The sequence below is a fragment of the Pongo abelii genome, chromosome 9 (assembly GCF_028885655.2).
Source record: "Pongo abelii isolate AG06213 chromosome 9, NHGRI_mPonAbe1-v2.0_pri, whole genome shotgun sequence".
Taxonomy (NCBI): domain Eukaryota; kingdom Metazoa; phylum Chordata; class Mammalia; order Primates; family Hominidae; genus Pongo; species Pongo abelii.
In genome coordinates, this window is record NC_071994.2 from 97,957,117 (window position 1) to 98,019,591 (window position 62,475).

Below are 62,475 nucleotides of genomic sequence, written 5' to 3' on the forward strand. Positions count from 1 at the left end.
CTTCCTTCTTTCCCTCCTTCTCTCCTTCCCTCTTTCCCTCTCTTTCTTTCTTTCTCTCTCTCTTTCTCTTTCTTTCTTTCTTTCTTTCTTTCCCGCTCTCTCTCTCCCTCCCTCCCTCCCTCTCTCTCTCTCTTTCTTTCTTTCTTTTTCTTTCCTTCTTTCTTTCGTCTCAGCCCAGGCTGGGCTGTAGTATCAGGATCACAGCTCACTGTAGCCTCAACCTCCTAGACTCAGGTGATCCTCTCACCTTAGCCTCCCAAGTAGCTGGGACTACAGGCGTGCACCACACCCAGCTGACTTTTCTATTTTTTGTAGAGATGAGGTTTCGCATGTTGCCTAGGTTGGTCTCCAACTACTGGGCTCAAGCAGTCTGGCCACCATGACCTCCCAAAATGTTAGGATTACAGCTGTGAGCCACCATTTTTAAAAAAAAGTTATAGTGTCTTACTCTGTTGCCCAGGCTGGAATTCAGGGGTACAATGATACGAAATACAAATTTAATGAGACATCACCACAATCTCACCTGATTGGCTAGAAATAAAAAGTCTGATATTCACCAAAGATTTGCAAAAGTGAAGAGCAATGAGTACCCTCATACATGACTAGCAAGTGTTGAAAAACAATTTGGCATTGTAAAGTTTGAATTCACATACAGTTGCCCCTTGATGTTCTGGGAGGTGAAGGGGATGAATTTTAGGTCCTCCTAAGTGTTCTGAGGATGTACAAGTCCCTTATATAAAATGGCTTAGTATGTGCATGTAACCTATGCATGTCCTCCCATATACTTTAAATCATCTCTAGATTACTTATAATTCCTATTACAATGCAAATGCTATGTAGTTGTTTACTGAAATGTTTTTTATTTGTTATTTTTATTGTTTTTTCCCTCATTTTCTGAATATTTTCAACCCACAGTTGGTTGAATTCACTGATGCTGAACACAGAGGTTACAGAGGGCTAACTATATTGCACAACAAGGGATCCATTTATAGATAAGAGGACACACGAGCTCCAGTATACATGTCCAGGCATGTTCTGAGCAACATTGTTTTTAAAAGGCCCAAGTGAAAACAACCCAAATGCCCATCAACAGCAGAAACATTTACACCATTAAACACCTTACAGCAAGGCAACAGAATCAACTACAGTGACACGGAACAACATAGATGAGGGAAATAACACATGAAAATACATTAAAATACAAAAAAGCATTATTCTATTTATGTAAGTTTATATAACATTTCCAAAATGAGAAACATTTTAATTAATTTATTTAGAATTCTGCAGAGGAATTTTGTCTCTTCTCCCCAGTGTGTTAATTTATTTAATCATTTATCTATAACAGCATGAACTTATATTTATTTTATACTTTGGATTATAATTCAATTCTACTTCAGTTATTTTGTTGCTCAATTTCTTTGATATTTGGCCGTTGGGAGCTGTTTTCATTGGTTTCTGTGTTCCTCTAACATAACCCCATCAATGCTATTATTTGTTTTGTATTTACCACATCCTTATTTTCCAGCACTCCAAGATGCTCTAGGCTCCTTCTCTATATTTCCTGCACAGGTCTAGAAACTTTATTTCTTCATCAGTATTGTCAGTCCTTTATTTATTATTATTATTATTAGAGATGGAGTCTCACTCTGTCTCCCAGGCTGGAGTACAGTGGCGCGATCTCGGCTCACTGCAACCTCCACCTCCCAGGTTCAAGTGATTCTCCTGCCTCAGCCTCCCGAGTAGCTGGGATTATAGGTGCGTGCCACCACATCCAGCCAATTTTTGGATTTTTAGTAAGGCCAGGGTTTCACCATGTTAGCCAGGCTGGTCTCGAATTCCTGACCTCAGGTGATCTGCCCACCTTGGCCTCCCAAAGTGCTGGGATTACAGGCATGAGTGACCACACTTGGCCCACTCCTTAATTTTTTAAAAAGTGTCAGATTTCAGTTTTATTAATCTTTATTTTTAATATATTTCCCTTTTATTTATAATTATATCCTTACTTTAATGTTTTATTTTCTTTTTGTTTTTATTTTGTTTTACTAACTATTTGATTTCAACATGAAGATCAATAGGCTTTTAGAAATGCAGATATTAATTTTCAAATAAAGATCATCAAATTCAGTTTTTTTTTATTTTTGACCTTCTGGTTTATTTCAGTTAGGTCAAGATCATTGTCAATTTATTGACCTATGGAATTTTAATTGATATTAATTTGGTAGTCCTGCTTTGGCAAATTTTTGTAAATGTTTTGAACATGTTGAAAAGGGTTTTTTCATTTGGTTTTTGTTTGTTGCAGGTTATATGATCAAAGCTGTTAAGTTTGTTGTGCAAATTATTATAGCATTACTAACTTTTGTTCTCAGTCCCAGTTTAGGCCTAGGTTTACTGGAACCATGCACTCTGGCTCTGAGAGGAACAGTCCCATGTCCAGAGCAATGGGCTCTCACATGCATTGCTAGTGGGAATGTGACATCATGTAGCTCCTCTGAAAACTGTGTGTCAGTCTTTTATTAACTTGAGCACTCATTGGTGCTTCTAGGTATTGGATAAATACCTAGGAGTAGCAATTCTCCTTCTAGGTATTTACCCAATTCAAAAGAATCAAGAAATGGAATCCATCTATCTCTGAACAGATGAGTAGAAAAACTGTTGCTTATTAAAATATTATTCAGCAATCAAAAGGAATGAATTGCTGGTACATGCAACAGGATAGATGATCTCACAAACATCCCATATGGGAAAAGTAGCAAAACCCAAGTGAATACATATTGTATGATTCCATTCCTATTCATTCCCAAATCAGGCCATACTCCCCTGTAATCATCCAAGTTAGAAAGTGGTTGCCTCTTGTGGGGAGTGGGGATTGACTGGAAAGCTCCTGTCCTGAGAGGATGCTATGGGGCTGTGCTAATGTTCTGTGTCTTCTTTTGTGTGTTGACTACATGGGTGTATATAATCTTTAAAACTCACTAAAGTGGAGACCTATGATCTATGTGTTTTATTGCCTATATCTTAAACTGGAGAAAAGCAAATGGGAGACAAGACAAGGGCAGCTAGAAAAGTAAGAACCATCTTAATAAATTCTAGAAAGCTTAATCATGGGTTAGCAGGCTATGCAATTAGTTGTTTACTATATTTTCTGTTGTTTTTACTGATTGTTAGTTTTCACTGTTTCTTTTCTTTTGTGAACACATTTGATCCTTGGTTGGTTGAATCCACTGATGCTGAACCCAGAGAATATGGAGGCCTGACTGCCTTCTATGACCAAGATATCCGTTCATAGACAGGAGTACATGTGAGCTCCAATATCTGTGTTCAAGCGTTCTCAGAGCAACATTTTCCATAAGAGGCCAAAGGTGGAAAGGAACCAAATACCCATTAACAATGGAAACATTTATACCGTTGAATAAATTACAGCAAGGAAACAAGACAAAGTACAGCTGCACAGAACAACATAGATGAGGGAAATGCCACGCAAAAAATACATGAAAATACATAAAACACAATCTATTCATGTAAGGTCATAATATTTTAAAAATGGACAATGTTTTAATTAATTTAATCCATTTAGAATTTTTTTTTGAGACAGTCTAGCTCTGTCACCCAGGCTGGGGTGCAATGGCACAATCTCAGCTCACTGCAACCTCTTCCAGTGATTCTCTTGCCTCACCCTCCTGAGTAGCTGGGATTACAGGCATGTGCCACCACGCCCGGCTAATTTTTGTATTTTTATTAGAGATGTGGTTCCACCATATTGGTCAGGCTGGTCTGGAACTCTTGACCTCAAGTCATTCCAATCTCTGGAGGCCAATATCTCGTCCTCCCAAAGTGCTAGGATTACAGGCATGAACCACCTCGCCAAGCCTAATTGTGCCTGGCCTAATTCATTTAGAATTCTTATGAGAAAGAATTTTGTCACTTCTCAGCTATTTGTTAATTTATTTAATTTTTAATTTATGTCAGTACGAACTCATATTTATTTCATGCTTGGATTATAATTCAATTTATATATTTTCTTGCTTGGCTTGGAGATTTGGCCATTGGAAGTTGTTTTCCTTGTGCCCCTCAAAGTAACCCCATTTTTGACTGTGTGTGTTTACCAAGTTTTTATTTTTCACTACTGCGAATGCTTTGGGCTTTGTCTGTATATTACTTGCCCAGGCCTAGCAAGTGCTTTGTTTATCAATACTGCTACTTATTTATTTTTTATTTAAAAGTATCAGATTTTAGTTTTATTAATCATTTCTATTTCAGTATACATTTTCCCTTTTGCTTATTTATCTATCCATGATCATTTTTATATTTCATTTTCTTTGCATATTTTTGTTTCATTTCATTTTTACTCACTGCTTGAGTGCAACCTGAAGATCAATAGGATTTTAGAAATGTGAATATAAATTTTCAAGTAAATATGGTTGGATTCAGCTTTTGTATTGTTGACTTTCAATTTCATTTCATTTTGGTCAGGATTGTTTTCTGTATATGCATTCTATGGGATTTTAATTTGATATTTACTTTGTAGTCCTGTATTGGTAAATTTATCTATTACAAATGTTTCTTGTGTACTGAGAAGCATTTTCCATTTGCTTTTTAATTGTTGCAATTTCATTCCTCAAAGTTCTTAAGCTTGTACATATTATTATAACATGATTAATTTTTTACTCTGCTCTATTGGTTTCTGAAAGAATAATGTTAAAAAAATTAAAAACTACCATCACAACTGCAGATTTTACTGTCTAACTTTACAACAACTCTCAGTCCTGGCTTTCCATGTGTCAGTGCTATGCGTAGGGTCATAAAGTTCATCACTGTACTATTCTGGTGAATTTTTCTATTCAATAACCATAAAATGTGCCTTTTTAATTCTATAACTACATTGGATATTAATATAGCTGCTTTAGTTTTCTTTTGTTTGGTATTTGTCAGGGTTGCCTTTTTCCATTCCTTGATTTTTAACTACTTAGCTTCGTTTTCAGATTGGTTTAAAATGCAAAATGAAAGGGAGGGGCTTGGACGGGTGGGATGCCTAATCTGGACCCAGCCCAGTGATTACATTAGCTGAGCCCTGATTGGGTTAGGGTGTTGCCCAGGTATAAAGCCAGGGTCTTTGGAACGTGGGGCTTTATTTGGAGTTTACCAACAGGAAACCTTCTCTTTGGGTCCCGAAGTATTTTCATATGGAATTGTGAGTTTTTGACGGAAGGTAGGTCGTTTTATTTCTCTGTCGGAGCACTTTTGGATATTTGTCCTACTGAGAACTTTATCATCATCAATTTGTTCATAAGATTTTGTTAAATATTGTAAAACATCTCCACCAGATTTTTAGCTATGCTGCTTGTTTCTTACCTCAATGTGTTTTTGTTTTTACTTTCATTTATCTTCATGCCTATGGCTTTTTACTATGTTTTTTGAAAACTCAGTTTTCATTCTTTTTCATTCCTGTTGGGTGTTCTGTTTCTTTTTGCAATGGTCTCTTCTTATGAATTTATTTTCATTGTTTCTATTGATGTTAATGCATCCAGTTTCTTGAATGGAGTGCTCAATTTATTCATTTTCAAACTTGATAATTTTTCATTTTAGTTTGTTGCTGCTCTTTTTCTGTTTTGTGATTTGACCTGATGTTTGTCTCATGTGACCATGTGAAGAGACCCCCAAACAGGCTTTGTGTGAGCAACAAGGCTGTTTATTTCACCTGGGTGCAGGCGGGCTAAGTCCAAAAAGAGAGTCAGCAAAGTGTGGTGGGATTATCATTAGTTCTTACAGGTTTTGGGATAGGCGGTGGAGTTAAGAGCAATGTTTTGGGGGCAGGGGGTGGATCTCACAAAGTACATTCTCAAGGGTGGAGGAGATTATAAAGAACTTTCTTAAGGGTGGGGGAGATTACAAAGTACATTGATCAATTAGGGTGGGGCAGAAACAAATCACAATGATGGAATGTCATTAGTTAAGGCTATTTTCACTTCTTTGTGGATCTTCAGTTGCTTCAGGCCATCTGGATGTATACGTGCAGGTCACTGGGGATATGATGGCTTAGCTTGGGCTCAGAGGCCTGACATTCCTGTCTTCTGATATTAATAAGAAAAATAAAAAAAACAGTGGTAAAGTGTTGGGGTGGCGAAAATTTTTGGGGGTGGTATGGAGAGATAATGGGAGATGTTTCTCAGGGCTGCTTCGAGCGGGATTAGGGTTGGCATGGGAACCTAGAGTGGGAGAGATTAAACTGAAGAAAGATATTGTGGTAAGGGGTGATATTGTGGGGTTGTTAGAAGGAGCATTTGTTGTATAGAATGATTGGTGATGGTCTGGATGCAGTTTTGTATGAATTGAGAAACTAAACGGAAGACACAAGGTCTGAATAAAAGAAGGAGAAAAACAGGTATTAAAGGACTAAGAATTGGGAGGACTCAGGACATCCAATTAGAGAGTGCCCAAGGAGGTTCAGCATAGCCCTGCCAGCAAAGATTATTTATTTACTTTAAGAGGGAGTTAAGAGTGGCGGTTTGGGGATAGCACCAGGAGATATCAGCTGTGATGGCTTGGAGAAACAGTGTAAACCAGCAGTGTAAACAAGAGTAGGGCATTTATGAGTAGTTGAGAACAGTGAATAGGAGTATGACTAGACAGAAGATAGTAGGGATGACTAGTTTTTGGGGCTCAGTCCAAGTAGTGGGGGTGACTGCGTAAAGCCCTGTTGTAAAAAGTAGGGTAAGGATGAACAGACCTAATAGAATGAGACCCTTAGGCTCATAAGGGTTATTACTGTTCTTCAGAAATGCAAGTGAGTTTAAGGGAAGTAGGGGAGAGTACTTGTGACTTCCGGGAGGAAGAGGAGAGATTAGGCTGGCTGTCCAATGGACACAGCTTTATCCTGGAACGGTGAACCCAGTGGGGAGGATCCTGCAGGTCGACGGTAGTTGGGGTACTATAGATGACTAAGTACGGTCCAGTCCATCAAGGTTGTAGAGTTTGAGGGGTCAGATTCTTAACAAGAACTGATTGTCCAGCTGGGGTGTCTTCATATGGCTGGGAATCTGGAGTAGGCAAGAGAAGATTAGCAGCCTGGCGAATTTCCTGTCTAGCCTGCTGGAGGACTGGAAGATAGTTGCCTGGAGGACTGGAAGATAGTTGCCTAGAGGACTGGTGTCTGGGACGAGGTTGGGGCCGAGCAAGAAAGTGCATCCATATAAAAGTTCAAATGGATTGTACCCTGTAGCATCTTAAGGACAGGCTCTAATTCTGAGAAGGGCAAGAGGTAAAAGTACTGTCCAGTCCTTTTTAAGTTGGAGGCTGAGCTTGGTGAGGTGTGTTTTTAAAAGACCATTAGTCTGTTCTACCTTTCCTGAAGATCGAGGATGGTAAGGGATATGAAAGTTCCACTGAATACCAAGAACCTGAGAAACTGCTTGGGTAATTTGACTAGTAAAGGCTGGTCCGTTATCAGACTATATACAGGTGAGAAGACCAAACCGAGGAATTATGTCTGACAGAAGGGAAGAAATGACCGCGGTGGCCTTCTCCGACCCTGTGGGAAAGGCCTCTACCCATCCAGTGAAAGTGTTTCCCCAGACCAAGAGGCATTTTAGTTTCCTGACTCGGGGCATGTGAGTAAAGTCAATTTGCCAGTCCTGGACGGGGGCAAATCCCCGAGTTTGATGTGTAGGGAAGGGAGGAGCCCTGAACACTCCCTGAGGAGTAGTAGAATAGCAGATGGAACACTAAGAAGTGATTTCCTTGAGGATAGATTTCCACAATGGAAAGGAAATGAGAGGTTCTAAGAGATGAGCTAGCGGCTTGTAATCTACATGGAAGAGGTTATGAAATGACGACAGAATAGAATGGGCCTGTGAGGCTGGAAGGAGATATTTTCCTTGGTCTAAGAACCATTTGCTTTGTATAGGAAGAGATTGATAGGTGGAAGTTTTAGTGGGGAAGTAGGTGGGAGTGGCCAGATGAGAAGGAGAAAAACTGCCGTGAGGGATAGAAGTTGGAACACTAGGCCTTGAGAAGAGTTTTTATTAAGGAGGCATTAATGATGGAGGACGCTTGCATAGTGAGGAAACCTCTTTCAGCCCATATAATAGCATGGTGGTGCAGGATATAGAAGGCATATTTAGAGTCAGTATAAATATTGACGTGTAATTCCTTTGCAAGAGTGAGGGCTTGAGTTAAGACAATGAGTTCAGCTTGCTGAGAGGTAGTGGAGGGGGGCAGAGCAGTAGCCTCAATGATAGATGTGGAAGATACTATAAGCATAGCCTGCCTTTGCTGGTGTGTGGCGATTAGGCCTGGTGGAGCTGCCATCAATAAACCAAGTGTGATTAGGGTGAGGAACAGGAAAGAAGGAAATATGGGGAAATAGAGTGAATGCCAGGTGGATCAGAGAGATACAGTCATGGGGGTCAGGTGTGGTATCCAGAACAATGTGGGAGGCTGGATTGAAGTCTGGGCCAGGAACAATGGTAATTGTGGGAGACTCAACAAACAGTGAGTACAGCCGAAGGAGCTGGGGAGCAGAAAGTATATGTGTCAGGTGTGAGGAAGAAAATAGATTTTGGAAGTTATGAGAACTGTAGAGAGTGAGTTGAGCATAGTTTGTGATTTTGAGGGCCTCTAAAAGTATTAAGGCAGCAGCAGCCACCACACGCAGACATGAGGGCTAGGCTAAAACAGTAAGGTCAAGTTGTTTGGACAGAAAGGCTACAGGGTGTGGTCCTGGCTCTTGTGTAATAACTCCAACCGCACAGCCCTGCACTTTGGCTGTGTGTAATGAAAAGGGTTGGGATGAGTTAGGGAGAGCTAGTATGGGGGCAGCTTCTAGGGCTGTTTTTAAGGAACAGAAAGGAGTGGTGAAAGGATTTAGGATCTGTGGGATCAGCTAGGTTTGCTTTTGTGAGTTTATATCATGGTTTAGTCAGGATGGTAAAACTAGGTATCCAAAGGCAGAAGTACCTAACCATGCCTAGGAAGGAAAGGAGTTGTTGTTTTGTAGAAGGGATTGGGGTTTGGGAGATCAGCCGGACACGATGAGGAGGGAGAGCACATGTGTTTTCATGAGAATTATGCCAAGATAGGTAACAGATGAGGATGAAATTTGGGCTTGACTGAAGTAATGGGGGCTGTCCATGAAGCCTTGTGGCAGTACAGCCCAGGTAATTTGCTGAGCCTGATGGGTGTCAGGGTCAGTCCAAGTGAAAGCAAAGAGAGGCTGGGATGAAGGGTGCAAAGGAATAGTAAAGAAAGCATGTTTGAGATCCAGAACAGAATAATGGGTTGTGGAGAGAGTTATTTAGGATAGGAGAGTATATGGGTTTGGCACCACGGGGTAGATAGGCAAAACAATTTGGTTGATAAGGCGCAGATCCTGAACTAACCTGTAAGACTTGTCCGGTTTTTGGACAGGTAAAATGAGGGAATTTTAAGGAGAGTTTATAGGCTTTAAAAGGCCATGCTGTAACAGGCGAGTGGTAACAGGCTTTAATCCTTTCAAAGCATGCTGCAGGATGGGATATTGGCATTGAGCAGGATAAGGGTGATTAGGTTTTAATGAGATGGTAAGGGGTGCATGATCAGTTGACAAGGAGGGAGTAGAGGTATCCCATACTTGTGGGTTAAGGTGGGGAGATACAAGGGGAGGATGCGAAGGAGGCTTTGAACTGGGGAAAAGGCAGCAATGAGGTGTGGCTGTAGCCCAGGAATAGTCAGGGAAGCAGATAATTTAGTTAAAATGTCTCAGCCTAATAAGGGAGCTGGGCAGGTGGGGATAACTAAAAATGAATGCATTAAAGAATGTTGTCCAAGTTGGCACCAGAGTTGGGAAGTTTTAAGAGGTTTAGAAGCTTGGCTCTCAATACCCACAACAGTTATGGAGGCAAGGGAAACAGGATTATAGGGTGGGGGAGCAGAGGCTGAGGAAGAATTGGGACTTAGCTTGGCCTGGCGAGGAGCAGCCTGGGGAGGAGGGGAGAGGTCAGATGAGTCTATAGAAAAGAAGGATTCAAAGGACCCAGAGCTTGGGGTGGAGACTGAAGGAACAGACAGGAGAGAAAGGAAAAAGATTTGGGACAAGTCTCTTTGGGAGCAGAGACTAGGGAGGGACCAATGTATAAAAGAATGCCTGATGTCAGGAACCTCAGACCATTTTTGCCCATTTTTCGACAAAAATTGTCTAGGTCTCGTAGGATGGAGAAATCAAAAGTGCCGTTTTCTGGCCATTTAGAACCATTGTCGAGTTTGTACTGGGGCCAGGCGGTGTTGAAGAAGAAAATAAGATGCTTAGATTTTAGGTCAGGTGAGAGTTGAAGAGGTTTTAAGTTCTTGAGAACACAGGCTAAGGGAGAAGAAGGAGGAATGGAGGGTGGGATGTTGCCCACAGTGAAGGAGGCAAGTTTAAAAAATAAGGGTAGAGACATGGAGAAGGGGGGTGGGAAGCAGCCCTGGGCTGCAACGTGGGTGAGCAGCCAAAGCAGCTGTCCCCACAGTTGATTTGCCATCACGGGAATGTGGGTGCATGACCAAGGCAGGCGTCCCCACGGAGATCAGACACCAATGGAACATGGGTGAATAATCAGAGACGTGTCCCCGCAATGATTAAACACCAAGGGAAGGCTGCCTTCCTGAGTCCATGACAGGCGCCAGAGTTTTGGGTCCACAGATAAAATGTGTCTCCTTTGTCTCTACCAGAAAATAAAAGGAATTGAAATTAAGAGAAGGGAGAGATTGAAGGGTGGCGCCAAGACTGAAAGGAGAAAGAGGTTGAGGGATAGTGAGAGAGGTTGGAGAAGAGAGTAAAAAGAGGCTGCTTACTCGATTTAAAATCGGTGAGATGTTTCTTGGGCTGGTTGGTCTGAGGACCCGAGGTCGTAGGTGGATCTCTTCACAGAGTGAAGGTGAGGACAGGGGACTGGTCTCCCGAAGGACTCTTGCTGACCTGCGTCTTTGGCACGAAATGTCTCACGTGTCCATGTGAAGAGACCCCCAAACAGGCTTTGTGTGAGCAACAAGGCTGTTTATTTCACCTGGGTGCAGGCAGGCTAAGTCTGAAAAGAGAGTCAGCAAAGTGTGGTGGGATTATCATTAGTTCTTACATGTTTTGGGATAGGCGGTGGAGTTAAGAGCAATGTTTTGGGGGCAGGGGATGGATCTCACAAAGTACATTCTCAAGGGTTGGGGGAATTACAAAGAACCTTCTTAAGAGTGGAGGAGATTATAAAGAAACTTCATAAGGGTGGGGGAGATTACAAAGTACATTTATCAGTTAGAGTGGGGCAGAAACAAATCACAATGGTGGAATGTCATCAGTTAAGGCTATTTTCACTTTTGTCGATCTTCAGTTGCTTCAGGCCATCTGGATGTGTATGTGCAGGTCACTCAGCTTGGGCTCAGAGGCTTGACAATGTTAACATATCCTGATGTTAGCATATGTTTTAGTTTAGCTTAATGCTAGCTGAATATTTCTTTTGTCTGGTCATATACTTATTTAAAAAATATGAATATTCTGTATCTTTTGTCGTTGTTGTTTAGGTGTATTGTTTCAACTTCCTAGAAGAGACCCCCAGGTACAGTGGGACACTAGCTGCTACTAGTGCACCCAAGCCTGAGAATCAGGAGAAGCCTCACAGTGACACCCCCAATTGAGGAAACTCGTAATGCTGGGACATACTCTACTTCTTTGGAAAAAAATATACTGACTAGAGTGGAGTCCCCCTGGGGAGTCAGAAAGCCTGCGAAAGATCTCACTTGTTCGAAAGTCCAAGTGTGAATTACTGCCTCACAGATAAACCAAAGTATTTTGAAAAAACAAAGGGGAGAAAAGAAATTACTCCCCAGAACTCTCAGGCATCTAGAGGACACCTAAGAACTTGGGAGTCAGCTGCTTCTTGTGTGCAGCCATGAAGTCTGTGCACTCCAGTCCCCAGAACACGAGTTATACCATCATGACTTTTTACCCAACCATGGAAGAATTTACAGATTTCAACAAATATGTTGCTTACATGGAGTCCCAAGGCGCACATCAAGCTGGCCTCGCCAAGGTAATTCCACCCAAGGAATGGAAAGCCAGAAAGACTTACGATGATATCGAAGACATCTTAGTAGCCACTCCCCTCCAGCAGGTGACCTCTGGGCAGGGAGGTGTGTTTACTCAATACCATAAAAAGAAGAAAGCCATGACCGTGAGGGAGTATCGCCATTTGGCAAACAGTAAAAAATATCAGACTCCACCACACCAGAATTTTAGAGATTTGGAGCAACAATACTGGAAGAGCCACCCTGGAAATTCACCAATTTATGGTGCTGATATTAGCGGCTCCTTATTTGAAGAAAGCACTAAACAATGGAACCTACAACACCTGGGAACAATTCTGGACCTGCTAGAGCAAGAATGTGGGGTTGTCATTGAGGGTGTCAACACACCCTACCTGTACTTTGGCATGTGGAAGACCACGTTCGCTTGGCACACGGAGGACATGGACCTTTACAGCATCAACTACCTGCACCTTGGGGAGCCCAAAACGTGGTATGCAGTGCCCCCAGAACATGGCCAGCGCCTGGAATGCCTGGCCAGGGAGCTCTTCCCGGACACTTCTCGGGGCTGTGAGGCCTTCCTGCGGCACAAGGTGGCCCTCATCTCGCCTACAGTTCTCAAGGAAAATGGGATTCCCTTCAATTGCATGACTCAGGAGGCTGGAGAGTTCATGGTGACCTTTCCCTATGGCTACCATGCTGGCTTCAATCATGGCTTCAACTGCGCAGAGGCCATCAATTTTGCCACTCCACGATGGATTGATTATGGCAAAATGGCCTCTCAGTGTAGCTGTGGGGAGGTGAGAGTGACCTTTTCCATGGACCCCTTTGTGTGCTTTGTGCAACCCGAGAGTTATGAGCTCTGGAAACACAGGCAAGACTTGGCCATTGTGGATCACACAGAGCCCAGGGTTGCAGAAAGCCAAGAGCTGAGCAACTGGAGAGATGATATAGTACTTAGAAGAGCTGCTCTGGGCCTGAGGCTTCTCCCAAACCTCACAGCCCAGTGTCCCACACAGCCTGTGTCCCCAGGGCACTGTTACAACCCAAAAGGCTGTGGCACTGATGCTGTGCCTGGATCCGCATTCCAAAGCTCTGCATATCATACCCAGACCCAGTCACTTACCCTGGGGATGTCAGCCGGGGTTCTTCTCCCTTCCACTGGAAGCTGGGGTTCTGGTCGTGGCCGTGGTCGTGGTCGAGGTCGAGGTCGAGGTCGAGGTCATAGTCGTGGTTGTGGTCATGGTTGTTGTACTCGAGAACTGGGGACTGAGGAGCCAACTGTTCAGCCTGCATCCAAGAGGTGCCTTTTAATGGGTAAAAGGAATAGAGCTTGAGGCAGCAGGCCTCAGCTCCCACTTGCCAATTGATTTGATGACAAATCTGTCCCTTTGAGTGGTGGCCTTCCGCATCTTGCCAAGGCTTCTGGCTGTTGCTGTGTCCCTGATCTTCAACTCCTGGGGCCCCCACTGGATGGTGATGAAACCATGCACCCTGGCCTGTGCCAGCTATCCCTCAACAGCACTAGTAGTAATCTCCCTGATGTTGTCTGCATGACTCCTCCCAATGTCATTGTGCCTTTGATTAAGTTTTCCAGGGACGCTGGTGGGGACTGGAAATCCCTGGTGAACATGGGCAAGGTTGTAGCAATGGACCACTCTTATGGCTCTAGGGTTCTGACCCCAACTAAGTTTTCCAGAATCTCCTGGGCTCCTGACTCATCTGCTGGGGCTAAAGACAGGCAGAGATACATTACTGAGTTTAGGGATATTTTCCTCCAATGCATGATCAATCCTCTGGATCCATGGCTATGGAATATGGTGACAAATGTCAGTGTCTCTCTTATCCCAACCCCAGGATCAGAGAAGATTCCTGCCAAGGACAATTGTAGCCTGGGTCTCTCCTCAGTGAAGATTCTTTACCTGCAGTAACTGACACATTTCCAAGGCCCCCAGATGCTGTCTCCAACTGGGACAACCAGGGCTCCCAGAGGCCACTGAAGTCCCCTCCCCAAAGGTTGCCATAGGATGTTGTAGTACCTCTCAGGGACTCTCTGTCTACTCCACATATTGCCTGTGGCCTTCACCATGGCCAGATGCCATGGACAGCACTTGTTTCTGATGTCCCCCTTAGGATACCTCCCTTACAGTGCTATGGGTCCAGATCCAATGGTAATTGAGCCCACATTGGATGATGCTGAGAATCTGACTGAGCCTCTCATTTTTACTTTTCATCTGGTCCTCTATGTCTCTGACCCTGGATTCCACTGGACATTGCTACAACCCCAGTGAGGTTCAGGGCTTCTCACAATCCTTCAATTGCAACATGCCCTTTATCCCAGGCCACCATCCACTGCTCATGTACAAACCAGACTTTTGACAAACTGAGTTACTTAGCCAGTTATGGCTTCAGAAGTATTTTGTAATTATATTGATGTTAACTAAATTTGCTGTCTCTAATGTATATCTCCAAAGAAAATAAAAGTCTTAGCGCATGTTTTTTAAATTAGAATAATATAAAATAGATATATCAAAAAGAAAGTGATTTAGAAAAGTGATTGAGATAAAAGAATGGGGAAACTATACCAAGCAAAGAACAAACATAAAAGTAGATTTACAGATCTTAATATCAGGCAAACCTGAATTGAGACCAAAGGTACATAGCATGGATCTTCACAATGCAAAATACTAAATTTCACAATGAAATTACAGCAGTCATGAATATTCAAGTTCGACAAAGTATAAATTATAGTAGATAAAAGACAAGTTTAAAGACACAGATTAAAAATAGGAACATTTAAGTCACTAGTATGGTTTGGATATGTGTTTCTGCCCAAATCTCATGTGAAATTTTAATCTCTAATGTTGGAGGTGGGGCCTGGTGGGAGATGACTGGATCATGGGGGTGGTTTGTCATGAATGATTTAGCACTATCTCTGTAGTGCTATTCTTGTGATACAGTTCTAGGAGGATCTGGTTGTTTAAAAGTGTGTACCACCTTCCCCCCTCTCTTCCTCCTGCTCCAGCTATTTATGATGTGCCTGTTTCCCCTTTCATCATGATTGTAAATTTCCAGAGGCTTTCCCAGAAGCAGAAGCACCTATGCTCCCTGCACAGCCTGAAGAACCATAAGCCAAATAAAACTCTTATCTTTATAAATTACCCAATTTCAGGGATTTTTTTTCGATGTAATTTCACTCTTGCCCAGGCTGGAGTGCAGTGGCTCAATCTCAGCTCACTGCAACCTCTGCCTTCTGGGTTCAAGCGATTCTCCTGCCTCAGCCTACTGAGTAGCTGGGATTACTGGTGCCTGCCACCACACCCAGCTAATTTTTCTATTTTCAGTGCAGATGGGGTTTAATCATGTTGGCCAGGCTGGTATCAAACTTCTGACCTTAGGTGATCCACCTGCCTCAGCCTCCCAAAGTGCTGGGATTACAGTCGTGAGGCACCACACCCAGCCTTCAGGCATTTCTTTACAGCAATGTGTGAATGAAACAGTCACTCATCCAAGGCAGAAAAAAATGGAGAAATATAAGGATATGGAAAATTTAAACTACATTAACAATAAGGTAGTATTGACATACTAGATGATAGAAAATACTTCCTCTCTTCGAGTGCCGAAAATGCTACATTTTCACAAAACAGTAAATATCTATTACATGCATAAACTCTGCAGCAAGAAAGCCTGATTTTGTTCCCAAGTTTCTCTTATCAGCTTGTGTGACCTTGAAAATTACTTAACCTTATGACTCAGTTTCCTCAACATAAAATGAAGATAGCACCTACCTCATGTGTGTAGTTGACAGCTCTATGAATTAATATATGCAATTTGTTAACATCAATGCCTGGGACACAATAGCATTATTGGAGTGTTTCTAGATGTAAAACTTAACAAAATACATAAAGAAATACATGAGATTCATTTACAATAGTGCTGAGGAAAATCTGCAGCCTTAAGTATTTTCTCCATCATATTCAAATAATGAAATTAACTGGATTAAATTTCTAATGTACAAGTTAGGGAAAGATAAACTGAAAGTAGTTGGAAGGAATTGATACATGTATACACAGAAATTAATGAGTTAGAATAACTGTAAAATATATACTAAATCAACACAAAGCACCAATGATACGGATTTTTTGTTAGAAAAATTAACTTACTAGACAGAAAAAATTTAAGACATAAATTTCTGTGTCTGAAATATAGAAAAAGCAGAAGACCTGCCTATTCAAAAATGACAAGGATTAGACAAACTTGCAGAGGAATTGTGTGACATCTTCATTTCTAGTATACCTCGGCCTTCAAAATGAAAAAAAAATTCATATTTTAAAATAAATACATCATTGACAGAAAATCCTGATGAATTGCAGAATGAGAGAAAATGATGAACAAAACTTATTGAGGAACATCAGTGTAAAAATTTTAACTTAAATATTAGCTAAGAGAATCTAAATACATTAAAAGAGTAACATATGATGACTACATGGGATTTATTGCAGGAAGGTTACAATGGTTTAAAGCAAGGAAATCTGGAAATATAACTTATCTTGTAAATATTTCCAGAAGTTATATGATTATGTTTATAGATGCTGATAGTCATTTGATAAAATTCAACAGTCAGTCTTGGTTTGCACTAACCCACAACGAAGCAATGAATCCTTCCATAAAATAAAATACAAAATTGTTTATCTAATAGTGAGATATTTTAGACCAAAGCCATTTTCCTTAATGTGAGGTATTTGAGGCACTTCAGTCAATAATTTATGGAATTTGCACTATTAACCACTGAAAATATTTTTAGAACTATAATTGATGGAAGGGAAGAGCCAAAACTTATTCTGTTGTGGTTGCAGTTGATAAGGCTGAATGTGGGGAAAACTCAAGGAGGAGGTTAAACTTCTAAGTGATTTCTTTATGGCTACCATGCTGGCTTCAACCATGGCTTCAACTTCCAGGAGGCCATGAATTTTGCCACCATGGACTAGATCAATTCAGGCAAAGTGGAGTCTCAGTGCAATGGTGGGAAAGCCATTGTAGGCATCCTGTAACCCAAGTGCTATGACCTGTGGAAACACAGTCATTTGGGGCAGTTGCAGACCCCGTGGAGTCCAGGGCACATGCCAGCCTGGAGATGCCCACCCACTTGGTGAAAGATCCAAGTGCTGGAGAGGACTAGCCTGGCCCCAGTCACCACCCATGTCAACAGGGTCATGACCCACACAACCTATGGCCTTGGGCTGTGGTTCCCATTGTCTTACCCTTGTGCCTGGTGTTCCCATGGCCTTTCCATCCTGCAATGATGCTTCCCAGCCCACAAACTTAGCCTGGACCCACTGCCCACCCCAGCTATGCCAACCCTGGTCTGAACCCCTCAACTGACAGATGTGGCTGTGGTCCTTGCCCTCTATAACTGGGGGCACGGGAGCCAATACTCCAGGCTCCAGCCAGGAGGTGCCTCTTGATGGTCACAGGGCACACAGCTTTAGGTCCTCAGCCTCAGGCCCTGAGTCTAAGTCCTTGCCCACAGATGGAGCATTGATGAACAGGACTGCACCACTAAGCCCAGGATCCAGCATCCTGCCAAGGATTCTCGGTGCTGCTGGGCCCCTGCCTCTGAGCCCATGGTCAGTCTTTATACTTCACTGCTCTGCTATGTGAGGGCTTCTTGATGTTGCTCACATTTACATCTCAGCATTTTGGGCACATTTTCAGACCACTACAATTATAGAGCCTCTCAGTGCTGAGATAGCCCCTCTGGTGAGGCACCTGGGTGCTGCTGAGTATATTAATCATATATTCTTTATCCTGCAAGACCTTTTAATGTCTTGACACTTCTACTTCTGTGTCACCAGCTGAGATTTCATCCATTGGACATGAGTGTCTGTGAGAACAAGGTCTTCCTGGGTTTGCTGGGAACTCATCTATCCCAGCATCCCAATTGCTGGAACAACTATGGAGGCTGCTGCACTTCTGAAGAATTCACAATGTGGTTCCCCTTCAATCTTCTTCCCTTACCTACCCCCGCCCCAACTCTCCCTTTCTAGCAAAACTAGCCTCTTATGACCAATTAGGTCAATAGAGTTAGAAAAAAAGTATCATCTTTCTGAGTCATTGAGGTGTTCAAAATGTGATGTCACCAGTATTTGTTCACAAATGAATTAAAAGTCACCAAAATGTAAGATCTGACTTTCTTTCTAATATTGTAGTTTCAAACAACTTGGAAAGGAGGTTATTGTCCATGTATTTTTCTTCATAATTAGTTGAAAACATTTAAGGCAAAATGTATTTTATGGGCTGGTTACATCGTGTGGTGATGCTGAGCTCAGGGCATGGTTGTGGGGTTCTGGCTGTCTGGCCAGGTGGGAGCACTGGGTTGCAGTTATACTTTGAGGCTGGCCTTATGCCCAGCCTTGTTCTCAGCTAAATAGCAGGACCCAAATTGCTGGGCAAGATGAGCAGACCTAGGCTGAAGGTGCCATTTTCTGACTATCTTCTCGCCCGGGCTCCACTGCCTTTTCAAAGCTGTGTGTATATTTCACACTTGTAACTCATTCACTCAACCCAATATTGTCCCCAAATAAGTGAGCAAGGTTTCAATCAGGAATATGTGCTGTATAGAAACTAAAGAAGGATTGGACAACAGTGCAGAATGAGCTGGGGCTGGCTGAGTGGCCAGTCTCAGAAGGATTCACTGAGCAGGAGACTTTGGGGACACAATTACAAAACGGGGAGGTCCGGAGCAGAATTCCCCGCTTGCAGGGACCAGCAAGTACAACAGACCTAGCATAGAACGTGGTGAGTTTGTGTTTCCAGGAATACAAAAGAAGCTTATTTGTGTCTGGGACATAGAGAGGAAGGGAGAGAGGCAGGGGGCAGAACATGGAGGGCCTTGTGTCTCATGTCAGGTGCATTATGTGGTGTTCCTTCAACTTGAAATGAGAAGGCATTAAAACAGCAGTGGAAAAGACGTGAATGACACATTTAAGTAATCAGCTTAGTTGTTCTGTGGAGAATGTGTGAGTAGGAGAAGCAATTAGACTATTTATAACACAAGTGAGAGTGACAGTTGCTTACACTTAATTGTTAGTATTGCAAATGCACAAAAATGGAAAAATTCAGAATATATTTTAACATTGAAAATGATAGTTTTGATGAAGAAGGAAACATTCAGAGAAGCAAACCACTCCCCACCTTAGTACCACCCTTCCTTAACTTCCCCACTCCCATCCAGAATTTCAGGAAAGCTGTAAATTTTGAAGCATGAGTAATCAAAACCTGGTGCTTGTCTAAAGTTATCAATAAAGAGCAGAAAAACTCTTACCATCCTGTCTCTCCCATTTATTCGGGCAAGTTTGTCTGTCTTAACATAACAAGAAGTTTATTCTTTGGAAAATTCAAGCTGAGGGACAACATAGGATCTCCAGGCATACAGGAGGATGGACTAAGATGCCTGGCTGAAAAGGGATTTAAGCTAATAGTGACATGGTGGAACCAAAGATGAAAGCACACTGCATTCACTGGAAGGGAGTAGCCCAAGAGAACTGCTGATCCCTGAGTACATCCTGCATGACCAAGGAATGAAATGTTATGTGATAGATAAAAGCCTCATTGGCTCTGGAGTGCAGTAGGCAGACAGCCTTCAGCTGCAGAGAGCTGCCTCACCCAAAGCCATACCTCTTCCCAGTTTGGCCCACATCTCATGACTGTTCAGTGCTGGAGCATAAATCTTGGCCATCTTTGCTCAACTTAGCATGTTGCTGAAGGGCCATTTGTGCTCCAGGTTTGCCGAGACTATCTTTGGCCCTAATCCTTAGTTCCAATTTTCCCTGTGCTCAAACATGCTTCCTTCCTCTCCTTTTCTCAGATATGGATCCCAAGCACACTTGTTAAGAAAGATCTTGGTGCTGAAGTCTGTTCCATAACGGACTTGACCTACAACTTTACTTCAGGTTTCATTGTGTTTCAAAAGCCTAATATTCTTGAGAGAATAAAGAGTAGTCACCCCTACTGAAATCATAGTTCTTTGCATGGTTATTTAGTGATGTGAGGAGATAGGAATGGCCACATGAGAATTTCAGCTTTTAATTTATAGAATTATTGTTGCGACTCCTGGTGAAAACATGTCCCTTTGAACGTCAGAAGGTCACAAGGGAAAGAAGCAAACATCTTGCCATTGGCATGATGAATCAATACCAGTTTTACTCCTGGATTAACTGGAACCATGTACTCTGTTCTGAGCAAAACAGTATCATGTTCAGAGCAAGTGACTCTCACATACATTACTTGTGGGAATGTAACATTATACAGCCCCACTGAAAAACTGTTTGTCAATGTTCTGTAAACTTGACCACTTATCTATCCATAGCCATTCTCTTCCTGAGTATTTACCCAACCATTAAAAATCAGGAACTGTGAATAATCCACGTGTCTGAACAGATGAGTGGAAAAACTATAGCATATTAAATAGTATTCAGTTATAAAAAGCAATGATTCATTTTATATTCATTCCAAAAAAAAAAAAAAAAAAGGACAAAATAAGCTGTGTTCATAGAACTTAGGTCGTGGTTGCCTCTGGTGAGAGTGGGAATTAACTGGAAAGTTCTAGGCATGTGAGAATGTTGTGGGGCTATGGGAATGTTCTGCATCTCATTTAGAGTGATGATTACATGGGTATATATAAGTTTAAACTCGAGGAATTGGCAGAGCAGAATAGTATAATAGAAAGCTCTAAATCAGATTTAGTCTGCCTTATATCAAATGGATCTAACAGATATGGACAGGACACTTCATCCACCAGTTGTAAAATACAGATTCTTTTCCTCAGCATATGGATCATTCTCAAGAATAGACCATATATTAAGTAACAAAATACATCTTAAAAAGTTCAAAAATTCAAATAATACCAAGCATCTTCTCTGGACACAGCGGAACAAAACTAGAAATAAAAATAAGAGGAATTTTGGAAATTATACAAACACATACAAATTAACCAATATGCACCTGAATCTCCAGTAGGTCAATGAAGAAATTAAGAAGGGAATTGAAGAATTTCCTGAAACAAATCATAATGGAAACACAATATATTAAAACCCATAGGATACAGTAAAAGCAGTACTAACATGGAAGTTTATAGCTATAAGTCCCTACATCAAAAAAGAAGACAAACTTAAAATAAAACACCTAATGATGACTCTTAAAAAAGTAGAAAAGTAAGAACAAAAATAATCCAACATTAGTAGAAGAAAAGAAATAACAAAGATCAGAGCAGAAATTAATGAAATCAAAATGAGGAAAACAATGCAAAAGATCACTGAAACAAAGTTGTTTTGAAAAGTTAAACCAAATTGACAAACCTTTAGCCGATTAAAGAAAAGAGACAGAAGATCTAAATCAATAAAATCAGAAATGAAAAGGGAGGCATTGCAATAGATACTGCAGAAATTCAAAGTATCATTAGTGGTTACTATGAGCAACTATATGGCAATAAGTTGAAAACCCTAGAAGAAATGCACAAGTTGCTAGATACATACAACCTACCAAGATAGAACGAGGAAGAAATCCAAAAGCTGAATAGACCAATAACAAATAATGAGGTCCAAGCTGTAATAAAAAGTCTCCCAGTACATTAAAGCTGAGGATCCGATGGCTTCACTGCTAAATTCCACCAAACATTTAAAGAAAAACTCATACCAGTCCTACTCAAGCTATTCTGAAAAGTAGAGGAAGAGGAATTACTTACAAACTGATTTTATTTTTTTCTGAATATTTTTGACCTATAGTTGGCTCACTGATGCTGAGCCCAGAGGTTACAGAAGGCTGCCTGTATTCTATGACGAGGGATCCATTCACAGATAAGAGGACACATGAGCTCCAGTATACATGTCCAAGCGTGTTCTGAGCAACACTGTAAGAGGCCAAAGTGGAAATAATCCAAATGCCATCAACAGCAGAAACAGTTATACTACTGGACACCTTACAGCAGGCAACAGGACCAAGTTCAGCTACACAGAACAACATAGATGAGGGAAATAAAACAAACAAAAAACCCCATTAAACTGCATAAAGCACAATTCTATTTATATAAGTTTATATAACATTTTCAAAATCAGCAACATTTTAGTAAATTTATTTAGAATTCTTCTGCAGAGGGGTTTTGTCTCTTCTCTCCAATTTGTTAAATTTACTCATTTATTCATAACAGCATGAACTCACAGGTATTTATTTTATTCTTCGGATTATAATTCAATAATATTTTAGTTATTCTGTTGCTTAACTTGTTTAAGATTTGGCCACTGGGAGCTGTTTTCATTGGTTCTTGTGCTCTTCTAATATAACCCCATAAATGTTCTAACACAACCTCATCAATACTTTTGTTTGTTTTGTGTTTACCACATTCTTATTTTCCAACGCTCCAAGATGGCTATAGGCTCTTTCTATATTTCCTGCACAGGTCTAGAAACTTTATTTCTTCATAAGTATTGCCACACCTTTTTTTTTTTTTAACATAATCAGATTGCAGTTTTATTAATCATCTTTAGTCTAGATTGCCTTTTGTTTATTTATAATTCTATTATTGTTTTAATATTTTATGTTGTTTGTTTTTATTTACTAATTGCTGGATTTCAACACAAAGATTTATAGATTTTTAGAAAATATGGATATTAATTTTCAAATAAATATAGTCAGATTCAGTTTTTAAATTTTTGACCTTTAATTTTATTTCAACAAGGTCAAGATTATGCTCAATTTATTAACTTGTGGAGTTGTAACTGATATTTATTTGTAGCTGCACTGGGAAATTTTTGTAAATGTGTTCTACATATTGAAAAGCATTTTCCATTTGGTTTTTGGTAGTTGCAGGTTACAATGATCACAGTTGTTAAGTTTGTTTTGCAAATTCTATAGCTTTTTTTTTTTCGACAGAGTCTCGCTGTCCACCAGGCTGGAGTGCAGTGGTGCCATGTCGGCTCACTGCAACCTCCACCCCCAGGGTTCAAGCAATTCTCCTGTCTCAGCCTCCCCAGTAGCTGGGATTACAGGTGCCCTCAACCACGCTCGGCTAATTTTCTGTATTTTTAGTAGAGACGGGGTTTCACCATATTGGTCAGGCTGGTCTCGAACTCCCGACCCCAGGTGATCCACCCGCCTTGGCCTCCCAAAGTACTGGGATTACAGGCGTGAGCCACCGCGCCCAGCCAAATTATATAGCATTCCTAACTTTGTTCTCTGCACTATTGGTTTCGATTAAAATGCTGTTACATTAAAAAAAAAAAAAAAACCAACATCTCCTATCATGATTGCATACTTTTCAGTTTTACCATCTAAGTCTGAGTCTTGGCTCTCTATGTGTCAGTGACATGTGGTTAGGTGCATAAAGTTCATTACTGTAATATTGTAATATTTTCCTATGAAATTTCTTTTCATTAACTATAAAACGTTCTTCTTTGATCCTATCAATACACTGGATATTAACATTGCTACCCTAGGTTTCTTTTGTTTAGTATTTGTCTGGATTGCCTGTTCCCATAAATTGACTTTTAATCACTTAGCGTTGTTCTAAGATTGATTTAAAATGTAGAATAAAAGGGAAGATTATGGGAGGGTGGGATGGCTAATGTAAATCCAGCCCAGTGATTACATTAGCTGGGCGCTGATTAGGTTAGGATGTTGCCCAGGTATAAAGCCAGGATCTTCGGGACCTGGCTTCATTTGCAGTTCAGCTACCAAGAGGAAACCTTCCTCTGGGTCCTGGAGTATTTGGCCTGAAATTGGGAATTTGGGAATTGCTGCTCCAGAGCGCTCCCTGCGGAGCTCGGCCGCCCGCCTCTCCCCCAGGTCTCTCCCGGCGTCCCCGCGCGGGGCGCAACCGCGAGAGAGGAACGCAGGTCGCCCAGCCAGCGTCCAGTGCAGCGCCAGTTTCTGGGCCGGGGCTGCTCTCTGAGCCATGAGCTGCGGCCGCCCCCCTCCCGACGTGGACGGCATGATCACCCTCAAGGTGGACAACCTGACCTACCGCACCTCTCACGACAGCTTGAGGCGCGTGTTCGAGAAGTACGGGCGCGTGGGCGACGTGTACATCCCGCGGGAGCCCCACACCAAGGCGCCCCGGGGCTTCGCCTTCGTCCGCTTTCACCACCGGAGCGACGCGCAAGACGCCGAGGCCGCCATGGACCGGGCCATGCTGGACGGACGCGAGCTGCGGGTGCAGATGGCGCTCTATGGCCGCCGGGACCTGCCTCGCAGCAGCCAGGAAGAGCCACGCGGCAGGTCCTGGGGCGGCCGCTACGGACGGCGGAGCCGCAGCCCCAGGGGGCGACACCGCAGCCAATCCCGGGGTCCCAGCTACTCTAGGTCCCGCAGCAGATCTCACTATGGGGGGTCTCACTATAGCCCGTCTCCCTGCAGATCTCGCTACTGCCGATCTCCCTACAGACGATCTCATTACAGGGGATCTCGCTACGGCCGATCTCCCTACAGTCGATCTTACAGCCGGCATCACCACAGCCGATCTCCCTACAGGGAATCTCACTACAGGGAATCTCGCTACAGGAGGTCTCCCTACATCCGGTCTTCCCGCAACAGGTCTCCCTACAGCCGCTCTCACTCGAAGTCTGGGTCTCGCTCTCGATCTCCATCAACCTCCAAATCCAGCTCTCCGCGAAGATCCAAGTCCTCCTGTGTCTCCAGATCTTGTTCACAGTCCAGGTCTAGATCTACGTCCAGGAATCCTCCCCCCACATCCAAGAGGGAATCCAAGTCCAGGTCGCGATCCAAGAGTCCTCCCAAGTCTCCTGAAGGGGAAAAAGGACAAGTGCCCTCCTAGGAAAATGATCATCAGCTAACGCGTGATGGAGGACTTGGGGAAAAGGACTCCATACTCAGTCCATGGAAGCAGAGTCACTGGAAGAAGCGACTGCCTAATGAAACAGTTGTGTGACATTTGTCTACCTTTTTTTTTTTTTTACCAGTTTGAAGCGTTGCTTCAGATGGCAAGATTCATTTTATGTGCCATTTTGTTGTTTTCAAATTTTCTTGTAATTTAGTGAGGTCAACGACTTTAGATTGGATTTGGATATTTGAGGGGAAATTTTATGTTTGTCTTTTTTGTGTGTGTTTTATTTTTGAGATGTAGTCTAGCTCTGCTGCCCACGCTGGAGTGCAGTGGCGCCATCTGCATCTTCCACCTCCTGGGTTCGAGCAATTCTCAGGCCTCAGCCTCTGGAGTAGCTGGAATTACAGATGCCAGCCACCACGGAGGGCTAATTTTTGTATTTTTGGATTTTTGGTAGAGACGGGGTTTCACCATGTTGGCCAGCCTGCCCTCGAACTCCTGGGCTCAAGTGATCTCCTCACCTTGGCCACCTAAAGTTCTGCGATTACAGGTGTGAGACCCTTCACCCAGTGTATATTTGATTCTATAGTGCTGATATTTTTGGTTTGAAATGAACAGGTTGGTAACCTAATTTGTGGCGTCCTGTCTCTTAAGAAATGTGTGCAGCCATTACACACAGCCCAACGCTGTCACGACATTGCCTCAAAACTGCCTTCATTCCTTAAAGTTAAAAACTTACAAAAGGCAGTATAAATGTATATGTGTAATGTTATTACCTTTAAATCTAACTGGTAATGTGACCCAAATTTGTATAAAGATTTTTCAGGTGAAAAGACCGGGTTTTGAGCAAACACAATTCTAATCTCTTCTGTGTTTTTGTGTACCAGGCCTGGCTGCATAGCGGTTGAGTGATGCTGGTTAGCTGTTAAGGTGGCCTGTTGCAGTGCAGAGTGCTGAGCTGTTTCCTGTTTTCTTCTGATTGCTCCTGAAAAAAGAAGCCCTGTCCTGAAGAACAAATGGCTGTTCAGTTTATTAAAATGCCTGTCAACTGCCCTTCCAGTCACCCAGGCCTGGAAGAGAAATAATAGAGCATGCAGTGAGCACATCTAGCTGATATGATAATCACACCTCTTCCCCCTCTCTATTCTGTTAAATGGCAAATCTGATCATGTCAACATACATGAACTTAAAATATGGGGAATGTTATGGAAGAAATGGCTTGTAACTGTAGGTACTTATAACATGGTGTATGTTTTTGATTGTGAATATTTCTTACTATAACCATGTTTCTATCATTGAATTAAAATGTTTTCTTGGTGTAACCTTTTCTCAAAATAAAACTAGAAATATTTTGTAGAAAGTTGGTTGTTTTATTTTGCTGTTGGACTACTTTCTGCTATTTGTACTTTAGGGAAAATTATTTTACCAAGTTTCTCATAGGATTCAATTACAATTAAAAAAAACTCTACAAGGTTTAGCTATGTGCTTTATTATTTTATCACAATGTAGTTTCTTTGTACACTCTTTCCTCTTCCTACCTGTGATTTTTAACTTCTAAAGGTCTTTTCAAAGAGTCAGATTTTGATTTTCGTGATTACCTTTACTGGGTGTAATATTTTCTTTTGTAATTGTTTCTGCTTATACCTTTATTTTCTTTCCTTTTTTATTTTAATTCATCCAGTTTACTGAGTTGAGTGCTAAATTCAATCATTTTTGAACTTGCTGATTTTTTTCTTTCAGTTCAATTAGATACTCCTCTTTATATGTGTTATGATTTGACCTTAAATCCTGATATTAACTCACCATACCAATCTGCCATAATCGAACCATCCTGGGTGGTGGAACTGATGGCCTCTGTACAGTTAAAGCTGTGGTTGAAGCCTGTGTGGCGTCACTAAGTTACTAAGGTAGCTTAAAGCTCAGCATTTTGTTTGTGACACATTTGTCTTCAAATATTCTGAAATATACTGGACTCGACCACACTAGAAGTTTAAAGATTTGGAAAGAAAATACTGGAAGAACCTCAGCCTCCTATTTGATGAAAACAGTAAATAATGTAATCCTGGACAAGTAGGAACAATTAAGGACTTTCTGGAGCAGGAATGTGAGGTTGGCATTGAAGAGAGTGTCAACACACCCTACCTGTACTTTGGCATGTGGACGACCACCTTTCCATAGCTCATGGAGGACATGGACCTTTACATCAACTACCATCACTTCAGGGAGCCCCTATATTGGTACGCAGTGCCCCAAACCATAGTCGGAATGCTCAGCCAGGGAGCTTTTCCAGGTAGTTCTCATGGTTATGAGGCCTTCCTGTGGCACAAGATGGCCCTCATCATGCCCACAGTGCTCATGCAGAATGGGATTCCCTTATATAGCATGACTCAGGAGGCTGGAGAGTTCACAGTGACATTTCCCTATGACTACCACACAGGCTTCAACTGCACAGAGACCATCAATTTCACCACCCAGGATGGGTAGATTATGGCAATATGGCCTCTCAGTGTAGCTGTGGGGAGGACAGGGTGGCCTTTTCCATGGACGCCTTCATGCACATCATGAAACCTGATCATTATGACCTATGGAAAAGCTAGCAAGATGGGGCCATTGTGGATCAAAAGGAGCCCAGGGTGCTGGCCAGACAGGAGCTCATTACTTGGCAGGAGGACATTGCACCTGGCCTGAAGCTCCTCTGGACCTGACTTCTTCTAGGCCTGTGGTGCTGGATGGTGGGACCTACCACTGAGCCCACATGTACCAGTTGCAGTTTCCCTGGTTCCCTGTGGCAGCCCAGGAGACTGATGCCCATCCAAAGGTCGTTGACCCCAGAGGCTCCCAAGAACACACCATGGCCCACCATCTATCTCGGGTCTGTTTGCCCTGGTTCTCTGCCTGTCAACTGGAAGACGTGGTCGTGGTGGTCCTTTTCAGGAACTAGGAGCTCAGGAGGGGATCCTCCAGTCTCCCACCAAGTGGCACAGCACACAGAGCTCTCGATCCCTGGGGTTAGCCCCTAGTTGGAATGGAGTTTGATAGGCAAGCCTGTATCTCTCAGGCCTGCATCTCAGTATCTCATCAAGGCTTCCAGGTGCTGCAGTACCCCCATCTTCAACCTTTGGAGGGACCTGGGATAGGATGCTTTAATTGTCCGGCCTGGCCTGTGTTTGATACACCCAGAAGAGCATGGCACTAAATCACCCCGATTGTGTTCCACTGATTCTTCCCAACATCATTGTGCCACTCAGCATATTCTCCAGGGATGCTGTTGGGGACTGCATAGCCTCTTGAACCTAGCTGAGGTTGTAGCAATGGACCATTCTTATACCTCTGGGGTCTTGGCCCCAACTGATGTTGTCAGAATATGCTGGGCCCTGACTCATCTCCTGGGGCTCAAGCCAGACAGTGCTGCACCTCTGAATTTGGAGCTATGTGCCTCTGATACATTATCTTAATCCTTTGAACCCTTGGCTACTGAATATATTGCCAAATGTGGCTGTCCCTCTGACCATAACCTAACCCTACCAGCCAAAGAAGGCTCCACCCAAGCACAATTTGAGCCTGGGATTGTCTCAGTCTCTTTTACCTTGAAGAACTAATATATACCCAAGGCTACCAGAGGCTGTCTCCTGTTTATTAAATTAATTTTTCCTAGTGTATATCTACCAAGTAAAGAAAGGAATATCCTGAAAACATTTTAAAATCACTATTATAAAAGAGATAAACCTAAAGCTAAGTGATTCAGAATGATTGAAAAACAAAAGAATGGGCAAAACTTGATCAAGGAAAATGCAAGCAAAAGAAAAGAGGGGTGGTAGATCTTAATATAAAATGAATAAATTTTAGGTATTTCATATAACTGCAATGATATAATATCTGTCTTTTTATTTCTAGTTGTTTCACTTGGCATGGTGTCCTCAAGGTGCATCCATGTAGCAGCATGTGTCAGAATTTCCTTCATTTTCAAGGTTGAATAATACTGCATCATATGTATACACCACATTTTGCTTATTCCAATCATCCATGGATGGACACTTGGGTTGTTTCCTCCTTTTGGCTATGTGCATGGTGCTGTTATGAACACTGGTATAAAAGTATCTGTGTGAGTCCCTGGTAAAACCATTTTAATCATCTTTTGGAAGTTCCATATTCTTCCTTGGACATCATTAATATGCCTTTGCATCTGCCTTGACTGGAGATCTGATGTATATCTGTAGTAAATTAGTTTTTAATATCATCTTAATTTCAAAAATTGTAATTAAATTAAATTTAAATGAAATTAAAATGTTAGATTAAAAGTTAATTGTGTCACTTCTCATGAATTTGGGGAAACTTCTGACAGCAACATACCTTGTACTTCTCTACCAACTATATGCACACCAACATTTATTACTATGGGGGAGAATTCATGGATCTCTCCATTCTATCCTATGTCCCAGGTTTAGGAGTCTAGAGTTTCTTTCAATATCCCCTTATCATGGATGTCTCCGTGGCTTTGAAACAGCATTTTCATTCTTCAAATAGTCAGTTAGAGCCTGGGGAAAGGTGTGCTCCACATCTTTTTATTCCTGCTAGTGGTAACTCACTATGGGTACCATGTAGCTCTGTGGGAAGCTGGGCATGGTGACCAGGTGGCTGTGTGGAGCCAGGAAGCTCTTGCCAAGCTCACAGCCAGCACTGTACATGCACTGAAGCTCACCAGATCCCTTTACCTGGCACAGGACGGGCAGTGCAAAGCTTGTGTGCTTCTCTCAGAGTGAGCGTGGGTGGGTAGTGGGCACTGCTTCTAGTGGGCTTCCTTCCCTGGCCTTCTGGTCTCAGAGGCTGCCAAAGTCCTGACTGTATCCACGTAGGGTGAGCGCTTGCCCAGAGAATCCAGAGGTGGGTGTCCCAGGCCCCTGTGCTGGGCTCAGGCTGTACTTGGGAGAGGGTTACCCAGGGAGTTTTCCGTGCTGGGCTTGTGTTTCTAGGAGGAAATTGGGAGGGGCCGGCATGGGCTGCAGGGTCCAGAGAGGATTGTACCACAGAGGTGGAGAAGAAAGTCCTGGTAAAGTCTCATTTCCCTCCTCTTTTCCTCCTCAGAACAAGCTCCACGAGGACATGGTGCAGGCTTAGGGCCAGAAGGTTGAGATCTAGCCTAGAACCCATGTGAGTTTGATTAAGGAAAAATTATAGTTGGTAAGAAACAAGTTGGAGTAGTGTTTGAAAAACCAGAGAATTTAAGCCACTTTATTGTGTTGAGGACAGAAAAGAAATGGACACATATACAGATATAGAAAACAAACAAACGTAACAAGATACAATGTATGCACCTGGTAATAGAGAATACTCAGCTTTTTCAAGTGCTAACGAATGATTCACAAAATTAGACAATATATTAGGATGAAAACAAAACATCAATAACTTATCAAAAGAAAAAGAAAAAATCAATACCATAAAATAAAACTAGAAATTGGTTTTAAAAATAGAAAATGTAGAGATGCTTTTTTCTGAAAGGTGAACATTCCTTATTGGGCAAGCTTTAGATAAGATGAAAACACAAGCCAAAACAGCCAAATTCCACTGGCTTTTCAAAGCTGTGGGTTATTTGACATTGTTAATTCATTGGCTCAGTCCAATAAACAAGTCCTCACTAAGTAAGCAAGACAGTTTTTATCAGCAATGTGGACTGTGCAGAAACTAAAACAGGATTAGATGACAGAGAAGAATGGGTAGGGGCTGCCTGAGCTGCGGGTCCCGGATGCATTCACAGAGCAGGAGACCTTTTTGAGACCTAGTTGACCAAACGGAAAGTCCAGAGCAGAATTTTGCACTTGCAGGGAACAGCAAGTACAATAGACCTACCATGGAAATTAGTGATTTTCTTTCTCCAGGAATACAAAAGAAGCTTACTTGTGTCTCGGACAGAGAGGGGAAGGGAGAGAGGCTGGGGACAGAACATGTAGAGCCTCATGTTTCAAGTTAAATGCATTATTTGGTGTTCCTTCAACTTGAAGTGAGAAGGCATCAGAAGCTTAAAACAGCAGTTGACAAGATGTGATTGACACATTTAAATAATCAGTTTAGTGGCTCTATGTAGAGTTTGCAAGTAGGAGAAGCAGTTTGACCATTTATAATACAAGTGAGAGTGACAGTTGCTTAGGCTTAATTGTTAGTTTTGAAATTGCATAGCCAGCCTCATCAATGTAGTGAAACTCAGTTTCTGCAGAAGAAAGTTAAAAAAAAATTACCTGGGTGTGGTGGCACATGCCCGTATTCCCAGCTACTCAGGAGGCTCAGAGAGGAGGATCACTTGAGCCTGGGAGGTCAAAGTTGCAGTCAGCCATGATTGCCGCACTGCAGTCTAGCCTGGGTGACAGAGGCAGACTGTCTTGAAAACCAGCAACAAAAAGGAAGTGCACAAAAGTGGATGGAACACATTTTGGAAATTGAAAATGATAGTTTTCATACGGAAAGAAACATTCTGAGAAGAAAGCCACCTTGCTCGTTAAGTAGGACCCTTCCTTTCTTCCCCTATCAGCATTTCAGTAGGAAATTTTAAAGTAGGAATAATCAGAAATTGGTGCTTCTCTAAAGTTTTCAATAAACAGCAGAAAAACACATACCTTCCTGCCTCTTCCATTCATTCAGGCAACTTTGTCTTTCCTAATGTAACAAGAGAAGGAAGTTTATTCTTTGGAAAATTCAACCTGAGAGATGAACTCAGAGACTCCAGGCACAGAGGAGGATGGAGTGAGATGCCTGGCTGAAATGAGGTTAAAGCTAACACTGACATGGTGGAATCACAAGATGAAAGCATGCTGCATTCACAGGGAATAGCCCTAGAGAGCTGCTGGACCCACAGCACATCTTGCACGACCAAGGAATAAACTTTTATGTGATAGGTAAAAGCCTCATTGCCTCTGGACTGCAGTCGGCAGACGGCCTTCAGCTGCAGAGAGCTGCCTCACCCAAGGCCATGCCTCTTCCCAATTTGACTGACATCCCATGACTTCTCAGAGCTGGAGGATAAAGCTTCACCATCTCTGCTCAACCCGGGACAACCTTGCAAAGCCATTTGAGCTCCAGAGCTCCCTGCAGGATCAGCTGCCTATCTTTGGCCCTAACCCACAGATCAACATTTCCCTGTGCTCACATCTGCTTCCCCCTCCTCCCTTTCTCAGATACAGATCCCAAGGACACTCTTTAAGAAAGATCTTGGTGCTGATGTCTTAGAGTCTGCTCTGTAGTAAACCTGACCTGCAAGTGTACTTTAGGTTTCTTTGTGTTTAAACGGCGTATTTTCTTGAGAGAATAAAGATCAATCACCACCCTGCTGAAATTATATTCCTTCTTTGCATGGTTATTCAGTGATGTGCGGAGATTGAAATGGCCACATGGGAATCTCAGCTTCCTATGTATGGCATTATTGTTGTGACTCCATTGAAAACATGTTCCTTTGAACACTGGAAGTCATGAGGACAAAAAGCAAACATCTTACATTTGGCATGATGAATGAGTCCCTGTTTCATGCCTGGATTTACTGGAACCATGCACTCTGGCTCTGAGAGGAACAGTCTCATGTCCAGAGCAATGGGCTCTCACATGCATTTTTAGTGGGAATGTGACATCATACAGCCCCTTTGAAAAACTATGTCAGTCTTCTATAAACTTGCACACTCATCTGTCTCTGGCAATTCTCCTTCTAGGTATCTGCCCAACTGGTAAGAATGAAGAACTGTGAACAATCCATGTATCTCTGAAAAGATGAGTAGAAAAACTATAGTGTATTAAAATATAATTCATTGATTAAAAGGAGTTAACTGCTGGTACATGCAACAGGATAGATAATCTCACAAACATCCCATATGGGAAAAGTAGCAAAATCCAAGTGAATACTTACTGTATGATTCCATTCCTACTCATTCCCAAATCAGGCCATACTCCCCTGTAATCACAGAACTTAGAAAGTGGTTGCCTCTGGTGGGGAGTCGGGATTGGCTGGAAAGCTTCTGTCCTGAGAGAATCCTATGGGGCTGTGCTAATGTTCTACATCTTTTATGTGTTGATTACGTGGGTGTATATAATTTTTAAAACTCACTAAAGTGGAGACCTATGATCTATGTGTTTTATTGCCTATATCTTAAACTGGAGAAAAGCAAATAGGAGACAAGACAAGGGCAGCTAGAAAAGTAAGAACCATCTTACTAAATTCTAGAAAGCTCAATCTTGGGTTAGCATGCCAGGCAAGTAGTTATTTACTCTATTTTTTGTTGTTTTTATTGTACCGTTATTTTTCATCGTTTCTTTCTTTTTGTGAATGCATTTGATCCTCGGTTAGTTGAATCCACTGCTGCTGAACCCAGAGGATATGGAGGCCTGACTGCCTTCTGTGACCAAGATATCCATTCATAGACATGAGTACATGTGAGCCCCAAGCGCTATTCATGTCCAAGCATTTTCAGAGCAACATTTTTTGTAAGAGGTCAAAAGTAGAAAGGAACTAAATACCCATTAAAAACACAAACATTTATACCATTGAATAAATTACAGCAAGGAAACAAGACAAAGTACAGCTGCACAGAAGAACATAGATGAGGGAAATGTCACACAAAAAATACATGAAAATACATAAAACACAACTCTATTTATATTTATATAGGGTCATAACATTTTCAAAATAGACAATATTTTAATTAATTTAATTTGTTTAGAATTCTTATGAAAGAGAGCTTTGTCACTTCTCAGCTATTTGTTTACTTAATCTTTAATTTATATCAGTATGAACTCATAGATATTTATTTCACATTTTGGATTATAATTGAATTTACATATTTTCTTGCTCAATTTGTTGGAGATTTGGCCGTTGGGAATCGTTTTCCTTCTGTCCCACTGGAAGTAACCGCATTTTTTATTGTGTGTATTTACGGCGTTTTTATTTTCCGTGGCTACAAATGCTTTGGGCTCTTTCTGTATATTACTTGCCCAGGTCTAGAAAGTGTTCTTTATCAATACTTCCACTTATGTATTTTTTCTTTAAAAAACTGTCAGATTTTAGTTTTATTAATCACCTTTATTTTAGTATACATTTTCCCTTTTATCTTTCTATCATTATTTCTATCTTTCATTTTCTTCTGAAGAATTTTGTTCCATTGTGTTTTTACTCACTGCTTGAGTTCAACGTGAAGATCAATAGGATTTTAGAAATGTGCATATTAATTTTCAGATAAATATGGTTGGATTCAGGTTTTGTATTGTTGGCTTTCAATTTCATTTCATTTTGGCCAGTATATTCATTTAATATAATTTTTATTTGATATTTACTTTGTAGTCCTATATTGGTAAATTTATCTATTATAAATGTTACCTATGTACTGAAAAGCATTTCACATTTGCTTTTTAATTGTTACAATCTCTATCCTCAAAGTTCTTAAGTTTGTACATATTACTAAACATTATTAATTTTCTGCTCTGCCTTATTGGTTTCTGAAAGGATAATGTTAAACACACACACACACACACACACACACACACACAAATCCCAACACGATTGCAGATTTTACTGTTTGACCTTACAACAACTCTCAGTCTTGGCTTCAGTGTGTCACTGTTGTGTGGTTAGGTGCATAAAGTTCATCCCTGTAATATTTTCCTATGAATTTTTTTTCATTAACTATAAAATGTCCCTCTTGGATCTTATATATACACTGGATGTTAATATTGTTACCCTCGGTTTCTTTTAGTATTTATTTAGATTCCCTGTTCCCATAACTTGACTTTTAATCACTTAGCATTGTTCTAGGATTTAAATGTAAAACAAAAGGGAGGGGCACAGACGGGTGGGATGCCTAATCTGGACCCAGCCCAGTGATTGCATTAGCTGGGCACTGATTGGGTTAGGATGCCGCCCAGTTATAAAGCCAGGGTCTTTGCAACCTGGGGCTGCATTTGGAGTTCAGCTACCAAGAGGAAACCTTCTCTCTGGGTCCTGGAGTATTTTCATCAGCAATTGTGAGTTTTTGGTGGAAGTTAGGTCATTTTATTTCTCCGTTGGAGCAGTTTTTGATATTTGTCCTACTGAGAAAATTATTCTCACTCAAGTTGCTCATAAGATTCAGTTACAATTTTTAAAACATCTCAGCAAGATTTTTAGCTATGCCCCCTAAGTTATCTCAATTGTTTCATTTGTATTTTCTTTTCTCTTCATGCCTATGGTTTTTACTTCTCACCATCTTTTTGAAAAGTCAAATTTTAGTTTTTTGTCATCATTCCTATTGGAGGTTCTGTTTCCTTTTGCAATGGTTTCTGCTTGTGTCTTTATTTTCATTGTTGCCTTTGATATTAATGCATCCAGTTTCTTGAGTGGATTGCTTAATTCATTCCTTTGCAAACTTGATCATTTTCACTCTTAGTTTGATTAGATGCTGCTCTTTTTCTCTTTTGTTATTTGACCTTATATCCTGATGTTAACACAGCATACCCTTTAGTTTAGCTGAATACTAGCTGAGTATTTCTTTTGCCTGGTTATACACGTATTTTAAAATATTCTGTATTTTGTGTTGTTGTTTAGGTTTATTGATTTGATTTCCTAGAAGAGACGCCCGGGTACAGTGGAGTTACCAGCTACTGGGGCATCCAAGCCTGAGAATCAAGAGAAGCCTCACAGTGACACCCCCAACTGAGGAAACTCACAGAGCTGCCAGTGGAGCTGGGACTCCAGCTGGGGCGCCTGCCCCACTGGGACATATTCTATTTTCTTTGGACAAAAAAATACTGACTAGAGCAGATTCCCCCTGGGAAGTCAGAAAGCCTCTGAAAGATCTCACTTGTTCAAAATCTCAAGTGTGAATTACTCCCTCACAGATAAACCAAAGTATTTTGAAAAAACAAAGGGGAGAAAAGAAATTCCTCCCTAGCACTCTCAGGCATCTAGAGGACACCCAAGAACTTGGGAGTCAGCTGCTTCTTGTGTGCAGCCATGAAGTCTGTGCACTCCAGTCCCCAGAACACGAGTTATACCATCATGACTTTTTACCCAACCATGGAAGAATTTACAGATTTCAACAAATATGTTGCTTACATGGAGTCCCAAGGCGCACACCGAGCTGGGCTCGCCAAGGTAATTCCACCCAAGGAATGGAAAGCCAGAAAGACTTACGATGATATCGAAGACATCTTAGTAGCCACTCCCCTCCAGCAGGTGACCTCTGGGCAGGGAGGTGTGTTTACTCAATACCATAAAAAGAAGAAAGCCATGACCGTGGGGAAGTATCGCCACTTGGCAAACAGTAAAAAATATCAGACTCCGCCGCACCAGAATTTTGCAGATTTGGAGCAACAATACTGGAAGAGCCACCCCGGTAATCCACCAATTTATGGTGCTGATATTAGCGGCTCCTTATTTGAAGAAAGCACTAAACAATGGAACCTACAACACCTGGGAACAATTCTGGACCTGTTGGAGCAGAAATGTGGTGTTGTCATTGAGGGTGTCAACACACCCTACCTGTACTTTGGCATGTGGAAGACCACGTTCGCTTGGCACACGGAGGACATGGACCTTTACAGCATCAACTACCTGCACTTTGGGGAGCCCAAAACTTGGTACGTGGTGCCCCCAGAACATGGTCAGCGCCTGGAACGCCTGGCCACGGAGCTCTTCCCAGGCGGTTTCCGGGGCTGTGAGGGCTTCCTGCGGCACAAGGTGGCCCTCATCTCGCCTACAGTTCTCAAAAAGAATGGGATCCCCTTCAATCGCATGACTCAGGAGGCTGGAGAGTTCATGGTGACCTTTCCCTATGGCTACCATGCTGGCTTCAATCACGGCTTCAACTGCGCAGAGGCCATCAACTTTGCCACTCCACGATGGATTGATTATGGCAAAGTGGCTTCACAGTGCAGCTGTGGCGAGGCGAGAGTGACCTTTTCCATGGACGCCTTCAAGCGCATCCTGCAACCAGAGAGCTATGAGCTCTGTAAACACAGGCAAGACTTGACTGTTGTGGATTTTATGGAGCCCAGGGTTGCAGAAAGCCAAGAGGTGAGCACCTGGAGGGAGGACATAGCACTTAGGAGAGCTGCTCTGGGCCTGAGACATCTCCAGAACCACATAACCAGCTGTCCCACACGGACTGTGCCCCCAGGGCTCTGTTACAACCCAAAGGGCAGTGGTACCGTTGCTGTGCCTGGATCTGCAATCCAAACCCCGGAGACGTCAGCCTGGGTTCTTCCCCCTTCCACTGGAAGGCAGGGTCCTTCTCGTGGCTGTGGTCGTGGTCGAGGTCGTGGTCGAGGTCGTGGTCGAGGCCGCGGTCGTCGTCCTCGAGAACTGGGGACTGAGGAGACAACTGTTCAGTCTGCATCTAAGAGGCGCCTCTCAGTGGGGACAGGGAGCAGAGCTCCAGGCGGCAAATCTCAGCTCCAGTTCGCCGATGAAGCTTTGACAGACGAACCCGCACCTTTGAGCGGTGGCCTTCTGCATTTTGCCAAGGCTTCTGGCTGCTGCTGTGCCCCTGATCTTCAACCCCTGGGGCCCCCACTGGATCCTGATGAACCCATGCACCCTGGCCCCTGCCTGCTATCCCTCGACAGCACTGCTAGTAGTCTTCCTGATGTTGTCCCTATGACTCCTCTCAGTGTCACTGTGCCTTTGATTACATTGTCCAGGGACACTGGTGGGGACTGGAACTCCCCGGTGAACCTGGCCAAGGTTGTAGCAATGGAGCATTCTTATGCCTCTAGGGTTCCAGTCCCAAATAAGTTTTCCAGGATCTCCTGGGCCCCTGACTCATCTGCTGGGGCTAAAGCCAGAAAGAGATACGCCACTGAATTTGGAGATGCTTTCCTCCAATGCATTGTCAATCCTCTGGACCCATGGCTATTGAATACGGTGTCAAATGTCAAGTGATATCTACTTCTTGTCCCAACCCCAGGAATCAGAGAAGATTGCTGCCCAGCACAATTCTGGCCTGGGCCTCTCCACAGTGAAGATTCTTTACCTCCAATAACTGACAAATTTCCAAGGCCCCCAGATGCTGTCTCCAATTGTGACAACCAGGGCTCCCAGAGGCCATTGAACTCCCCACCCCAAAGGTTGCTGTAGGATGTTGTAATATCTCTCAGGGACTCTCTGTCTTCTCCTAATCATTGTGCCTGTGGCCTTCACCATGGCCAGATGCCATGGACAGCACTTGTTGCTTTTGTGCCCTCAGGATACCTCCCTTACAGTGCTATGTGTCCATATCCCACAGTAATTTGGACTCACATTGGATGATGCTGAGAATCTCACTGAATCTCTCATTTTTACCTCCCATTTGGTCCTCTGTTTCTCTGGCCCTGGATTCCACTGGACATTGCTACAGCCCCAGTGAGTTTTGGGGCTTCTCACAATCCTTCAACTGCAACATGCACTCCGCCCCAGGCCACCATCCACTGTTCATGCACAAAACTAGACCTGTAGACCAACTGAATCTGCTAGCCATTCATGGCCCCAGGGATATTTTGTAATGTTATTGATGTGTATTAAATTTGCTATCTCTAGTGTGTATCTGCAAAGAAAAAAAATCCTTAATACATTTTTTTAATATTAGACTTATATAAAAGATGTGTTGAAAAAAGTGATGAAGAAAAGTGATTGAGATAAAGGAATGGCAAAAGTATACCTAGGAAAGAACAAACATAAAAGTAGAGTCACAGATCTTAATATCAGTCTAAGCTGAGTGAAGACCAAAGGTACATAGAAGGCTTCTCTTCAATGTAAAAGGCTAAATTTCACAATGAAATTGCAGCAGTCATGAATATTGAAGTAAGTTTGGTAAAGTATGACTTATATAAAACAGAAAGAGACTCATTCAACACAGGCACATTGAAGTCACTGACATGGTTTAAATCTCATGTGGAACTGTAATCCCCAGTGTTGGATTTAGGGCCTGGTGGGAGATGATTAGATCATGGGGGCAGTTTCTCATGAACTGTTTTGCACCATCACCCTGGTGTTGTTCTCCCATTAGAATTCTCACAAGATCTCATTGCTTAAAAGTCTGTAGCATGGCTGGGGGTGGTGGCTCATGTCTGTAATCCCAGCACTTTGGGAGGCTGAGGAGGGCGGATCTCCTGAGGTCAGGAGTTTTATACTGGCTTGGCCAACATGGTGAAAACCCATCTCTACTAAAAATACAAAAATTAGCTGGGCATGGCGGTGGGCACCTGTAATCCCAGCTACTTGGGATGCTGAGGTGGGAGAATCGCTTGGACCTGGAAGGTGGAGGTTGCAGTGAGCCGAGATCATGCCACTGCACTCCAGCCTGGGCGACAGAGTGAGACTCCACCTCAAAATAAATAAACAAACAAATAAATAAATAAATAAATAAAGTGTGTAGCACCTCCCCACCATCTTTCTTCTTTCTGCTCCAGACATATAAGATGTGCCTGCTTCTCCTTCACCTTTTGCCATGATTGTAAATTTCCTGAAGCCTCTCCAGAAGCAGAAGCTTCTATGTTTTCTGTATAGCCTTCAGTACCATCACCCAAATAAAACTCTGTTCTACATAAATTACCCAGTCTCAAGTATTTTTCTTATAGCAATGAGAGAACGAACTAATACAGCAAATTGGTACCAGGAATAGGTAATTGTTACAAAGATTTCCGAAAATGTAGAGGTGGCTTTGGAATTGGGTAATCAGCAGAGGTTGGAAGAGTGTGGAGGGCCTAGAAGACTATAGGAGGTTGAGGGAAAGTTTGGAACTTCCTAGACACTTGTTATATTGTTGTGACCAAAATCATGATAGTGATATGGAAAATGAATTCCAGTGTGAGTAGGTCTCAGATTGAGAAGAAGAATTTATTGAGACTGGAGCAAATTTTACTTCTGTTATGTGTTAGCCAAGAGGTTGGCTGCACTGTGCCCCTTTCTAAGGACCTGTGGAACTTTGAACTGGAGAGTGATGATTTAGGGTATCTGGCAGAAGCCATTTTTAAGCAGCAAAGAGTTTAAGATCTGGCCTGTCTGCTTCTAACAGCCTAGGCTCACATTCATCAACAAAGAAATGACCTAAAAGTGGAACTTATATCCAGTTCCAGTGAAGCAGAGTACAAAAGGGCAGCAAAATGTAAAAGTTTAAGAAATTTGCAGCCTGGCCATGTAGCAGAAGAGAAAAGCACATTTTTAGGGGAGGAATTCAAGCTGGCTGCAGAAATTTATATCACTAAAAGGAAGGCAAGTATTAATAGCCAAAATATTAACCAAAACATCTTGAAGGCATATCAGAGACCTTCGTGGCAATGCTTCCCATCATAAGCCTGGAGGTCTAGGAGGACAGAATGGTTTTGTGGCCCATGCTTAGAGCCCTGCTGTCCTGTACAGCCTGTGGACACTGCTGCCTGCATCCCAGTTGCTCCAGCTCTAGCTGTGGCTCCAGGGGCCCAGGTAGAGCTCAGACCATTGCTTCAGAGTGTGCAAGCCATAAACCTTGGAGGCTTCCACGTGGTGTTAAGTCCAAGGGTGCACAGAATGCTAGAATTGAGGGTTGAGAGCTTCTGCTTAGATTTCAGAGGATGTATGGAAAAGCCTGCATGTGCAGGCAGCAGTCTGCTGCAGGGGAAATGGTCTCACAGAGAACCTCCACTATAGCGGTACAGAGCAGAAATGTGAGGTTGGAATCCCCACACAGAGTCCCCACTCGGTACTGCCTAGCAGAGTTGTGAGAAAAGGATCACTTTCCTCCAGATCCCTGAATGGTAGACCAACCAGCAGTTTCCACCCTACTTCTGGAAAAGCTGCAGGCACTTAACACGAGCCCATGAGAGCAGCTGCAGGGGCTGAACCCTGCAAAGACACAGGGGCACAGCTACGCAAGTCCTTGGGAGTACACACCATGCACTATTGTGCTCTGGATATGAGACATGGAGTCAAAGGAGCCTATTTTGGAAGTATAAGATTTAATGTCTGCCCTGCTAGGTTTCAGACTTGCTTGGGGTCTCTAGCTTCTTTCTTTTGGCCGATTTCTCCCTTTTGGAACAGGAGTCTTTACCCAATGCCTGTACCCCCACTCTATCTTGGAAGTAACTAACTTGTTTTTGATTTTACAGGCTTATAGTCAGAAGGGATTTGCCTTGTCTCAGATGAGACTTTGGACTTTGGACATTTCAGTTAATGCTGAAATGAGTTAAGACTTTGGGGAACATTTGAGAAGGCACGATTATATGTTGCAATGTGAGAAGGGCATGAGATTTAGGAGGGGGCCAGGGGAGGATTGATATGGTTTGGATCTGTATCCCCACTCAAATCTCACGTAGAATTGAAATCCTCAGTTTTGCAGGTGGGCTCTGGTGGGAGGTGATTGGCTCGTAGTGGTGGTTTCTCATGAATGGTTTAGCACAATCCCCCTAGTGCTGTTCTTGTGATAGAGTTCTCACAAGATCTGCTTGTTTAAAAGTGTGTAGCACCTCCCCCCTCTCTCTCTTCCTCCTGCTCCCACCATGAAAGATGTGCCTACTTCCCCTTTGCCTTCCATCATGATTGTAGGTTTCCTGGGGCCTCCCCCAAACCAGACACTGCTATGCTTCCTGTACAGTCCGCAGACCTGTGAGCCAATTAAACCTCTTTTCTTTATAAACTACCTGGGTATATTCTTTATAGCAAAGTGAGAATGAACTAATATAGCCACCTTATTCATCCAAGCCAGAAAAAAGAGAGAAACCTAAGGATATGAAAAACTTAGACAACATTAACAATAAGGTAGAAATGACAAACCAGATGATAGAAAATACTTCCTCTCTTCAGGTGCTGTTGACAGCTGTTGTGATACCTCTGGTTCTTCTTAGTTTAAAATAAATTAAACAAGAGACATACAGCAAAAGAAGAATGGCATAGAGTAATTTATTGTGAAAGAAAAATAATACTTTGAAAGTTAAGTGCAGAATAGACTGTACACACTGAGAGGGAAGGAATTCAGGGTGGGCTGCTTGTTAGGGTGAGACAGCATTGATTATCGCTGGAGAAACCCCCATTATGGGAGTTTTACATGGTTATTCATAAGGAGGTGGTAACAGGTGTTACTAGTAAGCAGGTTCTGATGGTCTTCTGTACATGTACAGTAGCGGTCCATGCTTATTCATACATCCCATGTCTCATTAGCATCTCAAATCTCCACCCATGGGTGTGTTTTTTACTATTTTAATGAGCAAAAGATCAGTTTGAGGACAGGTAAAATCAAAATGTGCATGCTCTCTAGAAGGGAAAGTCCCTACTAAAGATAACTGTGCTTGAGTGAGCTCAGTTACAGTATGAATGCTAAGGCTTATTGCATTGGCTCTATGGTCACCACGGTCACTGCATCCCAAGTATATGTCAGGTCCTTGACAACCTATCCCGTCAAAGAATCAATCACAAAATTTGACAATATATCAGTGTGAATAGAAAATATCAATATCTTCTTTAAACAAAATGAAAAAAATTCAAACATTCTCAATTATCATGCAATAAAATTTGAAATATTTTTGAAAGGCAGAAAGTGTACAGGTCCTTTTCCTGGTAGGTTAAATTTTTTTTATTGAATGGATCTCAGATTTGAGGGAAGCACAAATCATAAAAGCCAAATTTCCACAAAACAATAAATATCTATTAAGAATATGAACTGTGGAGCAAGATAGCCTGATTTTGAATTCCAGCTTCTCTTACCAGCTAGTGTGACCTTGAAAATTACTTAATGACTCAGTTTCCTCAATGTAAAATGGAGATAGCACCTACCTCATGTGTTTAGTTGACAGTTCTATGAGTGAATATAGTAATTTGTTAATGCCAATGCCTGGAATACAATAAGCATTTACTGGAGTGTTTTTAAATTCAAAACTTAATAACATACAAAAAGGAATATATGAGATTCATTTAGAATAGTGCTGAGGAAAATTTGCAGCCTTAATTATTTTCTTCATCACATTCAAATAATAAAATTAACTGGATTAAGCTTCTGATTTACAAGTTAGGAAAAGATCAATTATATGAAAGTAGCAAGAAGGAACTGATACGCATATACACAGAAAATGAGTCGGAATAACTGTAAAATAATCAACATAAAGCTCCAATGATCTTGATTTTTTAAGAAAACTTACTACATAGAAAGTTTAAGACATAAATTTCTGTGTATGAAATACAGAAAGATGGCGGAAGATCTGACTCTTTAAAAATGCCAAGGATTAGACAATTTCACAGAGGAATTGTGTGAAAATTTTATTTCAAGTATACATAGGCCTTTAAAATGAGAAAAAATTCAAGCTTTAAAATAAGCACATCATTGACAGAAAATCCTGATGAATTGCAGAATGAGAGAAAATGATGGACAAAACTTATTGATGAACATCAATGTAAAAATTTTAACTTAAATATTAGCTAAGAGAATCTAAGTAAATTAAAAGAATGACATACAATGACTACATGGGGTTTATTGCAGGAAGGCAGTGATGGTTTAAACAAGGAAATCTAGGAATATAACTTATCCTGTAAATACAACCAGGAGAAAAGTTATATGATCGTGTTTATAGATGTTGATAGGCATTTGATATAATTCAACAGCCTTGTTTTACACACACCCACAAGGAAGCAATGAATCCTTCCTTAAAACAAAATTCAAAAATTCTCTATCTACTACTTAGCTATTTTAGACCCAAGCCAGCATTTTCCTTAATGTGAGGTATTTGAGGCATTTCAGTCAATAATTTACGGAATTAGTGCTGTTAACCACTGCAAAAATTTTTTAGAGCTATAATTAATGGAAGGGAAGAGACAAAATTTATTTTGTTGTAGTTGTAGTTGATAAGGCTGAATGCAGGGAAAACTCAAGGAGGGGGCTAAATATCTAAATGGCTTCCCTATGGGCACCATGCTGACTTCAGCCATGGCTTCAATTTCAAGGAGGCCATGAATTTTGCCACCATGTGATAAGCAAAGTGGCCTCAGTGCAGTGGTGAGGAAGCCATTGTGATCTTTTCCCTGGACGCTGTCATGGGCATCCTGTAATCCAAGTGCTATGAGCTGTGGAAACCCAGGCAAGAGGGATTAGTTGCAGACCCCATGGAATCCAGGGCACAGGCCAGCCTGGAGATGCCCACCTCGTGGAAGATCCAAGTGCCTGAGAGGGCTCTCTGGACTGAGGCACCACCTGTGTCACCAGGGCCATGACCCACTCAGCCTGTGACCTCCAGCTGCGGTGCCTGTTGCCTCACATTTCTGTGCCTGGTGTTCCTGTGGCAAATTTAGCCTGCAGTGATGCTTCCTAGCCCAGGACCTTAGCTTGGACCCACTGCCCACCCTGGCTTTGTCAACCTTGGTCTGAACCTTTCAACTGGTAGATGTGGTTGCGGTCCTTATCCTTTGTAACTGGGGGTTCAGAAGCCAATCCTCCAGGCTCCATCTGGCCAGGGGGTGCCTTTTGGTGGTCACAGACTGCACACCTCCAGGCCCTGAACCTAAGCCCCTGCCCACAGATGCAGCTTTGATGGATAGGCCTGTACCACTAAGCCCAGGATCCAGCATCCTGCCAAGGATTCTGGGTGCTGCTGGGGCCCCGCCCCTGTGCCCATGGTCAGCTTTTATACCCCACTGCTCTGCTCTGTGGGGGCTTCTTGACATTGATCACATCTACAACTCAGAATATTTGGCAAATTTTCAGGCCACTAAAATTGCAGTGCCTCCTAGTGCTTAGCTCCTGTGGTGAGGCCCCGGGCACTGCTGAGTCCAAGGTGGTTACCAAATTCACTATACTTTCTTCATCCTCTCAGACACTGTAATATTTTGAGACTTCTACTTCTGCATCACCAGCTGAGATTTCATCCACTGGACTTGAGTATCTCTGAGAACGAGGTCTTCTTGGGTTTGCCGAGAGCTCATCTACCCCATTGTCCCAAACTCTGGACCAACTACAGAGGCTGCTGAACTTCTGAAGAATTTGGAGTGTGGTTCCCCTTCAATCTTCTTCCCTTATCTCTCCCTCCCTCCCTCAACTCTCCCCTTCTTGCAAAACTAGGCTTTTATGGCCAATTAGGTCAATAGAGTCAGAAAAAAAAGCATCATATTTCTAAGTCATTGAGATATTTAAAATGTGATATCGCCAGTATTTGTTCACAAATATATTAAAGGTCACTAACATGTAAAATCTGACTTTCTTTCTAATCTTGTAATTTCAAAAACATTGCAGGAAGAGGTTATTCTCCATGCATTTTTCTTCACAGTTATTTGAGAACATTTCAGGCAACACTTATGAGTATTTTATGGGCTGGTTACATTTTGTGGTGGTGAGTGAGCTCAGGGTATGGTTATGAGGTTCTGGCTGTCTGGTTGTGTGGGAGTACTGGGTTGCAGTTATGCTTTGAGGATAGCTTGGTAGGACCAGCCAGGCACTCAGCCAAATAGCAGGACCCAAGTTGCTGGGAAAGATGAGCAGCCCTAGGATAAAAGTGCCATGATCTGACTCTCTTCTCTCCCAGGCTCCAAGCTGTGTGCATATTTCACACTGGTAATTCATTGACTCAGCCCAATAAATAAACCCCCAAATAAGTGGATAAGACAGTTTCAGTCAGGAATGTGTGTTGTGTAGGAACTAAAGCAGGACTGGACAACAGGGCAGAATGGGCAGAGGCTGGCCAAGCCGCTGGTCCAGGAAGGCTTCAGAGAACAGGAGACCTTCTGGGGCCCCAACTGAGAAAAATAAGAAGGTCCATACTGGGATTTTCCACTTACAGGGAACTGTAAGTGCAATAGGCCTAATATAGAACTTGGTGAGTTTGTTTTTCCAGCGATACGATAGAGGCTTATTTATATCTGGGGCACACAGAAGGAGAAGAGGCAGAGATCGGACCACTTAGGCCCTGTGACTCATGTTAATTGCATTATTGGGTATTCTATCAACTTGAATTGAGAAGGCACTGCAAGTGTAAAACAGCAGTGAAGATGTGATTTATACATTTAAACAATCAGTTTAGTTGCTCTGTGGAGAATGTGCCAGAAGGAGAAAGAGTTAGACCATCTAAAAGTGAGACTGACAGTTGCTTAGACTCAATTGTTCATATTGCAAATGCACAGAAGTGGACAAATTCAAAACTTATTTTCGAAATTGAAAGTGACAGTTTTGGATGTAGAAGGAAACATTCAGAGAAGCAAGCCACCCCTCCTGTTAGTACTACTCTTGCTTAACTGCCCTTACAGAATGTTATTAAGGCTCCAAAGTTGAAGCACCAGGCAATTGGAGGGCCAAAGTAAAAAACAATTGGTGCTTGCCTGAACTTCTCAATAAAGAACAGAAAAACACAAATTTTCTTGCCTATCTCACTCATTCAGACAACTTTGTCATTCCTAATGTAATAAGAGATGGAAGTTTATTCTTTATAAAATTCAAGCTGAGAGGCTGAACGCAGAGTCTCCAGGCACACAGGAAGATGGAGTGAGTTGCCTGGCTGAAAAGGGGCTAAAGCTAATACTGAGATGGTGGAACCACAAGATGAAAGCATACTGGATTCACTGGAAGGGAGAAGCCCTAGAGAACTGCTGGACCTACAGTACATCTTGTGTGACCAAGGAATCAATTTTTATGTGATAGGAAAAAGCCTCATTGGCCCTGGAATGCAGGAGGCAGACAGCCTTCAGCTGCAGAGAGCTGCCTTACCCAAGGCCATGTCTCTTCTGAGTGTAGCCCACATCCGATGACTGCTCAGTGTTGGAGCATAAAGCTTGGCCATCTCTGCTGAACTCAGGACAATCCTGAGGCCATTTGAGCTCCAGAGTCCCTGCAGGATCGGCTGACTATCTTTGGGCATAAACCACAGATGAACTTTTCTCTCTGCTCAAACTTGCTTCCTATCCCTCCCTTAGTCAGATACGGATCCCAAGGGCACTTTAAAGATCTTGGTGCTGAAGTCTTAGAGTCTGCTCTGTAGTGGACCTGACCTGCAATTGTACTTTAGGTTTCTTTGTGTTTCAAAAGCATAATTTCCTTGAGAGAATAAAGATTGGTCCCCCTGCTGAGAAATTATAATCCTTCTTTGCATGGTTATTTAGGGATGTGAGGAGATAGTAATGGCCACGAGATAGAATCTCAGCTTCCAATGTATGGAACTATTGTTGTGACCCCCATTGAAAACATGCCACTTCGAACACCAGAAGTCACAAGGATAAGAAGCAAACATCTGACCTTTGGCATGATGGATCAGTCCCAGTTTTACACCTGGATTTACTAGAACCATGCACTCTGGCTCTGAAAGAAACAGTTCCATTTCCAGAGCAACTGACTCTCACATGCATTGCTACTGGGAATGTACCATCATACAGCCCCTTTGAAAAACCGTTTGTCAATGTTCCATAAGCTTAAGCACTCATCAATCCATAGCAGTTCTCCTCCTAAATACCTACACATTTTATAAGAATCATGAACTGTGGATAATTCATATATCTCTGAATATATAAGTAGAAAAACTCATAGCTTATTAAAACTTGTAGCTTATTGAGTATTATTCAGCAACAAAAAGGAATGTATTGCTGGTACATGCAAGAGGAATAGCTGGATCTTACAAACATCAGATTTGGAAAAGAAGCCAGATCCAAAGTGAAAACCTAGTGTATATTTTCATTCATACTCTTTGCAAATATAGACAAAAGTAAGCTCTGGTCATCGAGTTTAGAACACGATTGCCTCTGGTGGGAAGCAGGGATTGACTGGAAAGCTCCTGGCATGAGAGAATGTGATGGGGCCATGGGAATGTTCTACATCTCCTTTTGGGTGATGATTACATGGGTGTATATGATTGTTAAAAGTCACTGACGTGGAGACCTACGGTGTATGCATTTTTATTGCATGTATTTTAAACTGGAGAAAACTGAACAGGAGACAAGACAGGAGCAGCTGGAAAAGTGGGAACCATCTTAAGAAACACTGGAAAGCTGAATGCTAGGCTGGCAGGGAGAAAACCTGGAGGGCAATGGAATCCCCAGTGCAGAACCAAAAGGAATCAAGATTTTGTGACACCAGGTACCTCCAGAGTTGGAAGTAAAAGTGAGGCTAAACACAGAGATTTTGATAAAAATCTGTTGGAGACGTTTCTTTAGTTCCTTGGGTCAGCTCCATCAAGTTAGCATCTGGATGACTACTTCCACCAACGACTTCCACTCATCTTTCAGTGGAAAATGAGATTTTCTTGCTCCTATATTCCAGGTGAGAATTGGAGGTTGCTAAAATGAGGTGATGAAGTTGGATTGTGGACATAAAAGTGCAGGAAAGAAAGGGATTCTGACAATTTCTGGAGATGGTAACTTGGCTCACGTTCCAACTTGGAATGTGAGAACTGAATTTCTGCTTGTTATCTTCAGCAGCATCACAATCTTATCCTAGGCAGATAGATGCCCTGGAATGGCTATCATTAAAAAAAATCTTGGATAGTAAAAGAAAAGAAACACAAACACACAAATAATTTGTAGAAAATATTGCTCCTATTGTCCTCCTGTTTCTATTCAGCTACTTTCATAAATATTTTACATTCTCTTGCCAAATAAGAGCAAGCAACAGTACAGCTAAACTTGTTTCTAAATTAGTTTTCTGGAAAGTTCAGGGAGTTAGGGGTGGCTGTGGAGGGCTTCTTCAAGCAATTGCAATTAGAATTCTATGTTACTTCATCTGACAATCTCAATTTGGGTCACTCTTCTTTATAAAATTTGCCCATATCTAGCTGTTTGCCCTGTCCAATATAAGCTTTTGCTATTCTGTACTGTTTTGTTTTGGAAAATCAAGGAACATTGATAATGAAAATTACCTAAGAGCAAGTGTAGAGCCATCTTTGTCCTCTCCCGTGACCTCTGTTCCTTCATTTCTGAAGGCTCCTCTTCATTTCTGAGGAATAACAATTATGAGTTCGATGCATATTCTTCATGTTTATAGTCAGAAGTCTACAGAGCCAAGATGATACGTCAGGTTTGGTTTTATTAACTTCTCTTCCTCTTGATACCTATTTAAAAACTCAATATTACAAGGCCTAAACAGATTGCTACGTATGTAGATCCTAGTGACTCCAACAAAGTCAATAGACCTGTGTAATTTTTTATTCATTCCCCTGCTGATGGACATGTAGATTATTTCCACATCTTTGTTATTTCAAACAACACTTTCTTGAATAGCTGCGTGCAAAGAACTAGAATTCCTTGGTTATACTGATATTTGTTTTCAACTATTCTAAGAATAGCTAGGTCAGTCTACAATTTCTATCTCCATTAGCAGTGGGACAGTTCTGGTTTCCCCATATCTTGGCCCATTTTTACACTGTCAGATCATTTCACTTTTTCTAATTTAAATTGAGAAAAAATGTCTCATTGCATTTTCTCAATTACTAGTGATCTTTTACATCTCATATTTATTGGCCATTTGGATTTCCTTTTTTTTTTGAGTTGCCTTTTCTAAGGCTTCGATCCCTTCTTTTGGGTTGACTCATTGTTTTTATTGATCTGTGGAAGTTTTCAGGATACTTATTCATTGTCTATTTTACATATGACAAAACTGTTCTTCCAGCCTGTATCTTGTCTCAATTTTTTATGTCATCATTACACTGGAATGAGTTAAATATGTCAGAAATTTTCATCGTGGTTTGTGCTTTTGGCTCTTCTTTAAGATAATTTTCCCACCTTGAATTCATAAACACATTTTTCAGTATATACTCAAATAGCCCTAAAGTTCTCTTTTATACAGTCTTTAATCCATCACTAATTTCCTCTTCTAAGTAGTGCAAAGTAGAGCTCTATTTTATTTTTCCCCCCAATATCAATATCCCTTATTGAATTGTCAATTGCTTTTCATGGGATAATAAAGCCACCTTTATTACATACAGACTCCCACATATACAGTTGAGCCTTGAACAAATGAAGTGCATGGCTCCACTTATACAGGGATTTTTTTTTCCACAACCGTATTTGTAAATTTTTTGGAGATTTAGAACAATTTGAAAAAACTCCCAGCTGTATCTTATACTCTAGAAATACTGAAAAATATAAGAAAAAATTAGGTGTCATGAATGCATAAAATATTTATAGATATTAGTGTATTTTAACATGTGCTACCATAAAATATGTACAATCCTGTTACAAAAAGTTAAAATTTATCAGAATTTACACACACACACAGACCATACATAATGCCATTTGAAGTTGAGATAAATGTAAACAAATGTAAAGATATAGTATTAAATCATAACTGCATAAAATTAACTATAGTAATACTGTATTATTGTAAGAATTTTGTAGCCTCTTCCTTTTGCCATTGCAGTGAGCTCGTGTTGTGAGTATCCTCTTAAAATGCTGCAGGACGCTAATCATCTCTGTCTGAGCAATTTTTTTCTCTCTGGTAAATTGTCTATCACAGTAAAAAGTGATCTCTTGAGTATCATGTTTAGGACAATATCCTAAAGCTTGAATAATACTATGGGGCCCATAGGAAGTGCCACTAGTGATGCTGGAAATGTTCCCAAGAAGCAGAGAAAAGTCATGACAGTATAAGAAAATGTTGAATTGCTTGATGTGTAGTGTACATTGAGGTCTGCAGTGAGGTTGCCAGCCATTTCAGACAGGCTATTCATCTTGTAAACGGTTAAGGTATCCATAAATATAGTACAGTATAGTAAATACATTTTCTCCTCCTTATGATTTTCTTAAAAACATTTTCTTTTCTCTAGTTTTCTTTACTGTAAGAATACAGTATTTAGTACATGTCACATACAAAATCTGTGTTAATCAACCGTTGATATCTGTAAGACTTCCAATCAACAGTAGGCTCTTAGTAGTTCAGTTTTGGGAGGAGTCAAAAGTATTTAAGGAGTTTCAACTGCACAGGGGTTCAGCACCCTGAACCCCCTCATTGTTCCAGGGTCAACTGTACATGTATCTGTGTCTGGTCTCAGTATCTGTGCTTAGAGGTACTGTTGATATCAGCTCAAATATTACAGTTTGATAAAGGAGAAGTCTTTTTTTTTGTTTTAAGGCATCATTTTGGGGGTTGTCATTTAAATATTTGACTCTAACAGTGCTAGACTTTAACAGTGCTAGTTCTACTGCCTTGGACAAGTGACTTAATGTCTCCATGACTCAGTTCTGTCATCTGAAAATTAGAGGTAAGATTTTTCTTATAGGTTATAAGAATTAAATGATTTATTGTACAAAGAGTAAATTGAATAGTGTTTGCCATGTTATAGTCACCATGTATGTTAGCTATTTTAAATAATATTTTACTATTGGAAATAAAGAGGGATTTCTGTTCATCAAAAGATATGAAAAAAAGAGAGAAATGACAAACCAAGGAGTGTGAACCGATACTGTATTACTCATATCCAGCAAAGAGCTGATATCCATTATATATAAAGAGTTAGTGCAGAGAACACCAACCCAATAGAAAAATGGACAAAATACATAATAGGCAGCTTATGAGTGAGAATATCCAAATGGCCAATGAACATGAAAAAATTACTCACTTTCATTTGCAGTTAGGGAAATGAATTTTTTTTTTTTTTAAGTTTTAAGTGACAAAATCTCACTGTGTCACCCCAGGCTGTTGTGTGGGGATGAAATCATAGGTAAAACAATCTTAATGCCCTCACCTAACTGGCTAAAACTAAAAAGTCTCATATTCACCAAAGGTTTGCAAAAGTGAAGAGCACTGAGCACCCTCATACACAGCTATCCTGTGTGTAAATTGATAAAAACTGTTGAAAAACAATCATGCATGGTAAAGTTTGAATTCACATACAGTTGTCCCTTGATATTCTGCAGGTGGATGGGGTTTGGTCCTTAGTAACCTCTGAGGATTCTGAGGAGTTTCAAGTCCATATATAAAATGGCTTGGTATGCGCATGTAACCTATACATATCTTCCAATATACTTTAAGTCATCTCTAGATAACTTACATTATGATGAAAATGCTATGTAAATAATTGTTTACCATATTATGTTCTATTTATTTTTATTATTATTTTTTAATAATTTCTACTCACAGTTGGCTGAATTCACTGATGCTGAAGCCAGAGGTTACAGTGGGCTGCCTGTATTTTATGGCAAGGGATCCATTCATACCTAAGAGGACACATGAGCTCCAGTATACATGTCCATGCGTGTTCTGAGCAACACCGTAAGAGGCCAAAAGTGGAAACAACCCAAGTGCCCATCAACAGCACAAACATTTATACCATTGAATGCCTTATGGCAAGGTAACAGGATCAAGTACAGCTACACGGAACACATAGATGAGGGAAATAAAACACAAAATACATTAAAATATAAAAAGGACAATTCTATGTATATAAGGTTACATAACATTTTCAAAATCAGCAACATTTTAATTAATTTAATTAATTTAGAATTCTCCTGCAGAGGGGTTTTCTCTCTTCTCTCTAATGTGTTAATTTATTTAATCATTTATTTACAACAGCACAGATTAAATTTATTTTATATTTTGGAATACGATATAGTAGTATTTTACTTTGTTCCTTAAATTGTTCAAGATTTGGCCATTGGGAGCTGTTTTATTGGTTTTTGTACCCCTCTAAAATTACCCTATCAATGCTTTTGTTTGTTTTCTATTTATCACATCCTTATTTTCCAGCACTCCAAGATGCTCTAGGCCCTTTCTGTGTATTTCCTTTCCAGATCTAGAAACTGTATTTCTTCATCAATATTGCTAGATTGTTTTTTCTTTAAAAGTGTTAGATTTGTTTTATTAATCATCTTTTTAAAAAAACATATTGTCCCTTTTACTTCTATTTTTATTTTAATGTTTAATTTTTTGTTTTGGTTTTGTTTTACTAATTGCTTGACTTCAACATAAAAAATAAGTTTTAGAATGTGGTTATTAATTTTCAAGTAAATATGATTGGATTCAGGTTTTTTATTTTTAACCTTCAATATTATTTCACTGAGGTCCAGATGTGCTCAATTTAGTGACCTATTAAATTTTAATTGACATTTATTTTGTAGTCTTGTATTGGGAAATTCTTGTGAGTGTTTTCTACGTATTTTTCGTTGTTGCAGGTTATATGATCAAAATTGTTGTTTGTTGTGCAAACTATTATAGCATTACCAGTTTTGTTCTCTGCACTATTGATTTCTGAGAAAACGGTGTTACGGGGAAAAAGAAACTTCCATCATCAGTGCAGATTTTTCAGTTTTACCTTATAACTCTCAGTCTTGGCTATGTGTCACTGTTATGTGTTTAGGTGCGTTAAGTTCATCACTGTAATGTTTTCCTAGTGAATTTTCTTTTCAATAACTATAAAATGTGCTCCTTTGATCCTATCGATACACTGGATATTAATATTGCTACCCTAGGTTCTTTTGTTTAGTATTTGTCTGGATTGCCTGTTCCCATAAATTGACCTTTAATCAGTTAGCTTTGTTCTTAAGAGTGGTTTAAAATGTAGAATAATAGGGAGGGGCATGGGGTGGGACGTCTAATGTAAATCCAGCCCAGTGATTACATTAGCTGGGCGCTGATTAGGTTAGGATGTTGCCCAGGTACAAGGCCAGGATCTTCGGGACCTGGCTTCATTTGGAGTTCAGCTACCAAAAGGAAACCTTCCTCTGGGTCCTGGAGTATTTGGCCTGAAATCGGGAATTTGGAAGTTGCTGCTCCAGGGCGCTCCCTGCGGAGCTCGGCCGCCCGCCTCTCCGCCCGGCCTTTCCCGGCGTCCCCACGCGGGGCGCAACCGCGAGAAAGGAACGCAGGTCGCACCGTCAGCGCCCAGAGCAGCGCCAGTTTCCGGGCCCGGGCTGCTCTCGGAGCCATGAGCTGCGGCCGCCCCCCTCCCGACGTGGACGGCATGATCACCCTCAAGGTGGACAACCTGACCTACCGCACCTCTCCCGACAGCTTGAGGCGCGTGTTCGAGAAGTACGGGCGCGTGGGCGACGTGTACATCCCGCGGGAGCCCCACACCAAGGCGCCCCGGGGCTTCGCCTTCGTCCGCTTTCACGACCGGCGCGACGCCCAAGACGCCGAGGCCGCCATGGACGGGGCGGAGCTGGACGGACGCGAGCTGCGGGTGCAGGTGGCGCGCTATGGCCGCCGGGACCTGCCCCGCAGCCGCCAGGGAGAGCCACGCGGCAGGTCCGGAGGCGGCCGCTACGGACGGCGGAGCCGCAGCTACGGGCGGCGGAGCCGCAGCCCCAGGGGGCGACACCGCAGCCGATCCCGGGGTCCCAGCTGCTCCAGGTCCCGCAGCCGATCTCGCTATAGGGGTTCTCGCTATAGCCGGTCTCCCTACAGCCGATCTCCTTACAGCCGGTCGCACTACAGCCGCTCTCCCTACAGCAGATCTCGCTACAGGGAATCTCGCTACGGCGGATCTCACTACAGCTCATCTGGTTACAGTAACTCTCGCTACAGCCGATATCACAGCAGCCGGTCTCACTCGAAGTCTGGGTCCTCCACTAGCTCTCGCTCTGCATCAACCTCCAAATCGAGCTCTGCGCGACGATCCAAGTCCTCCTCGGTCTCCAGGTCTCGCTCACGGTCCAGGTCTTCATCTATGACCAGGAGTCCTCCCCGGGTATCCAAGAGGAAATCCAAGTCCAGGTCGCGATCCAAGAGGCCCCCCAAGTCTCCTGAACAGGAAGGACAGATGTCCTCTTAAGAAAATGATGCATCAGGAAGCAACGTGATGGAGGACTTGGGGAAAAGGATCACATACTCAGTATATGGAAGCAACGTCCCTGGAAGAAGAGGCTGCCTATTGAAAAGGTTGTGTCACACTTTTCTACCTTTTTACCAGTTTGAAGCTTTGCATCAGGTGACAAAATTCATTCTATGTGCCGTTTTGTTGTTATTCACATTTTCTTGTAACTTAGGTGAACGACCTAAGATTACATTGTTGGGTTTGGATATTTGAGGCAAAAATTTATTTTTATTTCTATAGTGATGACTGTTTTGGTTTGAAATGAACAGATTGGTAACCTAATTCGTGGCCTCCTGACTTAAGGAAACGTGTGCAGCCATTACACACAGCCTAACGCTGTCAAGACATTGCTTCAACATTGCCTTCATTCCTTAAAAACCTACAAAAGGTGGTGTAAATTAATATGGATAATTTTATTTACCTCCAGGTTTAAAAGGTAGTATGATCCAAATTTGTATAAGGATTTTTCATGTGAAAGGACTGGGTTTTTAGCAAACACAGGTCTAATCTCTTTTGTGTTTTTGTGCACCAGGCCCGGCTGCGTAGCAGTTGAGTGATGCTGGTTAGCTATTAAGGTGGCCTGTTGCAGTGCAGAGTGCTGAGCTGCTTCCTGTTTTCTTCTGATTGCTCCTGGGGAAAACACGCCTTGTCCTGAAGAACAAATGGGTGTCCAGTTTATTAAAATGCCTGTCAACTGCACTTCCAATCACCCAGGCCTTGCAGATAAATAATGGAGCATGCAGTGAGCACATCTAGCTGATGATAATCACACCTTTTCCCCCGTCTTTTCTGAAAAATTGTAAATCTGATCATATCAACATGTATGAACTTAAAATATGGAGAATGTTATGGAAGAAATAGTTTATAAGTTTGTTAAGTACTTATAACATGGTATATCTTTTTGATTATTAATTTTTTACACTAACCATTGTTTCTGTAGTTAAAATTGTTTTCTTGGTGTTATCTTTTCTCAAAATAAAATTAGAAACTTTTGATGGAAAGCAGGTTGTTTTATTTTCTGTATGACTTTTGGATATTTGTACCTTTGAGAAAATTATTAGTACCAAGTGTTTCTCAAAATATAATTTTTTAAAAATCCTTAATAGGCTTTTAGCTATGTGCTTTGTTTTATCACAATGCAGCTTATTTGTAGTTTCTCTTTTTTCCTCATACCTATGGTTTTTTTACTTCTAAAATTATTTTCAAATAATCCATTTTTGGCTTTCATCATTATCCCTACTAGATGTTATGTGTTCTTTTATAATTGTTTCTGATTATACCTTTACTAGCAAAGGGAAAAATAACAATTTGGTGTCAATGATCTGGTGACAATAGGATTACATTGGAGCCAATTGAATAAATTTATTCTTTCAATCATATGGGTCTCCATTAATATTTTTGACTGAATTATCAATTAAAAATATTTCATTCCCTTTTTGCAGAAACTGCTAAATCCAGAATTCGATTCTTGAATGAACTGGCAAGGTGGCTCTGGTCTGTAGATATACATCCCACATTTTGTTGTTATAACAATTAGTAGTTAATATTGCTTTCATATATAGACTCCAGAATCTAAATTTTATGATAATGACATTTCTTCTGGTCATGACAAATGTAATATTTTACAAATATAAATCTACGTAGAATCCAAAGACAAACCCAGAGCAGTCCTGTCTGAGAAATAAAAAATCAGGACACCCATGGCATCGTAGTAGCCACTCGCGTCCAGCAGGTGGCGAAGGGAGGTGAACTATATTTATTAAATGGGACGGAGTGGGACGGGGACGGGGCAGCCCTAAGGGTAGGGGAGCACTGTCAATCTCTGGAGGTAGAATGAGACCCAGGCATAGTTGGAGTTTGAAGCTTTGAAGCAAAAATATCTGTAGAACATCTTAAACATGTGACCAAAATATGATGTTAAAATCAGCAGCTCTTTATACGTTAAAAACTTTGAAACCTGTGGCCGGGCATGGTGGCTCGCGCCTGTAATCCCAGCACTTTGGGAGGCCAAGGCAGGTGGATCACATGAGGTCAGGAGTTCAAGAGCAGCCTGACCAACATGGTGAAACCCCGTCTCTAATAAAAATACAAAAATTAGCCGGGCATGGTGGCGCATGCCTATAATCCCAGCTACTCGGAGGCTGAGGCAAGATAATCGCTTGAAACCGGGAGGCAGAGGTTGTGGTGAGCCGAGATCACGCCATTGCACTCCAGCCAGGACAACAAGAGCAAAACTCCATCTCAAAAAAAAAAAAAAGAAAAGGAAACAAACCAACAACAACTTTGAAACCTAAGAACAATTTTGGACCTGTTGGAGCAGAAATGTGTAGTTGTCATTGAAGGTGTGAACATACCCTACCTCTACTCTACATGTGGAAGACCTGACACACAGAGGACATGAACCCATGAAGAACAGTGATGTGATATGTTTTACATTTTATTAGTACCATGATCTAACCAACTGAGCTAACTGGCCACACCATTTTATCCTTTATAATGATCACTATGAGGGCTGAGTGCAGAATGGAGTGTATGTGGTCAAGAGTGGAAGCTGTGAGCCTATTGCAGTAATCCAGAAAGAAAGGTGACAATTGCTTAGACTTCGGTGGTAGTGTTGGAAATGGACATATTCAGGAAATATATTGATCTTAGATCTAATAAGACACGTAATAGATTAGAAGTAGAGAAATTAATGAAAAAGCAGAATTAAGGATGACTTCTCACTGGCTTGAAATGCTAAACGGATGAGGGTGCTGTTTAGTGAGTTGGGGAAGACTGGGGGTGGTGATGGGTGTAGAAATTGAGAAAGGAAAATCAAGAATTTCCAGAACTTTCAGAGCCATGTTAAATACTTTCCTTGATAGTGGGTCAGTCATCATTTATAAGTGCATTTCTAAAAATATTGCTTAATTTTGTTTTTGAGCTTCGTATAAGTGGAATTTTTTGTGTACTGATTATTTTGCTCAATATTATGTCTTTAAGATTCTCTGTATTGTTGCATGTGGCTGAGTTTATTTTTGATGCTGTGTAGTGTTTTACTAATGAATAAATCATAATTCAGTTTTTACTGTTCTATTGATGGACATCTGGGTTGTTTTCCATTTTAGTTATTCTGAATAAGGAAGCAATGAATATTTTTTATACATATAACCTGATGTACATGTGTATATACATTTCAGGTATCAATCCCAAAAGTGCATTTGCTGGGTTATAGATCAAGTACATATTCAATTTTGTTAGATAATTTTCAACTATTTTCCAAAGTAGTTCTACCAATATATACTATTATCATCAATTGATGAGAATTCTGCTTGCTCCACATCCTCATTAACACTTGTTAATGTCAGACCTTTTAATATTTGCAAATCTGACGGGTATATAGTGGTATTTCATTTGGTTTTAATTTTCTTTACCCTGATTACCAAAAAGTTGTACCTTTTTGTTTGTTTTTTAGCCACTTGGGTATCCTCCTTTGTGAAGTGCCTTTTCAATAATTTGTCCACCTTCCTATTGGGTCACCTGTCTTTTCTTAACAATTTAAAGGTATTTTCTATGTATCTGGATCTTATTTGTCTTTATGTCCTATAAATATATTTTCCCATTCTGTGGCTTGTTTTTTAATTCACTTTATGATGTCTTTTGATGAGTTATTTTTACACTAATGTAGCTAAATTCTTCAAACATTTTGTGGTTAGTGTTTTATGTGTCTTGTTTTCTAATTTGAGGTAGTAAAGATAGTTTCATATATTATTTCCTATACTCAGTATAGTATCGTCTTTCAGCATTTAGGACTTTAACACAACTGAAATTGATTTTTGTGCATGTGGTGAGGTAAAAATCTAACATAATTTTTTTCCTACTTGGATATCAATTTTCTAAGCACTATTTATTGAAAACTCCCTTCCTATCCAATCTGCCACCTCTACCACATATTAGTATCCATACTGGGTAAGTTTACTTCTGGATTCACTATTTATTTCTATTGAGATATATACATATACATATACATACCGTGTGTGTGTATATATGCATGTATACACATACATATACATATATAAAGATGTAGATATCATATATAGAAGATATAAAAGATATATAGTCTCTCTATGCTATATAACATATAAATATGTATAATTTTATATAAATAGAATAAATTTATAAAGTCTAAAATATATTTTATTTATATTTCATATATTACATATTATGTATACTTATATATAATATATGCATATATATAATGTAATTATATATTATATATAGAGAGAGAGACAGGCAGAGACAGAGACAGAGAGAGACAGAATCTTGCTCTGTTGCCCAGGCTGGAGTGCAGTGGTGTGATCTTGCCTAACTGCAGCCTCGACCTTTTGAGCCCAAGTCATCATCTCACTTCAGCCTCCCAAGTAGCTGGGACTACAGGCACACACCACCACATCCAGCTAACTTTTGTATTTTTTGTGGAGACGAGGTTTTGCCATGTTGCCTAGACTGGTCTTGAATTCCTGAGCTCAAGTGATCTGTCCGCCTTGGCCCCTATTACTATATTTTTTCTATGCCTGCACCTAATACTGTCTTAATTACTTCAGCTTTATAATAAACCTTGGTATCTAATAAAGCAAGTTCTCTCATCTTGTCGTCATCAAGAGTGGCTTAGCTATTCTTGGTGTTCCTCTTCCAGGAGAAGTGGATAACAAGATGAGATACTGAAAGTTCTACCCCTTGAATGGTTTTTCCCTTCTCCAGAATTGCTCAGGGACATACTGTGTAGGTTATAATGCCACCATATCCCACGCTAATGGTTGTAGCCACTTATGCACAGCCATTTGTAACTGAGCTTGATAATTTTTCTTCCTCAATCAATTGCTTACCAGAGAATTCCCTACAAGGCTATATGTGAAGACTGGAAGAGGTTAGCAGTGTGGCAAGAGCAGGCATGCTGGGGAGTGTAAGTCACCTGCTTATGTGATTTAGTTGTGTCTTCAGAACATGTCCCATCTTGGTCATTTCAGTCTTATTTCTGCTTGAGGGCAGAGAGCTGGCAGGTGTGACTCACTTTGTGTCTTGTTGGGTCAGTCATCACCCAGCTCATGATGGGAGGCTCAGGTCATATGCTCACCTATGGTCAAGTTTTTTTAATCTCTGCCAGGGCCCAAGAGCAAGTGAAGAGCTTCCAATGGAGAATTGTCATTTACTCAAGAGGAGAATTATCTGCTAAATACAGCACGGATTTGCTTCAGAAACCCAGAACTGTGGTTCTCGAACAGAAATGTATATTTGAATCCTGTGGGGATCATGTTAAAATGCAGATTTCAATTCAGTGAGTTTGGTCTGGGGCCTGAGATTCTGCATGTTTAATAAAATCCCAGGTATTGTCAGTGCTGCTGGTCATGGACCATTCTTTAAGTAGCAAGGATGTAGAAAACTCCATTGTGATTCTCCTGTGGGAACTTGATATGAAACATCAGTGTTTCTCAAAGTGTCGTTCCCCTCCTTGCAACAGCAGAATCAGTATCACCTGGAAACGTGTTAGAAAATTCCAGAATTGGTGAGGCCAATTCTAGGGCCTCACTTCCCAGACCTACCAAATTAGGAACTCTAAGATAGGACCCAGCAATCTGTTTCAACAAGCTCCCCAGGTGATTCTAATATGCACTAAAGTTTGAAAACCACTGTTCTCCACAGGTTGCTGGTTCTCAACCAATTAAATCAGTATCTCTGGAAGTGGGACGTAGGTATCAACACTATTTTTAAGTTCCCAAGCTGGGCATGGTAGCGCATGCCTGTAGTCCTAGCTACTCAGGAGGCTGAGGTGAGAGGATCCCTGGAGTCCAAGAGTTTAAGGCTGCAGTGAGCTATGAATTTTGGAGAAAATATTCTAAACCATAACAAGGACCTATAATTACCATCTGAGACGGAGTGGAAAATTAGTCTAATGACATTCAGACAAGAGCTTTATAAGGTACTAAAACTCCGTGTGTGTGTAAGCATGTGAGTATGTGTGTGTATTGACTTCTTCCCTGCAGCAGTAAGGAGTGAAGCCTTTGTTTTCCCTTTGGAGTAGCAAGGAAGGAGGCAGGTAGGGAGATTTTCACTCCCTCTTCCACCAGGATGGAAATTAAAGAATAGGGTGGGTGAACATAGAAAGAGGTGAAGAAGATGGGCCGAGTCCCAGCTGTGTACTACAGAGAAGAAAGGAGACTTGAAGCCTGCTTGGGTCTAGAGGGGTCTGGGGAACTTAGTTACAACAAAGGCTCTGTGCTATTCCTCACTGGGTGCTGGAAAGGAGGTTCAGAGAGGGATTTCTCTTTTCACAGTATAACCAGAACTATGGAATAAGGTTCTGGATGTCGGGGAAAATGTCCACTGTTAGGGTACTGTGTGGGAGAAGCTCCTCCCACCTTCTATTAGGCCTCCTGATGTAAGATGGGCCTCAGGTTAGTGGGTTAGATAATGTCTCTGGGGACTGGAGCCTTGCCGTTGGCCAAAGAAGACAGTCAGTCCCTTAGGTGGTATTCAAAGGGTGGAGAAAACTCTGTTGTAACAACATCTGAGATAAAAAGTTAAAAAGGTTTAAGTAACTGTAGTGGAGGGCCCTATGAGAGCAGTTCATACTGCTGAACTAGATTCTCAGATTGGCTGCCACAAAACAGAAGTGTTGAGATGAAGCTAAAGGCCAGTCCTGAAAGCATGCAGCTTTCTACTCTGAGTTCTCCCACTGCTTTCCCCTCTGTTCGCCTGCATTTCTGCATCTTCCTGCCACTTGAGTCCTCCCATCAGTACATGAAGGGTCAAGAGGCCTGTGCCAAAGTGGTGACTGTGATGAACAAAGATAGATTTCCCTGGGCCCAAGCCATTCCTTATATTGGCACCCAGCTGTGCAGCAAGCTTCCCTGGCATGTCTCCAGAGCTGCCAAGGGTTTCCTTCCTCGCTATCAAAGAGAGGGTGACTCCAGGAACGTGTGCCTTTGTTAGTGCATTACAAATGACCTTGCATCCTTGTTACGAGAAATTTCAGGAAGACAATTACTCTGGATAGTAATAATGATTATCTGTTAATTATTCCTTCCATCACCTCCTCCCTCACAGCCTCTTATTTTTCTTTTAATGGTGAAATAAATAAATGATTATGTGGTTTTATGTTTGCCCTCTCGTCACAAACTCAGCCCATCCATTGGCGTGCTGTGTATCATGCGTACAAAGTTGATTCTGAAGCGTCATGTGTTTAGTAAAGCAAACCTTTCGCTTAGTCACCACTTTTACCTTTCCAGCAGTTGGTTACAGAGGAAAACGATGTAGACCCAGCTGAACAGCAATTGAATCTGGCCTTGCCAGTTTGTGGTCATGTGACTTTCAGAAAAAAATCATTGATTTTCTCTGAGCCAAAATTACAGTGCAGGATTTTTGTGAAGATATTGTGCAATGTAAATGTGATAGGCAAGTAGGAGGTGCTCGATAGATTTGAGCAAGAATTCTGTGCATCTATGCATTCTCCCTACCTCTAGGATAAGCCCGAGGGCAAGGACCTACTCTCATATCGTTTATTTCTGTGATGCTCAGTTATACCACTGTCCTCACCACCACTCCCACAGCCCTACCCATTACTTTTTTAATTAATGAGTTTTATTTTTTAGAATAGTTTATGGCAAAACTGAGCAGAAGTTAGAGTTCTTCTATAGACCCTGTCCCCACATATGCATAGCCTCCCTCAGCAACATCCTCCACCAGAGTGGTGCATTTGTTACAACTGATGAACCAATTGATGAACACACCATTATCACCCAAAGCTCATAGTTTATATTAGGATTCAGTCTTGGTGTTGCACGTTCTTTAAGTCTGGACAAATGACTTATAATGCTAAGTATCCACTCTTATAGTATCATTCAGAGTAGTTTCACTGCCCTAAAACATCCTCTGCATTCCACCCATTCATCCCTCCTTAACCTCTGGCGACCACTACT

General features: G+C 41.5%; 4 protein-coding genes across 6 annotated transcripts; all 4 read left to right on the forward strand.

The window, feature by feature from the left end:
• The first annotated feature begins 11,831 nt into the window (after positions 1-11,831).
• On the forward strand, positions 11,832-13,442 carry KDM4E (lysine demethylase 4E). Its single transcript, XM_009246968.3, has one exon. The coding sequence runs from the start codon at positions 11,892-11,894 to the stop codon at positions 13,359-13,361; it is 1,470 nt and encodes a 489-aa protein (XP_009245243.3). The 5' UTR covers positions 11,832-11,891; the 3' UTR covers positions 13,362-13,442.
• Positions 13,443-23,715: 10,273 nt separating this feature from the next.
• On the forward strand, positions 23,716-26,194 carry LOC100448817 (serine/arginine-rich splicing factor 8-like). The gene is made up of 2 exons (XM_024255725.3): positions 23,716-25,409; positions 25,747-26,194. Exon 1 carries the CDS (start codon positions 23,972-23,974, stop codon positions 24,848-24,850), a length of 879 nt encoding a protein of 292 aa, XP_024111493.2. The 5' UTR covers positions 23,716-23,971; the 3' UTR covers positions 24,851-25,409; positions 25,747-26,194.
• A 9,622-nt stretch (positions 26,195-35,816) lies between these two features.
• Positions 35,817-37,745, forward strand: KDM4F (lysine demethylase 4F). Its single transcript, XM_002822379.1, has one exon. The coding sequence runs from the start codon at positions 35,817-35,819 to the stop codon at positions 37,743-37,745; it is 1,929 nt and encodes a 642-aa protein (XP_002822425.1).
• A 15,411-nt stretch (positions 37,746-53,156) lies between these two features.
• Positions 53,157-57,603, forward strand: SRSF8 (serine/arginine-rich splicing factor 8). 3 transcript variants are annotated; one of them, XM_009246961.2, is made up of 2 exons: positions 53,286-54,585; positions 55,053-56,782. In XM_009246961.2, exon 1 carries the CDS (start codon positions 53,630-53,632, stop codon positions 54,476-54,478), a length of 849 nt encoding a protein of 282 aa, XP_009245236.1. In that variant the 5' UTR covers positions 53,286-53,629; the 3' UTR covers positions 54,479-54,585; positions 55,053-56,782. The 3 variants fall into 3 exon arrangements, with proteins under 3 accessions (NP_001182520.1, XP_009245236.1, XP_009245235.1); XM_009246960.3 differs by having other exon boundaries at positions 53,321-54,956; NM_001195591.1 differs by having other exon boundaries at positions 53,157-57,603.
• The last annotated feature ends 4,872 nt before the right edge of the window (positions 57,604-62,475 follow it).

Coding starts and splice junctions, on each gene's coding strand:
- KDM4E (XM_009246968.3), top strand. CDS start 11,892: ATGAAGTCTGTGCACTCCAGTCCCCAGAACACGAGTTATACCATCATG.
- LOC100448817 (XM_024255725.3), top strand. CDS start 23,972: ATGAGCTGCGGCCGCCCCCCTCCCGACGTGGACGGCATGATCACCCTC.
- KDM4F (XM_002822379.1), top strand. CDS start 35,817: ATGAAGTCTGTGCACTCCAGTCCCCAGAACACGAGTTATACCATCATG.
- SRSF8 (NM_001195591.1), top strand. CDS start 53,630: ATGAGCTGCGGCCGCCCCCCTCCCGACGTGGACGGCATGATCACCCTC.